This window comes from Melitaea cinxia, chromosome 22 (assembly GCF_905220565.1).
Source record: "Melitaea cinxia chromosome 22, ilMelCinx1.1, whole genome shotgun sequence".
In the NCBI taxonomy this organism is placed as follows: domain Eukaryota; kingdom Metazoa; phylum Arthropoda; class Insecta; order Lepidoptera; family Nymphalidae; genus Melitaea; species Melitaea cinxia.
Genome location: NC_059415.1, coordinates 8,847,942 through 8,913,778, shown reverse-complemented (window position 1 = coordinate 8,913,778; position 65,837 = coordinate 8,847,942). Strand labels below are relative to the sequence as shown.

Sequence of the window (65,837 nt, the reverse complement as noted above, 5' to 3'; positions counted from 1 at the left end):
TTCGAGACTATAACAGCTACAAACTTAAAATTTGGCAGGTAGGTTCCTTATAGGTTGTAAACATCTGCTAAGAGCTGATTTTACGAAACTCGACCCTTAAGGGGATAAAACGGGGGTTAGAGGTTTGTATGAAAGTCTTATGTTTTTGAAGTAAGAGACTTGAAATTTAGTATGTATGCTCTATAAATGGTAGAAAGGTCACTAAATAATGCATCGTAATCTATATATATATATATATATATATATATATATAAATATATATATATATAAATATATATATATATATATATATATATATATATATATATATATATAAAAGAGAAAGGTCACTAACTCACTCATCACGAGAACTCAAAAACCGCTGGATGGTCTATCCATCCAGGTTGGACAAAGATAAAATTTGGCAGGGAGGTAGATTATAGTTAGCAGACGTCCGCTAAGAACGGATTTTACGATATTCCACCGCTAAGGGGGTTTAATTGGGGTTGATAGTTTGTATGAAATATATAGAGCCTGAAAATAAAACTAAAAATGTGGTGTATAGAGAGGTTTTATAAAAATAACTATTAAATTATACTAAATAATGCCTTTTGAAAAGTTACTCAGTATGATAAGCATTTCAAGTGACTGAAATAAAAAAATAATTTCCGTTAAACATCTTAATGCATATCTTCATAACCACGCGGACGTAGTCACGGGCAACAATTAGTGTATTATAAAAAAAAGTCCCCAAAAGTGTGTGTGATCGATTCGCTCAAAATCTATTGAACGGTTTTTCATGCGGTTTCACCATTGGAAAAAGGGCTCCACCATTGGCAAGAGGAAGGTTTACGGAACGGCTAAGCCGATTTTGATGAGAGGTTCACTGAAAGTTTGCCGGGAAAACTTTGTGACACACTAATTTTAACGCAGTTGAAGCCGCGGGCACAGCTAGTATATATATATATATATATATACCAATTATATATAATAGTCTATATTCATATGGATATGATTTTAAGAGGGCTGAAATGTATATCAAAGGATTCATCATCGTACTATCCGGTCACTTTTTAATGCTTTAGTGAATTTAAAAGGATGTCTTTGGCATAGATAACCAGTAAAGTCTTATCTAATAGGACATACATAATATTTTATAGGAATGTTTAAAAATAGAATATTTTAAATTATTACAAGATTAACATATTTATTTTTACGTCATTGCGACACACGTTCTGTATATATAAAAAAAACACACATATCCAACTGTGGACATAATGTCAGTATGACAAAAATAGAGTGAATGTTAATTGGATAAGAAATAACCCAGTATTTAGCTCATTTATAAATTATAATTTGTATAAAGAATATAATACAATAGTCAATAATACAATGAAATGAAATAATAATAAAAAAAATATCAAAATAATAAATAAAATAATTTATAACCTTAAAAAATCGTTAAGACGTGGTATTTTTACTGTGGTATTTTGGGATATTTCAGGCTGAATCAAATCGAATATGCCGATTTTATTCCAATTCATATCGAATAACAAAGTGTAGGTATACATGGTGTAGTCAACCCTTAAACGATAATTACAGAAGAGCAATTCGAATGTTCGTTGGCGATTACATTTTTCGCTCGGCTGGCTACACAAATGGACAGATTCTTTTTAGCCGTATTTAGGATGTATTAGTTCAGCTGACGCTACTGATTGAACTAGAAAATCCAGTACAATAAATTTACAGTTTTCACTGTTTCATTCTGAAAATATTAAATTTTATTATAAAAGTGATGTATTGTAATTTACTAATAAATGAAATAATATTTTAAGTCTGATATATCATAACTTTTTATGCAAATAAATTAAGCACATTAATACATGTTCCATTGCATGATAAACTTACAACTTTGAACTATTATTTTATTGCTTGAAGAAAAAGATTGGAAATAAATAAAAGATGTAGACTAAATTATGCTGTATTGCAAAGATTACAATGATTGCAAACACTTCGCACGACGAGAAGAAAAATGGGAAAAGAGAATTATAATGTCAAAATCACTGCCTTTTATAGTGAACGTTCTGTCACACCACTGTATTGTCTATTGCACTCACAGTTTATACACTCACACAACTTTTGACTATTCCATAAATTTAAAAGCTTCCGGGATTATTGTAGGATTATATCCGGAATTTTCAGATTCCCGGTATTTCAACGTTGCAGACATCATGAAATGCGCTTGACGTCATAATCACGTAATGACGCGTAGTCGTCTACAACGATTCATGTGGACTATTACTATTACTATTTGTTCTTATTATTATGTTGTACAAACCATTTATGTCACTTATAAAATTTATTTTATGATAATTTGAATATATAACATAGAGTTATTGGACTTAGTAGTATTTCAATTATTTTATTAAAACGGGACTTATTGCCAACATTTTTTTATTTTATTTTATATAAATAGGTCGACAGACAAGCGTACGGCCCTACAGGTGGGCCACCTGATAGTAAGCGTTTACCGTAGCTTATAGCTGTAGTCACCTTACTCACCAACAGGAACGCAACACTGGTTGAAAGCATTATTTTTCAACTGTGATCTTTTGTAAGGTTGAGGTGCACAGGTTATATTTTGGCGATGTTGCAGTAAGGGAACGACAGTCGGTAGTTTAAATTAAAATGTTCACAGTGATCATACAAGCTTAATAACCATTTTTTGACTATATAAAATATATACCGAATATAAAAAATATGATTTCATTTTATGTACTGTCAGCGTTTTAGAAACTAGATTTTCATGGGCGAGTCACGAAAAGTGTAAACTTTTACGAACCTATAAAATTAGCGTAATGAGTTTAGCGCTTCTTATAGTTTCTTTAGTAATAATGTTTCAAACAACGTCCAATATTTTTTTTCACAGAATTTTGTAACTTAATTCTTTTCACTAATATCTTAAAGGTTAAGTGAACTTTTCTATTATAAAACTTACAAAGTCGTTTGATATTTAATCTAGTTTAGAAACTAGAAAGCGGTTTTCAGGGTACCTCAAAATGAAAAAAACGGAACCTTTATAGGATCACTTTGTTGTCCGTCTATCTGTCAAGAACCTTTTTTTCAAGAACGCCAGAAGTTATTAAGCTGAAATTCATATCAAGTACTCAGATCTACTTTCCTTTACAGCTGTCATCAAATTTCTAAGCCAAAGCAATCAAAAGATGAAGCCGTTTATGTGACTAAAATTGACGTAAATGAATACTTAAAAATATGATTTGTAAAACATCGTCTAAAACACACAGTATGTATAAATGTATAAATTATATAACATTTATTTCTATATTTGATGCTCAACATAACCTTGTATGTTAGCGATAATTTACCAACAAAAAATATGCTAAGAGCACAAGCGCCGCGATTTATGTGAAATATTTTGCGATGCAAGAAAACAAAGGTTCTCTATCGGAGCCGAGGGTTTTTCTATCGTAATCTATCACAGCACTCCACAGTGAATACTTTTCTTAGAATTTATATTTAGCGGGATGAAATATTGAAAAAATTTTCATTAGTAAAGTATACGCTTTGCTAGAAATATTCTATACTTTATAGTTTTTTTTTTGGTACATTGTTCGTAGAAAATATTTAATGTGTGTTTATAGTTACCACTTTTTATTTATCTTTGTTAGCAAAGTTTTGTTAACTGAGGTAGGGCACAGCACGAATTTCCTGCTCAAAATATGGAGCAGCCCGACTGGCGTAGTACCTCGACCTTACAGAAGAGCACAGCTAAATAATACTGTTTTCAAGCAGTATTGTGTTCCTCTTGGTGAGTAAGGTGACCAGAGCTCCTAGGGGATTTGGTATAGGGTCGGCAACGCGCTTGCGATGCTTCTGGTGTTGCAGGCGTCTATAAGCTACGGTAATATCTTACCATCAGGTGAGCCGTACGGTTGTTTGCCGAACTAGTGAAATAAAATAAAAAAAGCACGCCTTAATAGTTTCATCTTAGGTAATTACTATTTCTGTTCTAAGTTATTGCCAAATAGTGATCCGCTTTCCTGGCGCGTATTTTTAATTACACGTAAAGTCAAAATAATTTTAAATAAAAATAATTAATAACCTAAATAAATTTTTAATTATTCTGTAATTGCTATTGAAATAAAAAAATATTAGTTAAAGTAAAAAAGTTGAGTTATTATTATCAATTAGTCAAAATTATTTAATTTTTCATTGTTGCGTTCTAATACTTTCTGTAGATTATTAATCCTCGAGATAAGGCACTGAAAAATTATTATCACAGGGTTCACGTACGCTAAAAATATAACACATAAAAATTACTTCGGTATTTTTTTATACTCTGAAGGTGGCAAATAAGCGCACTGTCATGATGGTAAGCGAATACCGTATCTATAAATGCCTCTAACAACAGGAGCGTTGCAAGTTCGCTGCCGGCGTTAACTTCGTCCCTCCCCGGAGCTCTGGCTACCTTACCTACCACATGAACACAACACTACACGAAAGCAGCATTATTTATATGTCATTTTCTGTAAGGTTGAGGCACTTCCCCAGTCGGGCCTTTCCAAAATTTGAGCAATATATTTCCTGTTTTACTCTACCTCATTAGTTGGTATGATTTATACGATCATCAGAACATATGATTCACGATATGCGAATATTTATCACGTTTAATTACTACACATTTTTCCTAACTATTTTATCAAGTCGCGATCGCGAAAGTAATTGAGATACTTTATTGCACTAAAAAATAATGTGCAGAAAATAACACGTAAATTTGATGGCAATGGTGGACTTATCTCTATAGGAGATCTCTTCCAGTCAAGCAATGGTCATGAGAGTGTATCATATAGCGGGGAACACAGTGCAAGAAATAACAAAGTAAAGAATTTTCTTTGCTAACTAACTGTAATATATTACATACTTACAAGTATAAATACATAAACTTACATAGAAACACACACACACACACACACACGCACACACACACACACATATATATATATATATATATATATATATATATATATATATATATATATATATATATAAATATATTTAAATTTTGACGTAAATCATAGTCCGCGACATCAATTAACCTTGATGACTGTATTTATGTCTTGGTCTCGATTCTCTGATTGGCTAGTTCATAACGCGTGTTCTATTAATATCTCTGTATACTATCTAAATTAACGAACAATACGATAAATATTTGATATGAAATAATGAAGACCTAACGGTAAGCAATTATTGTAGCTCATAGATGCCTACAACACATGAATCACGTTCATTCAGCTGTCGGTCCTGATTGTTATCATATGCACCTGATATCGGTCGTTACTCACAATAGAGAACATATTTACCAACCCACAGTGGGACAGAGTGGTGTATTAAGCTCCGATTAATCCACCACGAAATTAATAAAGAAAGAGGTCTATACCTAGTACAGTAGGTTGTTATAGGCTGGATTGATGTAGATATTACTAATTAAAGCAAAGAAAAGATTAAAGTATAATAGTGGATTCAAAATTGAATTTCATCGCTTATACAGATGACATTCTCACAGAGAAAAACAAAACATTTTAAAAACCCAAAGTCATCAATCAAGTTATTTAACTCAATTGTAAGAAGTGTTTTAGAATACTTTTCTGCTGTGTGGAATCCATTTTACAAAATTTTTAAAAACAGATTAGAGAGAGTACAGATTTTTTTTTTAATTTTTAAATTATAAATATAATAATCAAAATTGCTTCAATAAATATGGTACGGTTTGTTGGTTTTATAGTTGTTAACTGAGGTAGGGCACAGCAGGAATTTCCTGCTCAAAATATGGAGCAGCCCGACTGGGGTAGTACCTCGACCTTACAGAAGATCACAGCAAAATAATACTGTTTTCAAGCAGTATTGTGTTCCTGTTGGTGAGTAAGGTGACCAGAGCTCCTGGGGGATTGGGGATTGGGTCGGTAACGCGCTTGCGATGCTTCTGGTGTTGCAGGCGTCTATAAGCTACGGTAATCGCTTACCATCAGGTGAGCCGTACGCTTGTTTGCCGACCTAGTGAAAAAAAAAAAAAAAAAAAAAAAAAAATAGTATGAGTACACTTGAATATCGCGGAAACATGATAGACTTAGTTGTTAACTACTGACTGAAATAAAAATCATTGTTTGCAAGTTGTGTAAATACAAGAATTTTCGAATGTCGATTTCCTAAAACATTACACGGTTCATTTTTTTTATAAATAAATTAAAAATAAAAAAATCCTTTTTAAAATATAAGCTTTTATTTGAATGCGCTAAAACGAAAAAATCAATTTTTACTTTAAAGCTTTAACTATCTATTTAAAAATTAATTACATAATTTATATGATATAAAAGCTTGTCGCGAGATTTGAGCACTCGGAATGTGAAAATTTTAATACTTAATATCAATAACACCAAGCTATTTAATTTACTTGATTATCTAGACAAATAAATCTCTGAACAAGCTTTTATTATTAAAAATCACGATGACTTTTAACAGCTGAAGTCATTTACTGCATACTTTCTTCACTTATTAATCGACTACTTGTCGAACTAGTGGATCAATTAATGCGTCGAGTATTTTAAAAGTTTTCCTTAATTGATTTTACGTTTCGATTAGGTATACTTATTAGTAGTTTAATCATAACTAGTAATCGCCTTGTGGTCGTAATTCAGCCATAATAAATTTAAATTATAAGTTTGAATATTATTACGTTTTAATGAATTTATTATGGTTATGTTTGGCATTCAGTATAGACAAACGATATTAATCTATATCGCTTCAGCCTGTAATGACCCACAAAGACTGATGAAAGAGCACGGTTATAAAATTAAATATACATATACATAATACTAGCTGACCCAGCCACTGCTGACACAGCCACACCAGCCACACTCGTTGCTGTGGCTCAGTAATTATAATATAATTTATTAAAATAGATGTCAATTCTATATTCAAACGTGCCATCTATAATCTAAAAATAGAAATACGGCGCCATCTACCGGATATCTATACCACTTAGATGCCAAACGACCATCTTTTACGATTTTATAGAACTAACCGATAAATACACACTAAAGTCGTATAATAAACATTTAATTTGAAATAACAAATATTGAGATCAATAATTGAGATAAAAACTACCCTATCTCCCAAGTTATTACAAATTACAGATGCCTACAAAATTTCATAAAAATTGATTTAGTAGTTTTGGAGTTTATCGTTAATTACTACTGAACTAAATTACGTGTTTAACTTTTTACAAAAAAAAAGTTAAAACACCACATCTTAAAGAGGATTTTATCAAACCCTAAAATATTTTTATTTGTTATGATTATGTAATAAATAAACAACGGAAAGCCGCCGGTTTCAGAGGGCACAGGACCGGACGGAGTGGCGAACATTAGCGGAGGCCTTACGACCAATAGTGGACTTTTAAATTCTGATGGATAATATTATGTGTGTTGTGTAATGTTCATATTGTTCTCAAAGTGACTATTGTTCTGTATTATTATTATTTATTTTTCTATACCATTGTACTATGTTCTTTTTAGAAATCATAATTTATGCATTATCATTGTATAATACGGTCTAATTGCTATCAAACAATACGTAATATTGCAATCTGTTTTTGTTGTATCTGCATTATTGTTGCTATGCCACCCGTATGTTGCATACAAGAGTTTAAAATATTGATTAAATATATAATATTTATGAATTTTAATTTTTGTGTTAAAAATATTTAGGCAAATTTTAATATTAACGCAAATTATTACTTAGTATTTCAGAATCATATTGGTTTAAATGCTACTGTACACCAATAAAAGTGAAACAAATATATTCTAACAGATATATTAAAATCGACGAGATTTTCAATCTGGTCACGGCTTAGTGAAATTATCGCTCTCATTGTACTCAGGCCAATTTCTGTCAACGCCTTGGAGAGAATGTTTAAGTGAACCTGGCTGTTGAGTCATTAAACGAGCTGTTTTAAATTTTATCTTTAAAATGTTAGTATTAAGTTAAAATTTCATCATAAGTTAAGAAAATTTCCTAAAAAGTTAGTACTTTTCTCGAACTCGAACACCTGATATTATTTACTCTCTTAGGTGTGATATGTTAAGTATTTCATACTGATTAGTTTGCGATTATGCTTCTGTAATAATATTCAGTATTTAACTAAAACTATAGCGCAAATAATTATATGTTGAAATAGCTATAGGAAGGCATGTTGTGTTTTACTTTGACGAGAAAATATAGTTTCCTCATAACGAAGTAGTATATGTATAGTTGGACACAAAGGGATGCTAGAGTATAACGGCCTTGCATAGTCCTTTCTCACATTTTTCGAAATCTTTAATTGATTCAATCGTCTCGTAGATGCCACAGCTTGCAAAAATTTGAATTTTTCTAGTGTAAATAGTAAAAAAAATATATAAATAAATATTAACAAAAAAATTCAAACAGGGTTTGCCGTGATCCCGCGCGCCTAGTTATTGGTTAATTGAATTAACTGATTGACAATGTAACACCTAATATTGACATTACATGGTTTCATTAATCTGTTTAATTACATGTGTTTACTTTGTCTGCGCGATCTTAAATTATATTGTTAGTTGTTGAGTTATATACTTGTATTTTGTATTCTATGCTATTATTCATATTATATGTATTTCGTTTATATGTAGGTGTAGTATTTTTATGCGTACGTATATATATGTGTATGTATGTCTGTGTATATATATATATATATATATATGTGTGTATATATATATATATATGTATATATATATATATATATATATATATATATATATATATATATATATATATATATATATATATATATATATATATATATGTTTGTATGTATGTATCTATGTATGTATGTATGTATTGTGCTGTATATGTATGTGTATTTATACTCGATAGTTGATATTGTTCTAGGTGACACTAATTGTCACTTCTCTGTATACACTTCCCCTACCGCTTTTTCACTACGCTGTGTCCTATATGCCCAAAGGTTGTCTGGAAGAGATCGCTACTCTAGCGATAAGACCGCCTTTGTACATTTTTTTTTTTTTTTTTTTTTTTTTTTATTTGTAATATGCTATTGTGTTGATTGTTGTTGTGTACAATAAAGAGTATCTATCTATCTATCTATATTTGTTTCTATTTTGACTGCTTTAAATTTTTTACCATTTTATGTACCTACTCTTGTCAGATACAAACGTTATTATAACTTAATTTAAACATTTTTTGAAGTAAAACTTCTTTCCGCACGTTTGACTTGGTGAGTAGTTGAATGCGTGACTTAAGCGTTAAAAGAGAGAGAATTCGTTTCGTAAGTTTTAATTCAGTCGTGTGGTCTAAAGCATACTTGTTTTTTTTTTACAGCTAGGACAAACAAGAGCACTGCTCACCTGATGGTAAGCGCTTACCGTAGCTTATAGATGTATACAACACCGAATAGAACCTATCCCCACGTGGTTCAGGTAACCAGAGCTGGGGAGTCCCCAACCTCCCCTCAACTTGCTCAACACAGGAGCACAACACTGATTGAAAGCAGTATTATTTAGCTGTGATATTCAGTAAGGTCGGAGTCCTTCTTTAAATTTAAATTAAATTCTAAATTCAATTTTATAACGCTCGTCTCATGGCCTTATCTCAGAAGCAAAATTGTAAATCTCGTCGTTTTACTAAGGAGAAACGGCGAGGTAAGACAGAAATTGTTTCATAATTTACTTCAGGTACTACGGTAGAAAATTGTGTACAGGTAATTTTTATGACACTATTATTATATATTATAAGGGTTTTATTTTAGATAATATGTATAATAATAATAATAATATGCTAGACATTTTTCATTTAAAATCTAATATATTTAAAACTGTCATCAAGCAATTAAAATGAACTGTGATTGTCATAAAATACTGTTACTGTAATTCTAATATCGTATATAATGGTTGTGTTAAAAAAAAAATGTATTGTTTGTACAATTTTAAAGTTTGCCCAATTAATATTTGTCAGAAGTAATAAGTGAAAACTTAATTGGCTTATGAATTTTCTAGTTTGTAAGAAGCGTATGTGTGATTACAAGCTGTATGTTTTCTTCATAAATAAAAATAAAAAATAAAATAAAACAACTTATCATATTTAGCGATATATACTATTTTTTATTCAAACTAGTCCGTTGTTAATGTTTAATGAACTATGCTGGTGTATCAATTTGTATTTCTAATTATCTTTTAAATATTTAATTATGTTAATATAGATTTTAGTTGTATTGCTAAGTTTTATATAAATATAGTATTGGAAGTGTACATAGAGAGTGACACTGCCTTCAGAATTAATAATCTAACGCAAACAACTGCATCTTGAGTGGGCGTACATTTTACTATTTTACTAGTAAGTCTAAAGTGATTTTGTTTGTTCGTTCCTGTGTTATATCTTTTGATCTTTATTTATATAAAATTAGTGGTTTATAAGGTGTTTTTTTTTCAGTTTCTTCAAACTATCAACGATATCAGATTTTTCTCAATATATTATCCTGAGGTTCTTAAAGTTTTTTGGTCCAAATAGTAAATGAAACGTTTTCAAAATATATTTAAGGACTCTCTATAGTATACTGTGGTTGAACGGATGTCAGTAAAATCATCAGATGACAATTAATTTGTTCAGCAAATTATATGATGATACTTATTTTTTTGTCATTATTTTATCACTAAAATAAATCCATTCAGCGATGCGTTGAGTGTGCTTGATAAAGCTTAAATTTAAGATATTATCGTTCACTTGGTTGAATATTTCATTCGTAATTGATATATAATAAAAATATTATCATGAAGTTCAATGTCGAAGGTAACATTAGAAGTCCATTGAAGTCGTTTTCATTTCGCGTTCTCCGCTACACGATGTATCAACACGTAGCCTGTGCCTAAAGCACCTTTCTTATGAAATAAGTTATCTGTGATATCATTAGGTCACTGTACTGGTCATAATAAGGTAACCACTATTTAGTCCTTATTTTGGACTTTGGACATCTATGATGTTTACTGGTCTGATCACTTTCCCTTATTAATTGAGTGTAATATTAATAATATCCAGTGTAAAATTGTGACCCCCACGCAATCTTATAATAAAATAAAATGAGGAGAAAGGGACAGTGATCAAATACAGAAATATACTGATTATTGTAATAATAAGCTACGCACAGTGGAATATCCAGCGGATCTTTGTGCATGTACCGATAAAAAGTGTTCCAATGTCGACCATAAAATTAAAATAGCATCTATGTACGATGAAATTATATGTATTCTGAGAGACTCAGCAAAATGTAGCTATAAAGATAAAAGAGTTAAGAGGCACAGGTGTATAACGGGCTGGAATATGCACGTTAGTGCTGCTCACAGGGAGGCTCGATTTTGGTATCAGTCTTGGTTACTATATGGTAAACCATACTATGGTTTTATAACAAAAATTTTAACAAATTTTGGAAAAATACAAATAAACTTAATCCAAAGTCGAGTCTCCCCGTGAGTGTAGATGGTAAGTTTAATCCTACCGATGTAGCGAATGCCTTCCGTGAGCACTTTAAGGTGGAGTGTCCCCTCCCTCTGGAGTCACAGGAGTTCGATGCTGGGTGTCGCGACGGGGACCTTACTATCAAATTTTCTGAGTTCGAGGTCGCCTCGGTTATCAAAGGAATGATCGGAGGTAAGTCTCCCGGTCACGACGATCTCAGCATCGAGCATCTGAAGTACGCGGGGGTGCACTTGCCTCGAGTGCTTACTATGTTATTTAATTTATGTTTAAGCCATTCTTACTTACCAAAAGAATTGATGTTTACTGTTGTTGTGCCTATTATAAAAAATAAAACTGGGGATGCCTCCGACATGTCCAATTATAGGCCTATATCATTGGCTACGGTTATAGCCAAGGTGCTTGACGGTTTGCTTGACAGAAAACTGACCGAAAACATTGACATCCATGACTTACAGTTCGGTTTTAAGCCAGGTCTGTCCACAGAGAGTGCCATTTTCTGTCTCAAGCAGACCGTGCAGTACTACACGGCTAGAAAAACTCCAGTCTATGCTTGTTTTTTGGACTTGTCGAAGGCATTCGATTTAGTATCATATAATTTATTGTGGAATAAGCTAAGATGTGAAACCAGTCTACCTTCGGATGTCATATCAATATTTAAATATTGGTATGACAACCAAAGGAATTGCGTTAAATGGGCTGGCTCGAGGTCGGATGACTATGGGCTAGAATGTGGAGTGAGGCAAGGGGGGTTGACCTCACCAAAGCTTTTCAACTTGTATATGAACAAACTGATCGAGGGGCTCAGCAGCACTTACGTGGGATGCCATGTAGGCGGGACGTGCATAAATAACATAAGCTACGCAGATGATATGGTGTTGCTGAGCCCGTCGATCGGTGCCCTGACTAAGTTACTTAAATTATGTGAGGAATACGCAGTGGCTCATGGGCTCAAATATAACGCGCTTAAAAGTGAGTTCATGGTTTTTCAGGCTAAGGATACAAGGAGTAGGAGAGTTGCTTGTGTTACACTAGGGGGAGCCCAGCTGAAAAGAGTTGACCGATTCAAATATCTGGGTCACTGGGTCACTGAGAACTTGTCAGATACGGTTGACATTGAAAGAGAGCGTAGGGCGTTGTCTGTTCGTTGTAACATGTTGATTCACAGATTTGTACGCTGTAGTAAACAAGTCAAACTGACGCTTTTCAAAGCTTACTGTCAATCTTTCTACACTTGCAGTCTGTGGGTCGACTTCACGCAGCGGGCATACAGCGCACTGCGCGTCCAATACAATAACGCGTTCAGGATGTTGTTCGGTCTGCCGCGCTTCTGTAGTGCGTCGTCTATGTTCGCCGAGGCGCATACTAATTGCTTCTACGCGATCATTAGAAAGCGGTGCGCCTCACTGTGGAAGCGAGTGCGTGGAACATCGAACACCGTCCTGAGTGTGTTGGCCGACCGATGGGACTCCCCATTGATTCATCGCTGGATACAGCTCCATGCTCCCGCTGCGGACTACTATTTTTAGTACGGGAGTCTCACCGGAAACCACAAATTTTAATTTAATTTATATAATGTAATTGTTACTAACCCTCTTTTTGTTTTATCTTATTTGAAGTCTATTTGTTACTAACACCTAATTTAATTTAATTTAATTTTGATTATGGATTTTTTCTGAAATAAATGATTATTATTATTATTATTATTATGATTATATAATAAAAAACATTTGTATAAAAAATGTAATGTGTATATTATGTGTTCTGAGATACGTCTGAAGTCGTTGCTGATTAAAAAATAATGATTCTTAATTAATGGTACCTCGTAATGAAATGCAACTATTTCATAAAAATAAGTATAATATTGAACCAAAATGCCACCATGCTACGATACTATATGAAGTCAATTAGTATCATACCATTAAACAATGAGTTTGTAACTTATTCTAAAGGCAAAATACTATAGAGAGATACGGGATAAAATGATAAATAACAATTATCTCATATTTTATATTGTATCTGCTATTACACAACATTCTAGTTATTAGGTAACATCTTTAATGCTCGCCTGAAATGTTTCCCCGATGAAAACGACCACAGCTACTGTAACGTTTGAATTCAGTTATGTGTTAAATTTGAAAGGAAATATCAAATGTATAAAGTACAATGCAAATAAATATGGATAGCGATAATTTATACTAATATTATAAGGTTGAAGAGTTTGTTTTACTTCAGAAACTACTAATTCAAATTGAAAAATAATTTTTGTATTGTATAGTCAATTTATCGAGGAAGCTTAGGGGCTATATAACAGTTTTTAAAGAAGGCGAAAGCGCGGAGCATAGCTAATTCCAAAATAAACTGACACATGTAATTACGTAAAACATGTATGACATTTTTAGTCTTGAAAAAAAATTCGGTACCATACTAGCTGAAGTTATTTATATTATTTATTTTACCTTTATTTCAATAGTACGTTATTAGGGTTGTTTTATAGTACTGTTAAAATTTGATTAAGATCTTATAATAATTATATTTTTGACTTATAATTAATTTTTGACTAATCTTTGAACACGCATTTACTTGAATATTTTTTCGTCTACTTACGTTACATTACTTGTCGATGTAATTGAAGTCGGTATTTTGTTCGTTTTATTTTTATTTTATTAGGATAGCTTACAGCTTATTATAACTATAACTAATAGAGAATAACAATCAAAAAAAGCTAAGAACAAGCTACCACATTGGTGTATGTTATGTTTTAGTTTTTTCTTTATAGGTTATATAGCTAATTATTGTTTATCTTCTTAATAAACGAGTAATTAATAAAAAAAAAATTATATGAAAAAAACTACATTCCTACACAAAAAGTAGGCACATGAAAAAAAGAATTATTTTTCGTATCGTCCATAATCCGCAAACGATTCGTTCTCAATAAAGCGGAAAACAAACATATAAAGTTAAATAGACAATCGCCAGCTATCTGCTACAATTTAGAATTGCAGTTTGATTCGAGTAAGGCAATCAAACTGACCATAGCGACTTGTACTATAAATAAAGATTAGACTCAACCATTCCACCCAAAATATCCCCGAACGTATGGCCAGGAGACGAGTCTATCATTTAGTATTAATTTTAAATTATAATTTTGTTAGTTATCGAAAAAAAAAACGACATGGATTTACATCAAAAATTTATGAATATACACACTCACACTCACACTTCAGCCTATCGCAGCCACTGCTGGACATAGGCTTCCACAAATTCGCGCCAAAAATGGCGTAAGCTCATGCGTTTTGCCCATTCACACCACGCTGGGCAGGCGGGTTGATGACCGCAGGGCCGGCTTTGTCGCACCGAAGACACTGCTGCCCGTCTTCGACCTGTGTATTTCAAAGCCAGCAGTTGGATGTTTGTCCCGCCATCGGTCAGCTTTTTCAGTTCCAAGGTGGTAGTGGAACTGTGTTATCCCTTAGTCGCCTCTTACGACACCCATGGGAAGAGAGGGGGGAGGCCGTTCCTTACTGCCGTAACCACACAGCGAAATTTTCAAAAAGCGAATGAATAAATTTATGAATATGTATCATGAAAATAGGCAGACGAAAAAATAGTCAATATAATACGCTTTAAAAATACACACTATAATAAAAATCATAAAAATTGATACATCCTGTAAAAAATTATGAAACACGTACAAAATATGCTCGAAGTGTGAACCTCTTCATATTTTTGTAGTCGGTTAATAATTAACACAAATTTTATCAAAACATATGACGCAACATATTTTGTCAAGTAAGAAAAGCTATTAGTCATATTCTTTATTTTTACTGAGTCACACTAAGAAATATCCTGCTTAAAATCTGCTGCAGTCCAACTGGGGAAGTACCTTGACCTACTGATACGGTCACAGCTACATAATGCTGCTTTCAAGCCGTGTTGTGTTCCAGTAAGGTCACAGAGCTTCTGGGAAGGATCGGCACCTCGGTTGTGCTACTTTTGCTATTGTAAGCGTCTATATGCTACAGTAATCGCTTACCATCAGGTGACTCTACGCTTATTTGCTGACCTAGTTCTATAAAAAAGAAGACGAATTTCCAAATTTTACCTCATATACCTGTGTAATAATATTAGTTTACCCTCTGAGCCCGTATCCGTATACGTTTGTAACATCTCAGCTTTTAAACGGATTACCTACTTTAGTATTATCACCTGGGATCAGCAAAGTAATTTCTAAAACACAAAGAAACGATTATGCTAGGGTTAATGGAAATGATCGCAAGAAACAGATTTTGTAATGATTACAGCCAAAAAAAGGAAACAAAAATATAATGAAGTCACATAATATTGCGAAACCACAAATTCAAAATTTTATTTTAAAAAAATCATCGATTCTGATTACTTAATTTAAAATTTCATGAATGTAAGCATATTTAGTAGCCACCCATTCAGACCGACAGCGTGCCTTGCAACTGTTATCATCGGTCAGTTCAGTCGTTAAGCTTTAATAAGAGACGATAAATATGCCAAAACGACCTTGCATGGTGATACCATTTGTGTAAACTTATCTACGAATTACTTTGGGTGTTTAATGCATTATCGACTATTTCGTTATATATATGGCCCTTTGTATTTTCTTTGACACGTTTGTCATGAATGTTCTGTTACCTAGTTTAGAATGTTTTATTGAGTTTTTTATTTTAATTTTATGTATGTTTATAGTTAACATACTAAGCCGTTATATTTAAAATGTATAAATGTTAGTAAAAAAAGGAAATATGAATTCTATTTTTAACTGACTTTAAAAAGGAGGAGGTTATCAACTCGGTTGGTGTTTTTTATGGATATTGTACATCGATTACGCCGAGATTTCTGATATATTTACGTGATCCTTTTTTTTCATAAAAGTTTAATTAAGTGTAACTCAGTAGTTTTTGGAGTCTATCTCCAATACAGGATCTTAAATTAAACTATCTGCTAGAGAACGAAAGTAACCGACATAGCTGACAGAATCAGCAAGTTGAGATGGCAGTGGATTGGACACCTGTGTCGCAGTAGTGATGGCTGCTGGAGCAGACGTGTCCTGCATTGGAGACCGCGCCGTCCGGTCCACTGGACCGACGATCTACGTAAGATTGCCAGTGCTGACCGGATGAGGGTTTTGGAAAACCGAGATATTTGGCGCAAACTTGGGGAGGACAATGTCCAGCAGTGGACTGCGATAGGCTGAAGTGAGTGAGTAGTTTTTATTTTATGAGAATTTTCGTCAACCTGGACTGGATAAATTTTACGATACTTTGTTTATATATGCACCGACTACTTAAAGATTTCAGATGTGATTTGCGTGATTCTTTTTTTTTTCGATGCGCAATTAGCACTTAGGTTCTGTAAAAAATTGATTTAGTTGATCTAGTAGTTTTCATTCTATGAGCATTTTCGTTCACTTATGTTACTTTCGTTGTGATACTTGTAAACAAGTATTATAGAATGCCTGTGTTACAACTAAATATAACTATTTGATTAAAATTAATTTAATTAGAACTAGTTTGACTAGACTTGACAAAAGGCGTTTTAAGGAAATAGCGTTCGTGAGAGCCCTCTTGAGTATTTTGTACAGAATTATAATACTAAAAGGCCATCTCTTGAAGTACATTACCTTAATCAGTTTTCTTTGAAGTAGTTCAATTTTCGAAAAGCGTGTCTGAAAAAAACCTATAGGATTGTATATACAAATTTTTTTAATCTAAGACAATGAATATTCACTTTTTTTTTTAGATTATCTCAAAGCATTAGAAGTTTCAATAAATCGGGGTAATTTATATTTATAAAGTGTTAAATGCAGGTGGTTTAAATTAATGCTATATTTTCTGACTAAATATTTCTTATTTTATAATTATATTTTCTTATTTAATATTTCGGAAGAATATCCTTAAAAGATAAGCCGAATCTGTCCAGCCGTCCTTAAGTTTTGTACTCAGCAATATATTTAACGATTCATTGTTATTTATAAAAGATAAGTTATTTAGTTTTGTTATTTTGTTATAATTTTTTATATTAATATTCATTTTATATTCATATTTATTAAAAAAAAAACGCAACAATTAAAAAAACTTAAGGTAGAGAAATCTGCTACTTATGAATTCATATCTTACATTGCACATTTATTTCTATTTTGTGTCTATTTTGTGTGAGAGAAAACAAATAAATATTTTATTATTTTTTTTATTATTATTGCCAGTTGTTCACTTATTTTTAAGTTGATCTTCTTTTCTTCCTTCTTTCTTCATAAAAGGCCAAAGAATGACTAGTTTTTATATCTATTATTTATTCTAAAATTTATATTTATATTCATAAAATTTATTATTTTATCTTTATGAAAAGCAATTTCCTAAACGCTTGGAACTTGACACGATAAGCTCATTATTTAACATTTCAACGAGTACATCATATAATTTAAATTAAACGATTGAATTGGAATCGTATTTCGTTAAAATAAGAATCAATTTGGGTTGTTATGTAAATCAGGGGATTTAGAGACAATGATTGATGACGTCAGATTGACGATTACAAAAAAGTTGTCTGAATGAATCCCTTTTGAATCTAATGACAAAACATTCAGTTGAACAGTGTGTTAATTCATCTCGCTTACGAAATTATAATTTTTGGAATAGGCAATTATTTAACGAATTTACCAATATTAGTAGACCAAACAGACAGAGTTGAATAATGTTATTGGCTTATTACGAGTAGGTACAGCTAGCCTTATCAGCCGAGCAGTAGGTGCCTCGACAACAATCGTCTTTTAGCACAACCTGAAAAAATCTATTAAAAATGCAACAAATCAGTTGCAAAGGCTGTGCTACAGAGGCTACGTAACGATGAGGGCCTAGGCCTTATCAGTTCAGCCTAATACAGTCCACTGCTGGACATAGGCTTCCACAAGTTCGCACTGAAAATGGAGTGACCTCGTGTGTTTTGCCCATAGTCACCACGCTGGGCAGGCGGGTTGACGACCTGGCCTTGTCGCATCGAAGACGCTGCTGCCCGTCTTTGGCCTGTGTATTTCAAAGCCAGCAGTTGGATGGTTATCCCGCTATCAGTCGGCTTTTTTAGTTCCAAGGTGGTAGTGGAACTGTGTTATCCCTTAGTCGCCTCTTACGGGAAGAGAGTGGGTGGCTATATTCTTAATGCTGTAACCACACAGAAACCAGGTCTTATGCCAATGACAAATAATAAGATAAAACGGTTAAGTACCTACTCGTATATCAGGTTCTAAGTTCCATCGAAACTACTACTATATGTTCAGAATCGTCTTCTATCAATTATTTGTAACGCCAAATAGCGTATGATAGATTCCTTTAATTTAAAAAAAAATAGACTTTGTAAAAAAAGGGAAAAAACCCATATTTTTTAACTTTATTATCATCGAAAAACGCTAATAGACAAATGTTTATTTATTAAAACTTAAAAAAATACACAGTTTCCATTATCATATACGGTCCATTTTTTTATATGTCTCAAGTTAATGGTTACATTAAAAACCATTTTACATTCTGAAGACGTGTTTCAGCTTAAGATCAAGTATTTGTTCGTCGATCCAACTCCTTAGTGCTGACACTTTAGCGTAGACTCCAGGGTACTTAGGTCTCGCGCAGCCTAAGCCCCAAGATACAACTCCAGCCAGTTTTCCGTTATGTACCAGTGGACCGCCGCTGTCACCCTAAAACAAACAGTTTGATACTTTACATATATAAAACGGCCTGTGTGTTTCAAAGCCAGCGATTAGATGGTTATCCCGCCATCGGTCGGCTTCCCGCTGGCTTTGAAACACACAGACCGAAGACGGCCAGCAGCGTCTTCGGTGCGACAAAGCCAGCCCTGCGGTCACCAACCCGCCTGCCCAGCGTGGTGACTATGGGCAACACACATGAGTTCACGCATTTTTGGCGCGAACTTGTGGAGGCCTGTGTCCAGCAGTGGACTGCAATAGGCTGGAATGATGATGATGATGATGATGATGATGATGATGATAAATAAAACGAATTGAAACTTCCGAAAAGTCGTAAGAAAGCAGACCGCTGCGATTTGTTCTATCGACAATGATCACAGTCACGTGAAAAAGGTCGTAAGCGTCATGAAAAACGCGTCGCTTACGCGTTTTGAGCAGTAACGTATTCAATCTCATTTTCTCCTATATATTTATGTGGTCGTTACCTTATCGTGATACATTTTCGTTTCATTGAGTTTTAAATCACGATTGTAACGAAGTTTCACTTCAATAAATTACTGAAATGTATGTATGAACGTAACTTCCAAACGACTAAGCTAAATTGGACATTTCGATTTTATGTTTGTTAATGTCTGGACAGAGTTCGTATAAAGGAAAATTCACAAACAATAGATATATTCACGAAAAAAAAAATATGGCAGTGTAAAATTCGCCGCGAATTGCCACGACTTCGTCCGCGTTGAATTTAACAAAAAGTTATTGTTCAGTTCGCTGAGTTATAAAATAAATAAATTTATAAAATTAAAGTAGCCTAAGTTACTCCTTGCTACATCGGGTATCTGCCAGTGAATGTCCTATCAAAATCGGTCCAGCTGTTTCAGAGATTAGCTGAAACAAACAGACAGACAGACAGTAAAAATTGTAGAAAATGTTATTTTGATATATGTACCGTGTATACTTCCATATGCATTTAGTAAAAAGCGGTTATTTTAATATAACAAACAGACACTCCAATTCTATTTATTTGTATTGATTAATTATCGTCTGAATTGTGTATTGTAAATGACAATGTTTAATAAAAAATATTTATTTTGATATAAAAATCAATTTGTTACTACCAAATGTGCATTAGAAATGTACTATCAATTTTTATTGTATTTATGGTTCACTATTTTGGCGATAATGGTTTACTCATAAAAGATAGATATATGCTGTCGCGGACTTTTTTGTAGGATTAATTAAGATAAATATTTCTCCTATACATTATATATGGTAAAACCGGGAGAGATGCCGCAGTGGGATAGATGCCTCATGTTCTAAAAACCTAACATCCCGAACTCACAAATAAAAATTAATCGCATAAGTAGGAGTCGAAGTCACCCCGTACCTCAGATATCCACAAATATTCGTGTGGCAAGGACGCGTTTGGATCGTGCGTGTAATTTTCTCCGTGGCGAAATTTACAAACACGTCAAAGTTTTAAAGGTTAGTATTTAAGGTTGTATAATTTTATAAATAGTAATAAATTCCGTTATATTTTTTATCACGTCTATATACTGGGTCATTGAGTCTGCATATAGTTGTAAATAGATGCTATTTTGTTTATAATTTATTTAAAAAATACGTGGGCATCTATCCCAATCACAAAGGATAGTTGCCCTGATTTTTTGAGGTATAGGTGCCCTTAGGGTGCCCTTATCACTTCATTCACCATATACAGAGTAAGTTTATATGTATATTTTTTTTTTGTGTCTGTTATATTTTTTATGTATTTACGTATATTTATGTTTGGATGTTTTACTGATTCTAGCAGAACTATGCCACGAAAATATAAAAGAAAGGAAGAAATTCGAACTCGAGTATGTTCTTGGACTATAGGAAACCTACAGTCAGCTTTCGATGAGAAAGTATGATTGTGCAATGTGCATGTTGACACTTAATATGAATATTTTAGACCAACAATTAAGAATTTATACTCTTGTTGAATAAATACTTGTAGATATGGGAGAAAGTGATAGCGCGACGAATGAGAGAAGAATGTCAGAACCATGGATTTATGCCGGGCCGGGGAACTACGGACGCCATATTTGCACTCCGCCAACTCTGCCAAAAAATATCGACTCGCACAAAAAGACTTACATATGGTGTTCGTGGATCTGGAAAAGGCATACGATAGAGTCCCCCGTAAGGTTCTGTGGTGGGCTATGAAAGGGAAATGAGTGCCGGAGAAGTATGTACGACTTGTTCAGGCGATGTATGATAGAGCTAGCACCCACATCCGGTCCGAAGCCGGAGTAACTGGCAAATTCAATGTGGCTGTAGGTTTGCACCATGTGTTGGCTTTAAGCCCGTATTTATTCCTCCTAGTAATGGATGTTCTAACATCTGACATATAGGAGGAAGCACCCTGGTGTATGCTGTTTGCTGACGACGTTGTTCTTGTCGGAGATAATGCTCTTGAGGTACAGAGTAGACTGGGAAAATGGCAGGAAAGACTGGAGGGCGCGGGATTGAGAATAAGTAGATCTAAAACCGAGCACTTATTCTGCAATTTCAGCGGTTTGTCCGGTTTTTCCCATATTTCCTTGGATGGTGTAACCCTACTAGTCTGCTCCGACTTCCGGTACTTTGGGTCATTAATACAAAATGACAGCAACATAGACCGTGACTTGAAAAATAGAATAAATGCGGGATGGATGAAATGGCGACAGGTCTCTGGAACAGCTTGTGATCCACGAATGCCCCTTAAACTTAAGGGTAAAATCTATAAAACGATCATAAGACCTGTCGTAATGTATGGATCAGAATGTTGGGCAACAAAAGTGACGGATGAAAGAAGAGTGCACACAGCCGAGATGAGAATGCTAAGATGGATGTGTGGAGTAACGAGGAAAGATCGGATTAGAAATGAGTATATAAGGGGAAGTTTGAAAGTAGCACCCGTGACAGAGAAAATGAGGAGCAATAGGTTAGCGTGGTATGGGCATCTAATGAGAAGGGATGAACGCTATGTTGGTAAAAGAATGTTAGGGACGAATGTCGAAGGGCGAAGAGCGATCGGCAGACCGAAAAAGTGGGATAAGGGCAGGAAGATGATGATGAATAAATGCTTGTAAAATTTAATTATATATATATATATATATATATATATATATATATATATATATATCATGTTGAAACTTAAGAATTTATATTTTAGTTAAAGCTCTAAAAATTTAATGAGGTATAGTAATCTGTGTGATATATAAATTATATTCTAATTATAACAATTAAAAGATATAAAAAAAACCCAAAATTTTTTCATTGCTATGGCCCATGTTTCTTGGAGACAATCGATGTTTTAGGAGTAGAACTAACCTAACCTAACATTTGGTTTGGGTTTTTCGTTTACACGGTTTAAAGGGCATCTATCCTACTCACTATTTTCATGGCGGGGCAACTATCCATATAGGTAGGCATCTATCCTCAAAAAAAAGGGTTCACGAAAAGCTAATTTCTGCTTAATCTGCATTGGCTAGGTTGAAAAAAAATAGTCATAATTCAACATAAAGGATTGAGCTAGCTACATCAATAAAAATTATTCGTTTAAAAATCATATTTTTAAAATTAGGTGACTATTTCAAAAAGTGCGGCATCTATCCCGGTTTTACCCTACACGTAAACTCCACAGTTTTTGCAGCGTACGCCAGAATAGCTCGCAAATGGGAATTTTTTTCCGACTTACTTAACAATTATCGTTATATTTTAGACAATTCACACACTATCTCAAAAAATTATAGCATTTGTGTTATTCTAATGTATAGGCTATGTGACTGTAAACTTTCATTATAATCCATTCGGTAGTTTTTGCGTGAAAGAGGAACAAACATCAATACATCCATACATACAAACTTTCGCTTTATAAATATTAGTAGGATTACTAGGACTAATAAAAAATAAGACTTCAATATCTTAAACTAAGTGTAGCATTATGTTTTCAAAGGTACTCGTAATACAGATAATATTAGTGTACAAAACCGTCTGGTTATGCTCTTTTCCATTTTTTAATACGGACAGAAGGGTAGTCTGTTTCAATTAAGGTTCTATATTGTATTCTCTATAGTTTATAACGTAGTTATCTACGTTCGATCTATGTATTATACTAACTGTCCAGTTATATAGGCACAGAAAAAGGACTTTCGCTATCAGTTTAATTACTTGATTTAGTTTATAGGCGTAAAAATGTGTCGTTAACAAAAGTTAAGATAATATAATATACGTTTTGTATTGTAGATCCTAAGAAATGCACCCACTATCACTATATTTCCACTTGCTTACATAATAATCTTTAAACAATACATTACCTGGCAAGAGTCCTTTCCACCTTTTGGTGTACCAGCGCAAATCATTCTAGGTGTAATGCTGTACAGTGGAGCGTAGGCTTTACCACAAACTGCTTCGTTAACTTTAGGGATTAGTGCCATTTGTAATGTTCTGGGTGTACCACCTTCTTCCTGGTGTATATAAAGATAAAAATATACATTAACACATAATACATTGGTAAGTTTATATAAAATTATGCCCTTGATATTGCAGACAACTACAAGCTACAGTAACCGTTAGGATCAAACACTATTTATATATGTAATATAGGCATTATTGAACACTCACCCTAGTATTACCCCATCCAGTAACAACTGTAAGTTCACCATCTTTAATTTCCTCTCCATCATTAAACATATCTATAGGAGCAATACTTGGTCCGTATTCCAAAGGTTCAGACAGCCAGATTAAAGCAACATCACTATCCATTTTACTATAAGAAAAGCCTGGATTCCATACTAGATCACCAACTTGATAAATTTTTCCACCACTAGTACTAGATGATGATCCAGCGCGAATTTGTAGATAACTCGGTGACGTACTAAAATGAACTCGAGCATTAGAAAAATTGTGATTTCTTTTGCATTTTTTGGTAATTTTTGCAATTGATGCAGGTTAAACGGCTATGAAAAGCTTAGATTTGAAAATTTGATAATACTTTTGAACTGAAAAATATCATATCTTGTAATAAATACTACTTACGTTTACAAAATTTCTTTTAGAAAATGGTAAGTAAAATGAATAATAATATTAGTTTATTTTTTATAAAATACAAAATTATAATTATATTTTTAACTATCCATTATTTTTAAAATTACAATATATTTTTATAATAGGTATAAGTTTCATGTAATCAAAGTATTCTGTAAAATTTAATTATTTTTCAAATGATGGCTTAAAGATCTTACTATTAGAACATTTTAATTTTAAGTATATTTCTGATAGAACTGTTATTTAGTTTTGTATTTCAAATATTATTAAATCCTTTCTTACCCAACTAAACAATGCGCTGCTGTTAATATAAGATCTATGTCAATGATCGAACCACCGCAGGAGTGCCTTCCTCTATTCAATATTGACACCTGGTACGGAGCTGCTGTTATGTCTACATCTTCACCTCCAACGATCCTTATATCTTCAAGAAAAGGTTTTGAAACTAAAAATAAAACGTTTATAAGTAAAAATAAAAAAAGGCTCTAAAAATTTAAAGTTTAAAAGTTTAATTATTAAAAGAGTAAATGAATAATCTTACCAGCATAGCTGGCAAAAAGTGTTAATATGAGAAATTTGTACATCATGAGTGACTAAACGCACTGGCATCCAGTACCACTAACGGAACATCATTTATACCTGAGAGTTACAAAAGAAAGATTATTGGGTCAACACAATTATCAAATGTCTGATAATGATGGACCTTCACACCAATTTAAAGATAAAGATTATATTATAGATAAGTCATTATTTATTATTATTTTATCGTAAGTGGAAAAAACTATAAAACAAATATAAATAAAAGAGTTCGTTGCTACTATTTTGATAAGAGGAACAATAATTTGAATTTGTTATCTAATTGCGCCGTAGCCTATGTTTATTTTTTTTACTATTATAGAAAAATTGTTTGCAATTTATTTATAGCATCGGTACCATCGCAAGACCGATGGCCGAATATTAACAGCCATATCTCTGATACCTCTTTCTTAGCAAGTTTTCAATGTTCACCGTTTCATCTTAGTTTTATGTCATTAACTATGTAAATTTTGGAAATTTAAAACATTCAATATTATTTTATAAATTTATAAATCCCATTTTATAGTATTCGTAACGCCCTTTCTAACTTATTATTCATATGTATAGCAATTACACAAATCTTGTTTACATGGGATACTTGTACTTAAATAGTGGTAGCATTTCTCATTGAAAATATCTCGGGATGAAAAATAAAAATGAATAAGCTCTTTGGTTTAATATTAAAGCTGCTATTTGATGGACCATCTCGCCTGCAATAGTTCAATCTTACAACTTAACAGTACAATAACGCACAGTAAGTAATGAGATTCTTAGATCCAGTGTTAAAATAAAGTGGAAGCTATCTGAGGTCGTAAATTATTCATACTCTTGCAAGATAAACTTGACTCTATGTTTTAACCGACTTAAAAAAAGGAGGAGATTATTCAATTCGACAATTGCGTGGTTTTTATAATGTGAAGCTAGCTTATAGCATGGTTATTAACATAATAACAACAACATTCAAATATGCGTCGTTAGATTACACGTTGTTACAGAATGCGTTGAAGAAATAAAGGTTCGTGCTCGTTCCCCGTAGGTGATAGCGTGATAATATCTAGTCTATATGTTGACCCGACTTCTTAATAATATTCGTACCAAATTTTAAGTAAATCCATGCAGAACTTTTTGAGTTTATACAGACAAACAGACAAAAATTCTAAAAACTATATTTTTGGCTTCGGTATCTATTGTAGATTACACTCACACCCCAAGTATTCTATTAAAAAAATATTCAATGTACTATTTTGACTTTCCGACCATTTTATTATATGTATAGATATATGGAAAAAAAAATAGAGGAAAATCATAATCAATACTGACGTCAAAACTATATACATAGGTTTGATCTGTCTGTCTTCTACCTATCTGTATCTTTGCCCTCCATCACTCCAAGACTACTGTATGAATTTGAATTAAACTCGCATATTTACAGCTCATACTGGGCAATTGAATACTTTTTATGACGTGTAGGTTTTTTTGCCTCTCCCAAGTAAGTCAGATCGTGTTATCACGAAAGAACCCGTAGTAACAGCTTGTTAAGTAATGAGACCCTTTATAAGTAAGATGACCAAACAATATAAACATTACGTCAAATGCTATGTAATTTTATAATTAATAATTTTGAAAGTATGATTTTACACATCAATATAATGCTGTAAAAACCCCACTACCAATCCCCATAAAACTAGCCATCGTAGTTTTATCATAATGATAATAAACTAGATCAAGGTATTTACATTAATTGTTGGCAATCGAAATAGTTAATTATTATGACCTTGTGTCCGAAAACGTGATGAACACGTGAAACATAGGTACTTACACCCTTTGTTTAGAGTAATTGTTTTTTCTTACATATATAATAAAGTAAACGGTATCGACTGGTTCTTAGTTGCCCGTTTCAATTCAAACCTCATGCGTTAAGCTTACCCTACGGTCGATTTGTTAGGTATGAGACTAAAGATCGACTGTGACTTTTTTTTTTTTTTTATGTCACTAGGTCGGCAAACAAGCGTACGGCTCACCTGATGGTAAGCGATTACCGTAGCTTATAGACGCCTGCAACACCAGAAGCATCGCAAGCGCGTTGCCGACCCAATCCCCAATCCACCCCAGGAGCTCTGGTCACCTTACTCACCAACAGGAACACAATACTGTTTGAAAACAGTATTATTTTGCTGTGATCTTCTGTAAGGTCGAGGTACTACCCCAGTCGGGCTGCTCCATATTTTGAGCAAGAAATTCCTGCTGTGCCCTACCTCAGTTAAAACTCACTGCTTATTAAAGCTAGGTGTAGTCCAGAGGTAAGGATTGTAGTGTGTTCAATTTTCTTATTTTTCATTTTTATTATGCTGGACGTTTCAGCAAACCATCGATCTGCCTGAGCCAAGTACTTGCTTAAAAACCGGATATTTATATTTGTAATCATATTTCTTTCTGGTTTGGATGATCATATACACCTGATAGCGATCGTTACTCATAGTAGGGAATATATCTGTCAACCCGCAGTGGAGCAGCGTGGTGGTTCTGATCCATCTCCCACATGGATAAAAAGGCCTATGATCAGAAGTGGGATCTTACAGGCTGAAACGTACGTCTATCAAGTTTCTATGTATATCCTAAGATAATTCTAAGTACTAACTAGATGGAATTAAAGTCAAAATACTTTTGCTGTTTATATTTTCAAAATAAAATGGTTTAAACTTGAAGCCATTTTACACCGACTTCAAAAATTGAGCTTGCTATCTTATTATCCTAGGGTATGTGTACAATAAATCAGTTTGTAAATCGTGTTTCATTTGCACTTGTACAATAAATAAGATTCTACCGCATGTTTCTTTTACACTTGAAATTTGAACTCAAATATTTACGTCGATAATAACTGTCCTCAATAGGTCATGTAAAAATACTGACTTATGTAAATAAACAACAATAAATACATAAACAAATCTTAAAAAATACCATCAATGTCACGAGTTATATTCTGTGTCAAGGTAAAAGAAACAAATACACCTAAATTTAAAGGTCTTTGTCGGTTATTAAGTTATTAACACAAAGGGCCTGTTTTATCAGTAGTTGATAACACTATTTGATGAAGGTATCCAACTATATATGCTGAGTGGTTACGGCAGTAAAGAATGTAGCCATCCCCTCTCTTCCCGTCAGTGTCGTAAGAGGTGACTAAGGGATAACACAGTACGACTCCCACCTTGGAACTTAAAAATCCGCCTGAAGGCGGGATAACTATCCATAGCTGGCTTTGAAACACACAGGCCGAAGACGGGCAGCTGCGTCTTGAGTGCGACAAAGTCGGCCCTGCAGTCATCAACCCGCCTGCCCAGCGTGGTGACTATGCGCAAAACACATGAGTTCACGCCATTTTTGGCAGGAACGAGTGGAGGCCTATGTCAAGCAGTGGACTACGGTAGGCTGAAGTGTGTGTGCGTTAGAAGCATTAGAAATATTTTGTTTAAGTTTCCCTTAACTTCTTATACGAGTTTATTGGCCTAAAAAAAGGAGATTATTTCGTCAAGTGGTTCTCGCGTTATTTCGCCATCAACCATCCATCCAAAAAGTTGACATCCAATATAATATATATTTAATTGATCCATTTTCTATAATATTTAACTGAGGTAGGGCACAGCAGGAATATCCTGCTCAAAATATGGAGCAGCCCGAGTGGGGTAGTACCTCGACCTTACAGAAGATCACAGCTAAATAATACTGATTTCAAGCAGTATTGTGTTCCTGTTGGTGATTAAGGTGAGGAGCTCTGCTCCTGGGGTATTGAGGATTAGGTCGGCAACGCGCTTGCGATGCTTCAGGTGTTGCAGGCGTCTATAAGCTACGGTAATCTCTTACCATCAGGTGAGCCGTACGCTTGTTTACTGACACAGTTATATAAGGACAACTGAAGTAAAATATAAAAATAGCAACGTGTTGTACTGTCGCGTGTTAAAAAAAATATGTAATAAATATATATACATGTAATTATATTAAAAGAGCATAGAATAAGAGAATATTAATTTTTTCTTAACGCGACGAACTAAATCACAGAGAGGTAAATATATCGCACCCTTAATAAAACAAAGATGTAACTCAAAAATCGAAAATTGTGGGAATTGGCGTTTGAAGTTTAGCACTTTTTCCGCATTGTGTTTGATTAAAAATTACCAATTATTTGTAATGCTCTTAATGACTTTTACTATTGATATCAGTAGTTTAAAGTACAGAGATTAATAGAATAATAGAAAAACAACTGTGTTACAGTCTATAATAGCTGTAAAATGGAGATGAAAAAAAAGTTCCGACTTAAATCTCTTTATGCCAAAAATTACTTAATATTTTAGGTAGTATTTCAAAAAAATTCTCTTTAGTATTAAAACATAACAAAAAGTTTTAAAAATAAATGACAATGTTTCGTTTTATGATTATTTAATTGTAATTATGACGTTGTATGTATTAATGCATCATTTTTTTATAAAACGAAAACTGAAATTTATCACCTTTTTTTTAAATTAAACAAAATTTTATTAATCATCTCATATTTATATATCTCTTTATGGCTACAAATATTGTTTTTTAAACAAAACAAAAACTATACACTATTATAAGAATTAGGTACAATTAGTCTCTAGTAAATATCTCCTAATATCACAAATAATTACTAACCACAAATAATCTAATATATAAAATTCTCGTGTCGCGGTGTTTGTAGTTAAACTCCTCCGAAACGGCTAGACCGATTCACACGAAATTTTGTGTGCATATCGGGTAGGTCTGAGAATCGAACAACATCTATTTTTCATACCCCTAAGTTAAAAGGGGGGGGGGATTAAGGGGTTTAATAACATATATGGCAAAACAAAGTTTGCGGGGTCAGCTAGTAAATAGTATAAAAATCAGCAGTCTCTTCTTTCTTATAATGTCTATCATCTTGTTTTTGCTCATTGTTTGAATTATCATATGATACACATAGATTACACTGACCTGTTTTTGGTTGGTGAAACCCTAAGTTAAATACCGTCGGAATCAATATTTTCTGCACATTTGAATCGTCTCGCCATAAGACTCGACGAATTCCAACCACCAGAGCAGGTTGGGTTTCGAAATGGCTACAACACCGTAGACCACATCCATACTGTTCGACAGATTATTCAAAAGACAGAGACATATAATCAGCCGCTGTGTATGGAATTTGTGGACTGCGAGAAAGCCTTCAACTGTGTCGAGACCTGGGCTGTCCTGGACTCTCTGCAGAGATGTCATATCGACTGGCGATATATCGTGGTACTGAGATGTATGTACGACGCAACGACGATGACCGTTCATGTCCAGGACCAGAGAACAATACCTATTTCCCTGCGGCGTGGGGTAAGACAGCAAGATGTAATATCACCGAAACTGTTTACCACTGCGCTGGAGGATATCTTTAAGATCTTGAACAAGGCATCAATGTCAACGGTGAATACATCTCTCACCTTCGTTTCGCCGACGATATCGTCATCTTTGCGGACACGTTAGATGAGTTAGGCCAAATGCTAGCCGGTCTAAACGAGTCCTCCCGACGTGTCGTTCTCTGTATGAACTTGGACAAAACGAAAGTTATGTCTAACAACCAATTCATACCGAGACAGGTATCGGTCGATGGTACCCTTCTCTAAGTTGTTCAGGATTATATTTACTTAGGCCATACTATCCAACTAGGCCGCAACAACTTTGAGAAGGAGGCCGATAGGCGGATTCGGTGGGGCTGGGCGGCATTTGGCAGGCTTCGTCGAGTCTTCACTTCAAAGATTCCGCAATGCTTGAAGACAAAAGTCTTCGAGCAATACGTCCTGCCTGTGTTAACATACCGAGCCGAGACATGGACACTGACGAAGGGACTGGTCCACAAATATAAAGTCCCTCAACGTGCAATGGAACTGGCCATGCTTGGGGTTTCCCTCAAAGATAGGATTAGAAACGAGACTACCGCGAGAGAACGAAAGTAACCGATATAGCCCACAGAATTAGCAAGTTGAAGTGGCAGTGGGCTGGTCATCTGTGGCGCAGGACCGGTGGCTGTTGGAGCAGACGCGTCCTGGAGTAGAGATCGCATCTTGGCGAACACAGTGTGTGACGTCCTCTGGCCCGTTGGACCGACGATCTACCTAAGATTGCCGGTGTAAGCTGGATGAGGATTGCGGAAAACCGGGATGTCTAGCGCGAACTTGGGGAGGCCTATGTCCAGCAGTGCATTGCAATAGGCTGAACTGACTGACAAATATTTGGTTTATTATTGCAGTCAGAGTCAGAAGAACTTTGATTTTCAAACATAAAATTTCTTCTGTTGACAGGCTTATTAAACAACGTATTAAAATCTACAATGCATCGTCGTCACTCAGGTCGACGTCACTTAGATCTGTGTATTATACTGGAGAAATATTGTAACTGGCCACACTAAACTTGTAATTTCGTCGCTCTCTCAGCTGAATTTGCTCATATTTTGCTCAGTATTTTGTGGTGAATTGGTGTAAGACGTCTTTTCTTCACAATCCGTTGTAACGTTTTGTGGGGCAGGGTTTTGGGTAGGCATTGAACTATTGGAGCTTGAAAAACTGGATGAAGATGAGCTAGAAGAGCTTGACGATGATGAGCTAGATGAATCGGAACTAGATGAAGATGATCTTGAAGACGAACTAGAGGACTGTAAATGGCTAGTATTATTTAGGTGTCATTTTTCTCGTCAACTCATAAGTGACAGTAAAATATTGAGTAGGTGTCATCATGTTCGTCAGCTCTGCAGTTATATTTTTGGGCTCTGGAGATATATGTATTTTGTTGATTTTCCTCTTCAACCTGCATAACTTCTTTAGTCTAAAATAACAATAATTCATAACACTGTAGTATATTTTAAGGATGAATAATAATCATAATTATTTAACGTCAAAATAGCAGCATTGTTGAATGACAATGACCTATTCAGTCGTTTTGCCATAAAAGAGTAACAATCATCCATCCAAACGTCATCCTCATAAACTTTCACATTTATTACAGTAATCAGATGAAAAAAAATTTATAACTTATTACACTATTATTATATTACTTAAAAAGCCGACCGGTGGCGGGATAACCATCCAATTGCTGGCTTTGAAATACACAGGCCGAAGACGGGCAGCAGCGTCTTCGGAGCGACAAAGCCAGCCCTGCGGTCACCAACCCGCCTGCCCAGCGTGGTGACTATGGGCAAAACACATAAGTTCACGCTATTTTTGGCGAAAGCTTGTGGAGGCCTATGTCCAGCAGTGGACTGTATAGGTTGTAATGATACACTATTATGTTTATCTTATAACTTTTACGCTCGATACGCTGTAACTCTTCATTGTGGTGTTCAGTTTCTGAATGTGGTATTAAACTTAAAAAAAATTGTGAGCTCTAAGACCATTTTCAAAACCTATACAAATAAGCACAACAGTTACAAGTTATTCTTAGCTTTTACACGAAAAGGGAATTAATGTTGAAAGTTTTTACTTATCTTTCGTCATTCTAAATAATAAAAAGAAGTAAACAAAAGTGACTTTTATAAATAGCCTTATTTATTACAATAAAGTGATACTTAACCAATTACTCCAACAACTAAGGCATATATTTCAATATAAAACTGAAGTGTTAGGCGTTAACTTTGTAAAATTTGTCAATTTTTAAAACAAAACCGAAGTAAATCCAAATGTTACACATCATTATCAAATGCGTTTTCTGAGAGAATGAAGTATAACAAAAGTCATCTTTTTATTTTAAATCCCTTTTAATCTAATATCGAATTATTTGATGTTACTCAAAACGGTAGCACTTCAATCTCCGCTCACTGCCGATGCATCTCTGAATCACGCCACTTTATAAGAACTGACTTGTCAGTTCCAGTTGATAGAAAAGAGAGCAACAGTCGCGTATCTCTCTGTATCTTATAGTTAAAACGCCGGAGTCGAAGTCTAACTATTCTTTACGCGACGAAGACGGGTTTTATTGTAAAATCTCCAAATCCACAAATTTTGAGTTACATCTTTGTTTTATTAAAGGTGCGATATATTTTAAAAAAAAATTAGCAATCAGATTGGATTGGAGAACAAAAATAAATTAGACTAATGTAAAAAGTAATTTAATACAATGTAACACAATTTTAAGCTCAATACAATTTGAATGAAAAAACAACTTTATCTTCCTTTTATGGATTAAACGAACGAGTTTAACACAAGCCGAATTATTTTAAATCTACACTATGAACCGAAATAAATTTTTGATTAATCTAATATTAATTTAAACTATACTGAGGGTTCGAATTATTTCTGACACGCGGGTGGAGGTTAACTGTGGTCACTTATCATAGCGGGTCTCCGTGACACGTGGCTCTGCAGAAACTCCCTGGATGATCACCCGCCAGTCTCTCGAGTTCAATGGTCCAAACTCCACGACACCATCTCCATCACGATATCAGTCGGGGTTAAAAAAAATTTCCTCGGTTCTTTATCGTAGGTGATGACCGTCCGACCCATGCAAGAAACGCCCTAACATACAGAGTGATGGTCTACTAATGGACATCACTCAGTAGCTACATAGTTACGAAAAAAAAACAAGGTTTAACATTATAATAAAGTATTCCCGATGTAGGCTCTAACATGTGTACCATTTAAATCGATAATAATCGATAGAATAAAATAAATATATGAAATCGCCACCCATTCCAGGGTTAAATTATATCAGAGAAAATAACTTAAGGCGTAGGCTTGAGAAAATAAATATGTGGAATCGCCACCCGTTCCAGAGTTAAGTTGTATTAGAGTAATAACTTATGGCGTTGGCTTGGAAAAAATAAAATATAATAGTACAAAAGAGATGTACTTAAGTTATTGCTCAGTGGAATAATTTAAAAAAGTACTATCAAAATACATAATTAGTACATCAGATATGTACCAATACACACAACAATTACTGTCATGTATTCATATATGCATGTAATAAAAAGAGATCATCACCCGTCTCAAAATGGAATACACAATGATTCCAAGAAGCGTTCTCCCGCTTTCAAAGACTAGAGTCCCTGCTGTAATGAGAATTTATTTCAAGTATTAATTCATTGTAAATGTTATAGACAATCGACAAAAACAAAAACAACCATTATTATAACACAATTTCAAAATTAATATACCCAATAACAATAAAATTATTCTGTATTATTTCCAACATCTCAAACTCGGATCAAAAATAAACAACAGAGGTCAAACAAAAGTAAGGAAAGGCTTAAAGATTCGTAATCAATGTTATTTAGTTGTATGTACACTATTTATGTACTATTATATTTTTACCCGACTGCGAAGGAAGGCTTAAAGTTATGTTTTTTGCGCGTATCTTATATGTATTTAATTATGTATGTAATATTGTTTTTTACCTCATATCTCCAGAACCGCTGAACGGATTTACATAGTTGAGGTATAGTTAGATTTGTCTTAGCAGCCCAAGTGTTCTTAAAAAGGTGACGTTAAAAAAAGCAAACATGGTGGCTGTGTGAAGCCATGTGTAGTTAATGGAAAAAAAAATTTCGAATACTACAATATGGGTATTAAATTAATGGGCTTGATACAAAAATTTCAAAAAGGTATATGATGATTATTATCACCGCAATACTCATAAAAAATACAATAAGAAAGTTGACTTATTTATTTCTTTTTAGACAAATTACGTAATTTTTTCAATTCATTAAAAAAAAATTACATCATTTTGTTGATTAAGTAATATTTTTAGTGACGAAAAAAACAGAGGAGGTTCTATATATATATCTATCAATCTTTTATGTAACTCGCCAAATAAATATTTATAAATGTATAACCTATTCACGTCTTTTATAGATGCATTCAAATTGATATGGTTTTTTTTTATTTTCTGCTTATTGTTTCAGAAAACAAACTGTTCTTAATCAACCACATGATGTAAACTCTTTTAATGAATTGAACCGATTGCGTAATACGTCTAACTAAAAAGACATAAATAAAATAATAATTTAAAAAAAATCTTCGGCTTCGTGAAGAACAACTCACAGAAAATCAACCGAAAATGTTGTAACAAGATAAAAATTAAGTAATTGAAAAATGCCAGCCAAATAAATCGATACAATATCAAACATACTGTATACCTACTTAAAAATATCAATGCGGTAGGTACTCCTTCGAAATTTTATGCAACATTGTACATAATATGCAGTCGGAGGCATGAAATTGAAACATAAGTCAAATCATTCTCTCTTTGTGCATGTTATTTAGTTGATTTTCTTTTAGTTGTTCTTAACGTAGGCGGGTTTTTTATTTTATTTTTTACTAAGCGCTTTAATAATATTGCTGTATTGTAGCTGGTAATGTTTAGATCAGATCGGCTGACCGAAGGTGTAGCGTTATAAACATAACGAAATATAAAAAAAAATAGTGTGGTGTCATGGGACACCACGTAGGACGAAGTTCGGATAGTATAGAAGCAACACAATTTGAAAAAAAAAATGTTGAATTTTATATATATTTTCTAGTTTTCTTGATTTTTTAAACGGTTTTATTTAGCTCACCCCGTTTGTTTTATTTTTTATTCTTGGGTCAAATTTAGTAATTCAAATTTCACCCTCTTCCTGTCAACCGATTATTCTGAAATTTTGTATACACTTTGGATTTTGGTGACAATACAATTATGTTTATTCATTATCATTATAAATTCAAGATGGCCGCCGCTACAAAATGGCGGATAATTTATGTTTTATTAATCCCATCAATATGGGTATCAAATGAAAGGGCTCAATAAGCAGAATACAATATACTATAAAAAATTGAAATACAAGATGGCGGCCGCTACAAAATGGCGGATAACGTAGGTTTTATCGATCCCATCAATATGGGTATCAAATGAAAGGTCTCAACAAGTAGAATACAATTTACTATGCAAAATTGAAATCTAAGCTGGCCGCCGCTACCAAATGTCTGATAACAATTTTTTATCAATCCCACCAATATGGGTATCAAATAAAAGGGCTTGACAAGAAGAATACAGTGCACTATACAACCTCAATATTTAAGATGGGCCTTGCAATAATGAAGCACTAAATGAATTAAATAGAATGCGAAATAAAAACTAAAAACTAGAAAATAAAAATAGGTAAAAAAACTTTTTAAGTTAAACGGTTTTATGTTAAACATACATTGCAATGTTTAAGATAAATGTACTAAAAACCAAAAAATAATAAAATAGATACAGTCGTGGGAATTATAAACATATGCATAGACTAGACTAAAATAAAACCGTGGGGCACGTCAATTGTCTACAAATTATCGACTTAATGTGCGATAGAAGAATCGTTTAATTCGTCGTTAAAATAGGCAGTTGGCCTGCAGACGGTGAGGAAATTACTTACTATTTTCTTGCTCATGGAAATTCCAATAGTTATACACTCCATGTAAATAAAAGTGATGTTTCAACTAGTTTATCGTTGGACATTCACACTGCTGGCTGGCGAGGAATCGTTTCACTGCTCGTAGTTTGTCTTTAATCGACAAAACATATGATAAAAGTACTACTCGCTCACCATTATGAAACCCTAAAACTCGCTTATAATCGAGCTTGCTAGCTTGTTTCCACATTCTAGCCCTACTTATCACACGTCCATCGTTGTCGGTTGAACAACTGCCTAATTATAGTGTAACATTACAAAACAAACATTTTAATCAACGATTGTAGACAATTGACGTGCCCCACGGTTTTATTTTAGTCTAGTCTATGCATATGTTTATAATTCCCACGACTGTATCTATTTTATTATTTTTTGGCTTTTAGTACTGTTTCGTTGTATTGCTTGTTGCTTGTATTTTATTGATTGTTGTTTGAAGAGTTGGAGAAAATAAAAGATGGAAGAGAATAGATTACTGTATTACAAAATTACATTGTTTAGCAAACACTTCGCACGACGAGAAGAAATATGGGAAAGAGAGAGTTCAAATTTCAAATCATTGTCTTATATAGCAAACGTTCTGTCACACCACTGATTGTCTATTGCACTCACAGTTTATAAACACTTTACACCGATGACCGATAAATTAAGTGCGGGCCACACGATGTGAACCAAGAGTTGCAACGCAAGATGTGAGACGTTCCTTAACAAGTACATTTATCTTAAACATTGCAATGTATGTTTAACATATAACCGTTTAATTTAAAAAGTTTTTTTACCTATTTTTATTTTTTATTTTGTTGATTAGTTTTAAATTAAGTCCATAAAAATATTTAGGAAATTTAGTATTTTAGAAAATAACAAATACCGTAAAATAAATAAATCAAACAAAATAATAATAATAATAATAATTAAAACTATTAAGTGAAATAAAAAACATTTTTTTTCGATAGTAACGGTTACAGCCATGGGTTGTATCTGTTGCGCTGGCGGTTGCGGGTTCGATCCCCGCACATGACAAACATTTGTATCGGCCATACAGGTGTTTACCGTGGTCTGGGTGTTTGTGCGGCCCTTGTGGGTCTCCCCACCGTGCCTCGGAGAGCACGTTAAGCCGTCGGTCCCGGTTGTTATCATGTACACCTGATAGCGATCGTTACTCATAGTAGGGAATATATCTGCCAACCCGCATTGGAGCAGCGGGGTGGATTAAGCTCTGATCAGTCGAGCAGTAGTGGGATATTAGAGGCTGAAGCGATAAAATTACATAAATATTTTAAAAAAGTTTACTAGTAATATTTTAGTTTTACAAACGTCATATTATACAGTCGTGTGACTGATATAACGTCACATCCGATATATATTTTTGTTACGGTTTTAGTATCACATTTTTTTCAGTTCGGTTGCCCAGCCAAATGTCAAGCCTGCCGTTAGGAACTTCGTTCCTAAAATATTACTCGAATTTGAAATTTAAAAACACCGAATTTGATATTTAAAAATACCGAATTTGATTTTTTTTTTTATAACAATGAGTGAAATTTGCGTAAACATTAGAAAGAACTACAAAATATATTTACAAATACTTATTATTAATTTACATTAAAAATAGTAATAATTTACGTGATAAACGTATATAGTTTAAATGTTTGCATAAACTAGATAACTGTCATGGACACAACAGCGATTACATCTGACAAGGGTCAGAAACAAAATATGGTAATTAGGTTAATCTTCAGTGAATCCGTTCTCAGAAAAACTGTACAGTATATATACATACTTATTTTTATTAAATTGTTTTTGTTCCAACTAATAATCATGTTTAATAAAATAATTTTTAACAAAAAAAAACCGACTTCAAAAAGGAAACTAAAAAGTGAAAAATAAATTTACTTAGTACAAAGTAATTCGTATTTTGATTTAGTTAATCAGAAATGATTAAATAAATATTTTATAATTAATCAGAGATCGCTGAAAGAGCGATCTCTTCCAGACAACCTTTGGGTATAGGACACGAAATAGAAACTGCAGTTAGGAAGTAAACAAACGATTGGTATGCGAATTAGACTACTCGAACAAAGTACTAATAGAGAATATATAATAATAATAAACATACATAACACTTACATATATAAAATACACAAACATATATATATATATATATATACACACACACATAGTAAATATATATTATATCATACAAAGACGATGTAGGCGATCATGACGTGCTTAGTGACAAATGATGTAGTTTAAGGTATTTTTTGAAGGAGAAGAGAGATTGAGCTTGTCTAATAGGAAGAGGAAGAGAGTTCCAAAGTTGGACAGCTTTAACAGAGAAGGAGTTAGAGTAATAAGAAGTGGTATGAGACGGAATTTTAAGGATAAAATGGTATTAGTTATTATGGTTAAAAACTTTCAATTTTTTTTTATACAATTAGGTAGGCAAACAAGCATACGACTCACCTGATGATAAGCGATTACCGTAGCTTATAGACGCCTGCAACACCAGAAGCATTGCAAGTGCGCTGCCGACCCTACCCGCAATTCCCCCCAGGAACTCTGGTCACCTTACTCATCAACAGGAACACAACACTGCTTGAAAACAGTATTATTTAAATGTGATCTTCTGTGTAAATTTATAGTACCAGAAATATTACATGAAATAGAATTAGTAAAACCTGGTTACTATATTCCAAAAATGATTCGTTATGCTTACGAACCGTCCAATTTCAAACTTTTCGTATTTAAAAGTCCCTGTCCAGTCCCTGTGGATCTCCCCACCGTGCCTCGGGGAGCACGTTAAGCCGTCGGTCGCGATTGTTATCATGTACACATATCCGCCAACCCGCATTGGAGCAGCGTGGTGGATTAAGCTCTGATCCTTCTCCTACATGGGGAAAGAGGCCTATCCCCAGTAGTGGGATATTACAGGTTGAAGCGTAGGTATTTAAAAGGAATCGAGCTGATAAACCCAGAAATAAGTTAAAATAATATGTTACAGGCAAACTCTGGGATTTAACACTCGATAATATTGTTAAAGATTTATGTAAGTCAGTCGCACCCTGCTGCTGTCGGGTAATAAACCACATATATTCATGTAAAATTAGCCTAATACTTTCGTTTTGTTAAGTTTAAGTTACAATAAGGTTATAACGACCGTGTCTATCCAACGTTTAGTAAGTAAATACTAATGTTTTTTTTTTGTTATAAGACTTTAAATTAAAAAAAAAACTAAAATCTATTGATTGTACGTGTTTTATTATATAATTTGAGGCTTATTATTGAGAAGGAAAAAGAGGTAATATCATTTTTTAAAACAAAGAAGTATTTAAAGAGCTCTCACTTAAATTCATTAGCGATTCTTAATTTGCTTCCGATAAGTCAAGTAAGTTTATACGCAGTTAAATAGACATGTGAACAATTTATCATTGTGTTTAAGACCTGTGAACGTAGCTATATTAATTGATGTGAAGGTGAACTCTTCGTGCACGATGGGTTAACCTACAGGGACATACACCCAGGCCATAAATACATATCTGTTTAAATACAATTATTATCCCTGAGCAAGATTTCCGAGTTTTAAAAAGAATTCTTTTATAAACATGTCACTAAATTTTCTATTTTTCATTTCATTGTTTCATATTTTTTTTATATAAAGTCTCATAATTTCTAAAATAAAGTTATAAGTATATCATAGGGAACTAATATCGATTTCGCGAAACATCCCACCGCTGTATTTACTTGATAATGTAATCGTGTCTGGGCCTCGGGGAGTTTTAGATGCTTTCATCAACATTACGAATCGAGTAATATTTATATTTTCAAAATATTATACGATATAAAACGTGGAAACGACGTAATGTTAATGTTGGTGTTTTTTTTTTTACTTAAGGTTAAAGTTTTAACTTTTCATAGCACTAATATAGTATGATTAGCGTAGTCGTGTATTATAACTTAAATGAACTGATACTTGACAGTCTCTGGCCTCATTTTCATGTTGTAAAAGATTTACTCAATAGTTTTTCTGTCAAAATAATCGATTCAAATATACTTCATTCAATAGTACTATTGTACAAAATAATTTTATTAATACGCTTTCACTTGTAATATTCCACTGCTGGGCATAAGCCCCTTTCCCCATGTAGGAGCTTAACCCACCACGCTGCTCCAATGCGGGTTGTCGGATATATTCCTTACTTTGAGTAATAATCGTTATCAGGTATTTATTATTAATACTTAAAGCAATTTAAAGAAAATCACAACAAACAACACACTACAGTTGTGTCGTTAAACTATAATTGACGCACAATTGTATTATTTAACAACAGCGACTAAAAGGGATTAGAAATATAGAAATCAATAATTATAGAATATCAATCGATTTACTTAATAGTTTCTTGTCCTGAAAAAAATATTTTACAAAATATAATAAAAAGAGAAAATTTTACTTTCAACTGGTAGACTTCAGAAAATCCTTGTTACATTTCATTATAATATAAAGAACAAAACATTATCAATCTGTTACGCACGTGATCGTTCGGTTATGTGCACGAAAGACGATTTGATTTTTTTCGTGATACATATGCAATATGTCACACGATACACTTACTCAGATATACTGAATCAGTTTTTAAATGTGTCACAGATGGTCAAAGGTCTATTCTCCACACAGTGGGAGGGTTGGAGCTAAATCTACTATTCTAGGGAAGAGTTACAAAAACATACACCAGAATCAAATATTTGTATACGTACAAATCCCGAGGTAATTATCCCGAGCTTGAGTGTGCAACTGCAGTCATAAAAGTGTGTGTAAAATTTAGAATACTTTCGAGTTTCAACCAAATCAAATGCATAAATAACTGCATGGAAATACATCGATGTAATATAATTTAACAACATCATCATATATATTGATACGCTAAGGTTAAGATGTTTGCTTCCATTTTTAGAAAAAAAACTCACATTAACTACACATAAATTATATATCATTTTATAGATGATTGTTTGCCCTTCCGGCATCTATAACTAGAAAAATTATTATTGCTTTTATTAAAAAAAAATGTGATTTTGTAAAATGATAATTATTATACTTATTTAGTGCGAATTATTCGCACAGATATTGCTAGTATAAAATAGATAAATAGAATTTAAAGAACAATGGCCCGTTTTTGATAAGTCGTATATAATTGATTAATAATTAATAAACGCTTCACACTCAACGGCCCCTAGTAGGATTTTCTCCTGTGTTGGGGGTCCGGAAACACACACAATACACAAGCACAATGCCCAGACCACGACAAACATCTATATGGCCGATGCTATGATCGCTACGCCAACGCGTCGTCGTATATAAGAAATGTTGGTATTTCTAATTACACTTTAAGCGGCAGGAGGAAAATTCTTCTTTTGGAGGTCATTAGGTCGGAAGGTGATTGTTTTTCACGGACAATTAGCAACGAATAATTGTCTATCTCGCTTAATGTTTATTGAAAACATTTCTAAATACAACAGACATTAGAAAAACCCGATATTTTTTTGTATAGGTAAGTGATTCTACAAGGAAAATGTTGTAGAATACCAACTTCTTCTAATTACATTTTTAATTTATTCTTAGAATCGTTAATTAGTTCTAATGATCCTGAAATTTTTCTTTTCTTATACTATTAGGTTAGCAAACAATCATATTTATACGCTTGACGGTAGTAGTATGGCAAGTATACTGCCGAACCTATCCCCAAGCCCTTCCATGAGAACACGACACGACACTATGTGCAAAAGTAATATTATTTGGGGGTGATTTTCTGGAAGGTTGAGGTATTTCCTTCAAATTTTAACTAAGATATATTTTGTCTCATTTGAAATATGCTAATTCGACTTTGACACGTATTGATTTGTTACAAAGACAAGAAACGGAATATGATATATGGGAACAATTCCCCTCTCAAACAGTGGAAAATCGTTTTGCCGAATAGCTCGCTGCTTAATTTTTGAGAGTTATTTTAAAGTATGTTATTAATTGTACATCAGTTTTATAACTGCAAAAAATTAAATGCTTAAAATCTTTTCATATCTTTAGCAATTTAACTATTCGATTTAAGTACGATTTTTTTTAAAACTTTTAATTATATCATTAACCAAATATCGAAATATGCATCTTGTTAATTTGGGTTATAGCAAAACGATATGTGGTGGAAACATTCCTCTTTAATATGTCTAGAAAAAGTTGGCGATGACATCTTCTAAGTGTAGCTTGCAATGTTTATTCTTACTTCTAAAAAAATGTTCACTTACAATTCGGAGAATGGAAAGCTGCTTAAACTAATGGTGTTTAAATTAATATCAAATCAAACGCGTTAGATTCTTCTGTTCTTAACTTTTCACTGTTGAAAAGAACATTAAATGGTAACCCGAGCATAGCCGGGGCGGGTCGCTAGAATATTGTGATAGAAACCATGTTCAAATTTCATAAACAAACAACAATTAAACCTCATTATGAAACATTAGATCCTTTCAAAGTTAATACCGTTGATACTGTTACAGAACAGAGGTTGAATCTCTTTATTGTCTTCATTAATCTTTTCACTGCCACGAACGTGATGTATAATATCAATCCTGTTTTTAAACAACTTCTAAGGGAACTTCATATTAAAATAATTTAATATCTATTTGTGTTATTTGGTAAATAAAAAGCACGTTAAGCCGTCGGTGCCGGTTGTTATCATGTACACATGAGAGCGATCGTTACTCATAGTAGGGAATATATCCGACAACCCACATTGGAGCAGCGTGGTGGATTAACGATTATTAAACGAATCAGTAATAAACATACAAACATAAAGGTGAAGCTGATAAAAAGCGTGTAATACGAATAGATTCTATTACATCTACGAGTACGTTGATGTCCATTGAAAGTTCTTAGATCGATAACATTCTGTAAGCGACTATAAATATTCTACAGCTAAGCAAATGTCTAGATTACTAATAATAAGGGCCGGTAATTATCCAGCACGCTGATTCAAGCGTACTGTGTCGCGACTCACTCACTCACTTCAACCTATAGCAGTCCACTGCTAGACATAGGCCTCTACAAGTTCGTGCCAAAAATGGCGTGAAATCGTGTATGTTCTCAATAGTCACCACGCTGGGCAGGCGGGTTGGTGACCACAGGGCTGGCTTAGTCGCACCTAAGACGCTGCTGCCCGTCTTCGGCCTGTGTCTTTCAAGCCAGCAGTTGGATGGTTATCTCGCCATCGGTCGACTTAATAAGTTCCAAGGTGGTAGTGGAACTGTGTTATCCCTTAGTCTTATGAAACCCACTGGAAGAGACGGGGTGGCTATATTCTTTAATGCATAAACCACACAGCTTCGCGTTGGGACTACTACCGAGTAATACCAAATTTCCCACATTATGTTCGTACAACGAGTACCAAATAAATTCCTCAAACTAGCACTTACATTTGCATTTAATTGTTATAGTTACTAGTATTATAATTAGTCGGAATTCGTAATTGCAACTGCATAAACTAACTTAATTACCACACGTAATTTATTTCGACTTCAGTATTTTTATTTTGCCAAATATTCTTATTTGTTGAATAGCCGTTGCTCATTAAGTAGAGCCTACCTCGTTGTTACTCTTTTCCTTTAACTAATTTATATTCTGTTCTGGGCAACTAGATTTGTCAAAAGCTAGCGTTGTTAGTTCCCAAATTTAGCTTAAAACTAAAATAGCACTTAAGCATCCTTATTTTTACAGCCTTATTTAAGTTGAATATTTTTTACAGTTCATATACAAATGATATAGAAAAAAATGAATAAAATAATTGTGTTTGTTCGGAAACGAAAAAAATAACCGACTTCAATCACATCGTACCACAAGATAAGAATTATCAAAAATTGTTTATAAAGAATAAATTGCTACAGTACTGTCCTCTAGTGGATAATAATTATAGCTCTCTACTTTATAGTAAATCTGGCCGTGTAACATCATTCGATCGAATCGAGTCCGAACCGAAGTAATTTTACAGTGTCCGATAGATGGCGTCGAAACAATGACGCGAACGAACCGTCACATAAATACACGTCATCAAAGATTACTCATTAAGTAGCCATCAAATCTCGATTAAATTTATATTGAACGACAAAACAAGCATCAGCTTTCGATTAAAATAATAATCGTCAAAATCGGTACACCCAGTGAAAAGTTATGCGGTAATACAACGTAGGTCGACGAAAAAATAGTTAAGAAAATACGCATTATTAGTTGTCGGTCGAATTGAGAAACTCCTTCTTATTTGGAAGTCGGTAAAAATATATCCCCACTTTGGTAAAGCCTTAGATTAGGAAAAACCGAATTTCGGGACCGTGGGGGAAGGGGGGGAGGAGGGTGGGGAACGCCTCCCCTGGTACCACTTTCACACTTCGAAACCCCATGGTTATGGAGATATCCATGGTTAAAGTTTTGAGGTTAGAAGAAGAATTTCGCAGCTTTCACACATTATTTTCATATTTCACGCGCTTTTTTTTCACATTTCACACGCTATTTTCATATTTCACACGTTTTTTTCACGTTTCATAAGTTATTTTCAAAATAAAAACGATCTCGACTGAGCAAAAATTTTGCTCGATTACGCACTTACGCGTGTGTTAGATGTAGATGTAAAAACGATCTCGACTCCAAGATCAACAAACGATACAACTTACGTTACTCATGCTCCGTTCCATAGTTTTCACATGTTATTTTCACATTTCGCACTAGATTTTAACATTCCACACGTTAATTTAACGTTTTCACACGGTTTTTTAACAAACGATACAACTGATGTTTAATGACTGAGCTATAGACGCTTTAAAAAAAAATAGCGCGCCACTTATCGTTTCGCTCCAAAGCAATGTAAGCATAAATTCATTTTTTGTTTAAATAACTGTAAAGGCAAAGGTCTTAGACCATACAGCCTTGTTTCATGTTATGTTTTTTGATTAAATATATTTAATTATAATTAAAAATTAAAATACTCAATATTTTAGTTCATTTTATATGACAATAAATAAATATAATTGTGTTTGCTCGCAAACGAAAAAAAAACCGACTTCAATTACATCGACAAGTAATACAACGCAGATCGACGAAAAAATAGTCAAGCAACTACGCGTTATCAAAGATTACTCAAAAAGTAGTTATCAGATCTCGATAAAATTTATATGTGACCACATGACAAACATCAGCTTTCGATCAAATTAAAAATTATCAAAATCGGTACACCCAGTAAAAAGTTATTGCGGATTTTCAAGAGTTTCCCTCGATTTCTCTGGGATTCCCTCATCAGATCCTAGTTTCCTTATCATGGTACTAAGCTAAGGATATTTTCTTTCTAACAAAAAAAGAATTATCAAAATCGGTACATCCAATAGAAAGTTATGCGGTATAATAGAACGTAGGTCGACGAAAAAAGCGTCAAGTAAAAACGCATTATTAGATATAACTCGAAAAGTAGTTGTTAGATCTCAAATAAATTTAAATGGGACAAATCAGCACACACCACCTTTCGATTAAAATAAAATTTGTCGAAATCGGCCTACCCGGTCAAAAGTTCTGATGTAACATACATACATAAAAAAAAATACAGTCGAATTGAAAACTTCCTCCTTTTTTGGAAGTCGGTTAAAATATAATGAAGTAAAAAACATGACATGAATAAAAAAAAAATTACCATAATCTGACTTCAGAAAGGGGCCGTTTATAGGCATAATTCCGTTACAAAAAAACCCTAACCTAAAATACCTAAATCTAATTTAAAAATTACACTGTTTATAAACATAGTTTTGTTACTAAAAAAAATAACCCTAACCTATCTAATTTAAAAATTACACCGTTTATAGACATAGTTTTGTTACAAAAAAAATAACCCTAACCTATCTAATTTAAAAATTACACCGTTTATCGACGTAATTTTATAACATTAAATAAAAAGAAAATATATTTAATTAAAAAAACAACATGAAACAAGGCTGTATGGTCGTAGACCTTTGCCTTTACAGTTATTTAAACAAAAAATGAATTTATGCTTACATTGCTTTGGAGCGAAACGATAAGTGGCGCGCCATTTTTTTTTTTAAAGCATCTATATCTCAGTCATTAAACATCAGTTGTATCGTTTGTTAAAAAACCGTGTGAAAACAATAACTTAAAGTCTGAAATATTAATATCAAGTGCGAAATGTGAATATAACATCTGAAAGCTACGGAACTAAGCATGGTTACCGCAAGTTGTATCGTTTGTTGATCTTGGAGTCGAGATCGTTTTTACGTACTCCTGTTGAACTCCTGTGAAAATAACTTATAAAGTTGTAAAACGGCGCATGGATTGCACTACCCGCAGCGCCGGAGCTAAGGTGAAGTCAGACGCGGAGCTCAAAAGTATTATAATAGCTTTAAATTCTTCCTATAATTTTAAAACTTTAACCATGGATATCTCCATAATCATGGGGTTTCGAAGTGTGGCAGTGTTACCGTGTATAGCTTCCCCTACACCCTCCGCCCTCCACCCCCCAAAACCCCATAAATCGGTTTTTCCTAGTCTAGATCTTAGCCCTCACTTTATATGGGGTAACAAATAAATAATCGATTTTTTTTACTTCACATAAAGTATAATATAAAAATCTCCACGGACAAAATGAAGGTTAACTGTGGCAGCAAACTGAGCTAGGGCATATCCTGAAAATATCCGCCTCAAAATTGGAGCAGCCCGACTGAGGAAGTACCTCGACCTTACAGAAGATCACAATGAAAACTGTTTTCACGCAGTGTTGTGTTTCTATGGTGAGTACGCTCCTAGGCCGTTCGCTTATTTTTGGATCTAGATGTATACCATTTTTTAAATTACTAGGTCGGCATACAAGCGTACGACTCACCTAATGGTAAGCGATTACCGTAGCTTATAGACGCTTGCAACACCAGAAGCATCGCAAGCACGTGGTCGACCCTGTCCCCAATCCAAGGAATATAAAAAACTACAAAACTCTGAAAACCATCCATTTGTAATTTTGTAACATAAATCTACTAAAACCTTAAAATATAGCACTTCTTTATGTAAAAATACGGAACCGTAAGATCTTTCAAAAGTTTTTTATACGCCAAGACCTTTAAATATAATTACTTGTAAGAAGTAGAGTGAACGTGACTTGCATAAATTGATTATTGGCCTCAATGATTTTATGGAACAAGGTTGTTTGAAATGAATTCGGATAAAATTTTATTCGGATTATGTAAGGTATCAGTAAAATATGAAGAATCGCTATTTTCTTACAGTTCAGCGACGTTCGCTTATAGTCGCGTTTACGTTTTTCATATGAACTCGTACAGCCATCAGCAAAAGATTGTCAATAATTTAGATCTTATTACTTTAGTATAAGGGTTGTTTTTGAACTATACTGTTGAATTAACATTGTTTTCGTCTGTAGAAAGTCGGTAAAAGTTCTAATGGAGTGTATAGAAACTAATCCCGATTATTTTGATCCTTATGCTTACTTACACCAGAAGAACTAAGACCTATTATAGAAAAAAAAAACTTGGGAAAAAATATATTGAAAATTCTACAGTTGGTTGTTGGTTGTAGACGGGCTATTTTCCGCAACTCGACGTCTTGATGCGCCTTTTTTGCGTGATCGGCTGGTGGGCACTATTCGTGCCAGCCAAGCTCCTTGAGGAAGCCTAGCAGACCCTTCACGTTGCCGACGACTTCCTGGAGCAACCTCGGTGTCCCAAGGTGTAGTGCCCTGTAGTTCGCCACACCACCGCATTCCAGCAGGATATGTGAGGCCGTTTCCTCTGCCTCCAGGCACGCTCTGCACAGGGGGCTGTCTGTAACACCTAGATTGTGTAAGTGCTTGTTAAGCAAGGCATGTCCCGTAAGCGCCCCGACCAGTAGTCGGAGCTGGGCTCTTCCATAACCGCGAAGTTTGCGGGACAATCCTGGGTTGATCGTCGGAAGAGCTTCCTTGGTCTGCCTGCAGGTAGTTAGGTTTGTCCAATATTCTTGGTGCATTACCTTGGTGTTGCGTCGCAGCTGGCTGCGCAGCCATCCGAAAGGCAGAGGTAGAATGGGTTCGGGTCCGTGGACCCTCATCTCCGATCCATTCCTCGCCAGTCGGTCAGCCGCGTCGTTGCCTCGCGATCCACTGTGGCCCTTTATCCATTGGAGGATAATGGTGTTTGTTTCACTTACCTTCGTCAGAGCTCGATGGCACTCGTATATTAGCCCCGATGTCATAGTGTCGCTCTGTAGGGCTTGCAGGACCGATCTGCTATCGGAAAGTATACGGATTGGAAAACCCTGTACCTCTCTAGACTTGATCGCTGTTGCTGCCATTATGATTCTCATACATTCCGCCTGGAAGACGGTGTTGTGGATTCCTAATGGCGATGAGATGTGGATATTCAGGTCTTCTGAGTAGACCCCAGAACCTGTACCTGTTGATGTTTTCGACCCGTCTGTGAAGATTCTTAACTCTCTAGGGTTGAGGCCTTCACTTGGGTCTTCGTGTAATTGTATTCTGTATTTTTTGTCGAATACGTACTGTTTGGGTATCCTGTCGGTAACCGCTTCGACGAGCGGTTCCCTGTTTGCCAGTTCGCCAAGTATTCCTGTATGTGCTACCTTTACGTTCCTCCAAAGGTTTAGCTTCCTGAGTCTTACCGCAGCCGCTCCCGCCTCCTGTTGGATAAACAGGTGCAGCGGCGGCAGGTTCAGTAGGGCTTCCAGGGCGGCTGTCGGAGTAGTCCTCATGCAGCCCGTAGTCGCCATGCAAGCTAGCCTTTGAAGTCGTTGTAATTTTGCTTCACCGGTGATTAGTCTGGTTCTCGGCCTCCAAACCACAGCACCGTAGCTGATAATTGGCCTGATGACGGACTGGTACAGCCACAGAGTGACTTTTGGGGATAGACCCCATTTCTTACCTATCATTCTGCGGCACTGCCAGAAGGCTATTGTAGCCTTGTCAATTTTGCTGTTGAGATGCTTGCTCCAGTTCAGTTTGCTATCTAGAATAATTCCTAGATACTTTACCTCCGAGCTGAACTGTAGCTCCGTACCGAACAGTCTAGGGGGTTTGTAGCTCCCCAATTGCCGTTTGTTAGTGAACATTACCTGTTCCGTCTTTCCAGGATTGACGGTGAGTTCGTTATCTATGCACCATCTCTCCACAATTCGTAGCGCCTTCTGTGTGACATTGCACACGGTACTGCTGACTCTGCCGCTGATTAGAATAGCGATATCATCAGCGTACCCGATCGTGAAGTAGTTGTGCTGGTTCAAAAAAAAAATTAAACAATTATAAAACAAAAAATTCTACAGTTACTATTTATTTATTCTATTTTACTAAATATATTTATAATTAAGAATATAACTTAATTAAATATAAAAAAATATATATTATGTGGAAATTGTTTATACCCATATTTTTAGAACAATTATTGAACATGATATGACAATAGGTGATTGAACTAAAGTCCGCATTTTCGGTTTTACAGTTTGTTTTTTTTTTTTTTTTAATGACGAAGACGAAGAATTTTTTTAGAAAATCGTACTTGAGTTCCGATCGGTGCATCATAGTGCATAGACGTATTATAGTTGTAATAGTGCGCGTGACCTTATAATTCTCGGAATCGTTTACTACCATAGTTCGCTAGCCGGCGCGCGCCGGCTGGCTGCTACGATTGCGTGCGATTTTATATCTTAATAAGAATGGAACAAGAAACAATTCAGGATGGCGAAGTCGACGAAAATATAATAATAACAAATATAAATGAAAACTTAAATTCGAATGAACAATTAGACTCAAATGATGAACTTACACAACATAATGAGGAGGAAATGATAGCAGAAAACTATAATAACATAACTCATAAAAGAAGACGAGAAGAAGATGAAAGCCAAGATGAATGGACCGAAGTCGTGCGGAGAAAACAGAGATTGAGATCGTTGAGAGAAGGTATTCAATTGACCGTCACTTCAAAAACTATGTTTCCTAAGCAATATGCGCTCGCCAAATTATTTAAGTCTAAGAATATATTAAATATTTCAAAAGTTAAATATATCAATCCGTTTAAAATTACTATTGAAGTCAACAATGAGGAAAGCGCAGACCGCTTAATAAGTTGCGATCATTTTATAGAAATGGGTTGGAGGTTTCAGCGACCCTTTGAGGTTGGTTTATCTTATGGGGTAATCAAAGACATTGATTTAGATATAACTGAAGAAGACTTAATAAAATCTATTTCATGTGCCACCGACGTGATCAATGTAAAACGCCTTCAGAAGAAAAATAAAGACGATATAGGTTGGTCAGATTGCGAAAAGGTTCGAGTAGGTTTCAAAGGTTCCTCATTGCCTACTTACATATACATTTTTGATATGAAAGTAAGAGTAGAACCGTACGTTTTCCCCGTAACACAGTGTTCAAACTGTTGGAGATATGGACACACACGTAAAATGTGCCCGTCTGTAAAATCATATTGCCCAAAATGTGGGGGTAAGCACGACAGCTGTGACATCACAGTATACAGATGTATTAATTGCAATAAAAATCATATGGCTTTGGATAGGACTTGCCCAGTTTATATAAAAGAACGAAGAATTCGTGATATCATGGCCGAATTTAATTGTTCGTATAGAAAAGCAATGGATATTTATGTTCCCCCTTCTTCGCCCGCACGCTATAACGAATCTACCTTACAAAATCCAACTTCTATATCTGATAATGTGGCACTTACCTCAAACGCTCATCCAACCACATCTTATGCACATATAACATCTAAAAACCTCGCAAATACAAGTCACGTTGTGGAAGAGAACTTAAGCGAACAAGGACCGTCTTTAAAGAAGAGAAGAAAGAATCGTCGGAAATCCAGTTACGTAGAAGAGGCGTTTACGGAGAATAATAGTGATCTAGATATGCAGTACAGTGGCCAAACTAGTGACGAAGATATCATACAAGAGAACAACGAAAAACAAAAAAGAGACTTTCCTTTTAATATATTAATACTTAAAATTAAAAATATAATTTTACGAAAAGGGGATTCAATTAAACTTAAAATACAAAATTCGGTACAAATATGCGTAGAGTGGATAATAACTTGGATATTTCATAACATACCCGATTGGTCTTTTTTACTGCGAATATTTGATGACAAAAATAAATAATATTAATATCTTGCACTGGAATGCCCAGAGTATAAAACATAAGCTAGCTGATTTTGAACATATTTTGTGCTTTGGTAAAATCGATATAGCGGCCATTAGTGAGACCTGGTTAGGACCAAATATTGATATTTCACTAAAAGATTACAATATCTATCGACAAGATAGACTAGATGGTTGGGGCGGCGTGGCTATATTTGCACACAAATCATTGAAGACTCAATTATATTCTTTACAAACCAACAATAATATAGAGATAGTGAGTATAAAAATATTTAATTGCGATAATATTGAAACTGTTATGTCCGTGTATTGTCCACCAAATGTTCACACAACTCAACGTGACTGGGATTACATCTTTTCATTGGCATCTTCACGATCTGTAGTTCTTGGAGACTTTAACGGTCACCACACCAATTGGTCCAACAAAACGGATCCTCGAGGCATTCAAATTCTTGATTCCTTAATTGATAATAATTTAGTTACATTAAATGATGGAAGGCATACACGTTTAAAATTAGTTAACGGTGTTCTTCAACAGTCCTCGCCTGATATTTCTTTGGTCTCTTCTGATATCTCCTTTAAATTTAATTGGCAGGTAGTAAATGAAACTTTAGGAAGTGACCACCTTATGATTAAACTATCGACTTCAAATAGTGTTGTTCCCGTATTTATTAAAAAACGTAATTTTAAAAAGACTGACTGGCTGCTATATTCTAAAATCATAGACAAGTTATTTGCTGAGAGAAATATATTTAATTACGATGATTTGCAAAACAGCTATAATGCGTTTGTTGATGTTATAAATGAAGCCGCAGATCGAAGTATTCCATTCTTTAAAATTCCTGTAAATCCCAATACTAAATTTCATCCCAAACCTTTTTGGAATCCCACCTTATCAAAAGCAGTGGCGGAACGAAGATTGGCCCTATCTCGTTTTAGACACAATCCTACTCCTAGTAATTTAAATATACTCCAGAACAAGATTCAAACCGCCCAGAGACTATTAAGGAAGGCTAAAAGTGAATCCTGGCACAATTTTTGCTCTTCCTTAGACGAAAATACTACAGCAAATAATATGTGGCACCGCCTACGTTGGTTGAAGGGGTATAGATCATCAAAATTTCATGTAGACAAAATATAGCCGAAACACTTCTATGTAATTTATCGCCGGATTATTGTACACCACCTCATCCTCAATTTCGATCTGTAAACGTACAGCTTCAACATCAGATATCCAGACATGAACTCGAAAAATGCATTAAGTCAAAAGATACTGCACCCGGGTGCGACAATATATCATTTTCGATGATTAAAAATCTTCCTGAAAGGGGCAAGGAAGTTTTATTAACTCTTTATAACAAGTTTTTATCCTGTTCTTTTGTTCCTTACCAATGGCGCCAAGTGCGTATTACACCCATACCAAAACCTGGACGCGATTCTGCTTCGATAGATTCGATTAGGCCTATCTCTCTTATGTCCTGCATTTGCAAAATATTTCACTCAATAATCAATAACAGACTCGAATGGTTTATGGAGCATAATGATCTTTTTTCCGAAGAGACCAAGGGTTTTAGGAAAGGATGTTCAACTTTAGATAGCTTAACTTGTTTAGTTTCCTCAATCCAAATTGGTTTTTCTAAAAATTTATTTACTGTTGGATGTTTTCTTGACATAGAAAATGCATATAATAATATTGATATCTGTAATGTATTACTCTGTTTAGATGGTCTTGGTGTGGGGTCGAATATTTGTAGATATCTATGGTCATTTCTCAAAGAAAGATATTTATATATTAAAGGTTCAGACTATGAGATCTCTCGAAGTACAGGTCGTGGATTGGCCCAGGGGGACCCCTTGTCACCGCTTTTATTTAATATAGGGACAATATATGTGTGTAAATCTATCTCAAATGTATCCATTTTGCAATATGCTGACGATTATGTACTGTACTTAAGCTCAAATAATATGATTGATGCTAGGAATAATATACAGCTAGCACTTAACATTCTAACTAAACTATTTTATAATTTAAATTTAGACATTTCTACACATAAGAGTAAAATATGTATCTTTAACAAAGGACAACAACGACGTCCTGTGGACTTCTGTGTATGTATAGATAATAATCCACTGGATATAGTTGATACTGTGAAATACTTGGGGGTGTGGTTGGATCGATCACTTAGGTGGGGGAAACATATAAACGAAATATCAATTAAATTACTTAAATTCCTTAATATATTTAAGCTATTAGCGGGTTCGGGATGGGGAGTGCATCAAAAACATTTACGAAAGTTATATATATCCGTCATTCGGAGCCGGATAGACTATGCCAGTTTTTTATATGATAACAGCACAAAAACATCCCTGTTAAAATTAGACAGAATTCAAAATCAGGCCATGCGTGTAATTGGCGGTTTTATTAGAACAACACCAATCCATGTAATGGAAAGTGAGTTATACCTTTTTCCTTTGCATTTACGTAGAAGATATTTAGCTGGTAAGTATTGGCTTAAAAGTAAATCCATGGAAAATTGTTTAGTATTCAAAAATATTGTTGAACTTACTACTTTAACTAATAATAGATATTGGAGAAATAAAAGGGTACCCTTATTAACTACAATAAATGAAAACCTTAAATCTAAGCCTATTGCCTCTAAAAAAAAATTAGGAATGTTTACATTAAGCACTTGGGTTAATAACATAGATATAGCAAACAATATAAGAACTAATGTAGAAACAATAACTAAATCAAAACATAATTATAATACTTTTCATTTAAAATTAATCTGTAGCAATTATATAAACAAAATATACACTTCATTCTACATTATTTTTACAGATGCTTCTAAAAATAGCAATAATAACATTGGCGCAGCATTTTACGATCAACAGAATGGACTTTGTATAAAATTTAAAATTAACTTTCAAGCCTCTATTATGGAAGCTGAACTTCTTGCTATCGCAGAGGCACTGTCCTATTCCAAAACTTTAAGCACTAACAGGATTTTAATATTAACTGACTCCAAAACCTCGTTGCAGCACCTGGCTCGTTGCACCTCGACATTTCGAGGCACAACGATAGCCTACTCCATTCTAGATACAATTACACAAATTAAAGAGAATGGGAAAACTGTTATTTTACAGTGGATCCCATCTCACATTGGTCTAGCGGGCAACGAGTTAGTCGATACTTTAGCTAAAGAAGCTTCAACTGAGGGTATCCCTATTAACCTGTTACCTTCTTTTACCACCCATATATATACGCTTAGAATTCAATGTCATGACCTATTTAAAGAATATTTTAACCAAAGATCTAAGGAAAAAGGTATATGGTATCGCACGATTCAACCACATCCTGCACGACCCCCATGGATTGAAAAATCATGTTTGAGTAGAACAGAAACTGTGACAGCACTGAGGCTTCGTTCCGGACACATTCCATGCAATAAATTCTCATTTCTAATGCGGAAAATTACATCTCCGAATTGCTCCGTCTGTAATGTTGTTGATGACTTTTACCACATATTGATGGAATGTGCCCGGAACAAGGACATCAGAGATACATGTCCTTTTATTAATGAGTTGGGAAAATGTAATACCATTCTGGCAGACCCACTCTCAGACTTGGCCCGAATTTTATATAAGTTAGTGGATAGGAGAACTTAAGTTGTGAATATGTAATAATTAAACTATGTCTCCTAACCAGGGCGACATAATCGCTCTTGCGATAAAGCCCTTAAACTTGATTAAAAAAAAAAAAAAAAAATCGTACTTTTAACTGACGTCAAAAAAAGTTTTTCAATTCGACTGTACTTTTAAATTATTATTTTTTATGTGTGTTGCCGAATAACTGATTAGTGGGTGGACCTATTTTGATGATTCTTTTTTTAATCGAAAGCTAGTGATTGTCATTCCCATTTAATGTACCTATATATCTGACGAGTAATTTTTGAGTTATTCATAATATTGCGTATTTAATTCATTATTTATTCTAATACGTACCTATGTTGTATTACTTGTTAATATAAATTAAAGTCTGTTTTTTTTTCGTTTGCAACCAAATACGTTTAACTATTATTGGTGGATTAACAACGATATAAGAAAAATAATTAAATTTTATGTATAAAAACGTCAATGCAATTAATGATAAGACATACTCGTAAATAAACTCTTAAAAATTTAGTATGGTGTGTTCAGAAAAATTATTTTGACTATTTGAAAGATTGATTTTATTTATTTTTATTCTTTTTATAATTGATTTTATTAAACGCTTAATCTTTTATAGATTCGATCAATCGAAAGCATTTAATAAAACTTATATCAAATTCCATTATCGAATCAAACTGACAAACTCGACAGTTGGTGGAATTTAATACAAAGAGAATGTGTTATAAAGATCGTAAACTACTGAATCGTATAATATGTGTATGCTATGATATTTATTTAAAAAAATATATGGTTATTAGGGTTAATGAAAATATTTGGACGATAAAATATGTGATTTTTATTTGTATTACGTATCACATGGTTATAGGATTTCCTAAACCAATTTTATATAAAAAATTCTCATGTCACAATGTTAGTTACCATTACCAAAAGGGCTGAACCGATTTTTATGAAAATTTTTGTGCATATCGGCTAGGTGTGAAAATCGGCCAACATCGATTTTTCATACCCCTAAGTTATAAGGAAGGGGGGGGATTAAAGTGGTTAATAACATGCTTGGCAAAACAACGTTTGCGTGGTCAGCTAGTAAATATATAAATAGTTATGTAGATTTTGAAATTATTATTCGAATTATTGTTGTGTTTCTTGCCGTTTATTTTAAGTAGAACTAATTAAAATGTAACTTTAGTTTAAGCTTGCAGTGGTTGTAAAGCTTAAACACACTTCAATTGTATCACGATATCTCGACAGGAGACAACACTGAGCTGTGTACCCTTGATATTTTTCAATTTTCTAAATAAATTCCTTAAATATTTTTTTTAAATATACTTATGTAAAAAAGTTACTGTTCTTAAAGAAAGTAGCTTCATTCTTGTGTTACAGGTAACATCCAACTGATATAGCTACATTTTTATCGATAGACATACATGCGCCTACGACCTCATCAGTACTAAAATAATCTAACCCTTATTATACCTTTATCTTGTAAGGTAACCTAAGTAGCTGATATACACAAGGATAAATTTCTTTATATATAACGTACTTTTTTAAATATATACAAATAGGTCGGAAAACAAGCGTACGGCTCACCTGATGGTAAACGATTACCGTAGCTTACAGACGTTTGTAACACCAGAAGCATCGCAAGCGCGTTGCCGACCCTATTCCCTATTCCTCCCCAGGAGCTCTGGTTACCATACTCACCGACAGGAATGCAACAACTTAAAAACAGAATTATTTAGCTGTGATCTTCTGCAAGGTCGAGGTACTGTCCCAGTGGGGCTGCCGCATATTTTGAGCAAAATTTCCTTTTGTTCCCTCCTACATGAGTTAAAATTCTGTTATTAGTTTTTAACATAAAAAACCATAGAGGCAATAAGCATAATAGAGTAGATTCAACTGGGCCGAAAAAACTTCGACAAGGAAGCTGACATTAACATTCGATTGGGCTGGGCGATGTTTGGCTTCTTCAAGTCTTTATTTCGAAGATTCCTCATTGCTTGAAGATAAAAATCTTCGAGCAATGAGTTTGCCTGCCTGTTTTGACATAAGGTGTCGACACGTACACACTGACGAGGAGACCAGTTCACATGTTTAATGTCACTCAACGTACAATGGAACTAGTATTCAATTGACTCAAATTATATGTTCGATATTCAAAAATATATTGTATAACTTTTGATATTTGAAACTCAAGCACTATATAAAAGGCACTCAACTGTGACAACGTACTTTGAAATTCTTTCAACCCAATATCGTATAAGTCAACATGCAATGTCAATATACACCAAAGAGAACCGAATGAGATTTGTGTGAATTTATAGTACTGAAATCACAAAATTTCATGGAAATTTGACATGAAGGCCATTCAGATATATATTTAGCTATTTTTTTAACCGACTTCAAAAAAAGGAGGAGGTTCTCAATTCGACTGTTTTTTTTATGTATGTTACATCAGAACTTTTGACCGGGTGGACCGATTTCGACAAATTTTTTTTAATCGAAAGATAGTGTGTGTCAATTGGTCCCATTTAAATTTATTTGAGATCTAACAACTACTTTTCGAGTTATATCTAATAATGCGTTTTTACTTGACGCTTTTTTCGTCGACCTACGTTGTATTATACCGCATAACTTTCTACTGGATATACCGATTTGAATAATTCTTTTTTTGTTAGAAAGGGGATATTTATAGTTTAGTATCATGATAAGGAAACCAGGATCTGATGATGGGATCCCAGAGAAATCGAGGGAAACTCTAGAAAATTTGCAATAACTTTTTACTGGGTGTTTCGATTTTGATAATTTTTAATTTAATGAAAAGCTGATGTTCATCATGTGGTCACATTTAAATTTTATCGATATCTGATAACTACTATTTGAGTAATCTTTGATAACGCGTAGTTACTTGACTATTTTTTCGTCGATCTACGTTGTATTACTTGTCGATGTAATTGAAGTCGTTTTTTTTTCGTTTGTCTGCAAACACAATTATTTTTATAAAAATGAATAATACTCTATATCGAACGTATTTTTATTTTTCCTATATTTTTTTATGACAGTAAAAAAACTTTAATGAAATATTTTAATCGTCTTATCGTGAAATGTCTAATTAGTCGTGAAATTGAGGTTTTGTGATTTCAAATAAATCTATGCTTTTTTAATAAATAGACATAAAATATTTCTTACATTTTATTTTTTTAATTTTATGGAAGTAAGAATTTTTTAACATCATCCTCTTATTTTTTTACAATTTGTTTCCTTGAGAATTTTATATATAAGATAACTACAGTGGGTAAAAGTACCAAAACTTCGGTTTCATACTGAGGCAAGCGGGAAGCTTTACCAATGTAGGCTTTGCGTGCATTATACGAGGCACTGGTGAGGAGTCATCTGGAGTGTAACTCGGTTGTATGGTCTCCGGGTGAGGACAAGTATAAGCTTATGATGGAACGCTTCCTAAATAAATTCATTAGGTTCCTCTACCTTAAAATGTATTGAGTGTATCCAGGCTATCTCTTGCTGTATCCCAGCTTGTTCGTTATAGGCATTGTGGGATACAACAAGCTGGAAACACAGCGGGAAGTCGCTCTCGCCAAATACCTGATAAAGGTATTACCTGGTGAGTTAGACAGTCCGGCAGTTCTGGAGGAGCTGAGGGTCTCCGCGCCACCTCGCAGTGTCGAGCGTCATCGGCGACCTCCGCTGTTGGCGCTGCCGTCCGCGCGCACCGGCCTGCTGCGAGACGCGCCGCTCACGCGGTCGTTGCGAGTGCTCAACGCAGCGGCATGCCGTGTCGATCTGTTTAGTTGTACACTGGACGAGTTCACTAAAGTTTGTTATAAATTGTGTACTTAATTGTTTTTTTCGATAATCTTTTTATTCTTTAAAATTTGATCAAGTATGACATTATTTATTCAATCTGACATATTGAAATTGATTTTAATTGTATTAGCGTTATTAATATTGAATGTTTGTTTTTATGGATTTTATGATGTTTTTTTATATTTAATTATTTGATTAATTAGACGTAAAATTATTATTATTACTATTTTTAATTAATTTTATTGAATTGTTTAAATTAATTGTTAAATTTAATATTACAGATTGAAATTGATTTTAATATAAATGTACTAATTTATGTTATTATTATTGAATGTTTGTTTTTACGAATTTCATGATTTTTTTGTGTGATTATTTAATTAGTTAGACAAAATTATTATTATTTTTTTTATTGATTTTGTTGAATTGTTTAAATTATTTGTTAAATTTAACGTTATTTGTATACAAAAATCTGTAGATAGAGGTAGAATTTGCGATCAACTTAACTAACGCATTGGGTTCACTATAATGTTAGTTTTAAGTTTTTTTAGGCATAAATAAATAAATATTATTAACAAAAAACATCCCTTAAAAGCATTCACCTGAAGGAAACCTTAAGATATTATTAAATCAATTTCGCAATGTCAATAAATTTTAATTGATGTATCCAACAATATTTAAGTTAAAAAAAAATTTAATAATTATCCTTTGACGGTTTCAATTGTGAATGTACAAACCGAAAAACTTAATAACTTAAAATTGTGCATATTGTTACCCATTTAAATTTAAATGTTTTAGTACAAATTTTCAAAATTCATATAATACAGCTTTAAACGTAACTTAGAAATAATTTATAATGCATTTGGATTTAGAATCTTACATAATAAAAGAACTTTAATGAAGAGATGTCGATTGACTGCTACGTGTAAAGATACCTGATGATGATCCAATAAAGGATCGAAACGTTGCATGAATTTGTAATTAGTGGTTTGATTGGCACCTTATGTCCACTTTCCTGCGAACCGTCAAAGAATACTTATAACAAATGGACACAACGATAAATAATGAAAAATTAATAATTTTTTCTCGTACTAATATCAAAAATATTTTTATATTATGGTCCTGTCGGTACTTGTATGTCTTTTATAATATTTCTTTTTCTTGTTAAAGCTCTTTTATTCGTCCTTTAACAAAAGAACAAAATACTATTTTATAAATTAATATTATACGCAAATCCGGTATGGGTATATATTTATGGGTGTCATATGTATATGGTCTATCCTTATGGGCCTTCCTACCGCTGTTATAATAAACACCTGATGGCGATCGTAACTCATAGTAGGTAAAATATCTGTCGGCCCGCAGTAGGGCAGCGTGGTAGATTAAATTCCGACCTTTCTATGGAGAAAGAGGCCTATGCCAAAATCAATGCCAAATCAATCAACATGCAAAAATATCCTATTCAAATGGTTAATTCTTAACGCTTACTGCTTTTTTTTTACTAAAATTAACTGTGTTCTTAATTCGCGTTCATTATAATTTTCACCAAAGCTGTGTAATTAATTTTTTATTACTCTCTTCTAGTTTGTTTGCGTTTAATTACAACGTTTTAAATTCAGCTATTTTATTTGGATTTTATTTGTTAATTACGTAATTAAACCTTTTACGCCGTATAGGTATCTATATTAATAAAAATGAATGTTGCTAAGCGCATAACTCGAGAATGGCTTAACCGATTCAGTTTATTCATTCTTTTTTATATTTCTTAACGTTGGTTGAGAGAGGTTGGAAAAGATTTTAACACTAAAAAAAAAATTAAAAAAAATATATTTTTACTATTAACTTTTGATAGAACGAAGTCTGTCCGGGTAGCTAGTATTAAATATATTTTGGTAGTAACTTTTTTACATTAAGAATATTAAAATACTACAAACTAAAAAACCTTTATGTACAACGAATAAATATGAAAATTTTCCATCTTCACATTTATTTGTGAAGACAGTTTCACTAACACATTGACAAAAAATTGGTTTAAAATGTTCATAGAACTTAATGGAAAGCTCAACTTTCAGAAATAAATTAAATGAGAAATTCATGGCACAAACTAAATCCTTTGAGATCGCGATTGTTACCTCGAGTTAATGTCTCGAGTTCTGAGCTAAGTTTTACATGCAGAATTTGTAATTAACCAACGTAATAGGCGTTACTTGGTTTAATGGATACTGCATTTTTTAAAAGACGACGCGTTGACGCAACTTTATAAACGATAATTAAAAAAAAAAAAAAAACTGTCACAGCCCTGGTTTGTAGCTGTTTCGCTGGCGGTTGTGGGAACGATCCCCGCACATGACAAACATTTGTATTGACCATGTAGATGTTTACCGTGGTCTGGGTGCTTATGCAGTCCTTGTGGGTTACTCATAGTAAGAAATATATCCGGAACCCGCATTGGAACTCTGATCCTTTTCCTACATGGGTAAAGAGGCCTACAGGGCCTAAAGGGTTACAGGCTGAAGTGCATGCATTTTTAAAATGGTTTTGTTAATATAAATAAGAAACTTTTGTATTTTTTAAAAAAAATTAGGTTTTTCAAAGGGCTTGTATAAAATTATTCTTGACAAATACCTCACTTTATTATTCTTGACAAATATCTACCTTAAAACAACACACACACACACACACACACACGCACACACACACACACACACACACGCGCGCGCACACATGCACACGCACGGAAGCACGTGCGCACGCACGCACGCACGCAGACACGCACGCACCCACGCTCGCACGCGCGCGCCTAAAACATGAAATAAGCGGAAAATCCTCACCTTCTAAACTTTTTTGCATCTTAGCATCGATTTGTATGCATAAAGAAGTATTTTATTATGTTTACAATTTAAACAAAATCACAGAACGAAGAAAAGCAAAAAGCATTTCCTCGTTAAATTACAATAACAATAAAGTAAACAATGAAACGAGGCATTCATTTTCTATTTAACGTTAAATGTTTTTGATTTTTCTGGACATTTTCTTGACCTAGGAACAGTATTAGGTAAATCAACACATCTTACGAGACGAGTCGATCAGATTATATAATAGAAATGAGTATAACTTTAATATCTGAGCGCATTTAAAACAGAGGCGACTCTCTATTCTACTGTATTTATTTTTATGTGTACGTCATAATACATCGTAATATGTACATCATAATATTTTACCTTGTGTACCGATTTTGATGTTTTTTTTTTCAAGATAATGCTTATCGTTATAAGACAAGGATTTTAAATAGTGAATACTTTGGAATGATATTAACATTGCCAAGTGAATCGGTAGAAGGGGACGGAGCCCGAAAATTTTTGCCCATAGTCTTATTATATATATTTATGTTTGTATATTTAAAAGTATTTAAAGCAGCTGACTCTTAGATCTTCCTAGGGCCATTTCTTTTCGAAGACTAGCTGATGTCCGCAACTTGGTCCACGTGGTATTTATTATTCCTTCAATGTAACTATCCTACGGAAAATCCTTAATTTTTAGCGATCAAAAGTATCCCATATATTAACCCATAAGATACCAATAAGGTCCATTTGTTTTAAAGATTATCCCGTACAAACAGATGAACAAACAGACAAACAAAAAAATTTAATCCAATCTAAATTACCTGTATTTTTCTTCTTACATCCCCCTGACTCGGTTTTTAGATTTTTTTTCCATTGGACAGAAATTCGACTTCTACAGTTTTATTACATGTATAGATATACGATATTTATGTTAAATTACTTTATACAAATCTTATCCTGGCAATAACGATCACAAAAAAAAAGAATTGTCTAATTTGCTGCTTTCGTTCGGAAGTTAAGCGCGTACATAAGTTTCAACAAATAATGTTCTATTTACATAGTATCACGTAAAACATACTACACAGTTGCGTTAGAGATAAATGATATTTGATTTTAAAACAAGTAGTATAAACAATGAAAAGTCATGATTCAATGCGGTCGCACAAACGCCACTCATCGGCTAATGTATGTACAAATGTTTGTGATCCATCAATAAATAATGATGAATGGACATTTGTAATTACTAAATACTATTATATAAAATGTTATTTATGTTTATTAATTGAAACGAGATTATTTTTAACGGACTTATCTACTTAATTTATATACAAACGCTTCAGCCTGTAATATCCCACTACTGGGCGCATAGGCCTCTTTCCCCATGTAGGAGAAGGATCACAGCTTAATCCACCAGGCTGCTCCAATGCGGGTTGGCGGATATATTCCCTACTATGAGTAACGATCGCTATCAGGTGTACATGATAACAACCGGGACCGACGGATTAACGTGCTCTCCGAGGCATGGTGGGGACCCACAAGGACTGCACAAACACCCAGACCACTAATTCTGTGGACTATGTCGGTTACTTTCGTTCTCTCGCGGATAGTCTCATTTCTAATCCTATCTTTATAAAAAAAATCGCTATTTATTCGTTGGGGGAGCACATTAACGATGTTGCTTTAGCCGCTATGACACTCGAAGAGCAGGCAAAAAAGGTTGGTCTCTTGATCAACCATGACAAGACCGAGTACTTCCACATGAAGCGATATAGGAACATTCGCGAAGCAAGACAAGACCTCCATGTTGGAAGTACCACATACAAGGGAGTGTCGAAATTTAAGTATCTTGGCTGCACTGTAACCGATACGAATACACGTGACGAAGAAATACAGATCCGTATACAAAACACCTTGAGGTGCAGTGCAGCCCTGCACAAGGTCTTGGTGTCCAAGCTTCTTAGTAGGAAGACAAAGATCACAATTTACAAAACCATCATTCGTCCAATCCTAATGTACGGTTGTGAGGCTTGGACACTTACGCTCAGAGAGGAGAACAGGCTTCTGGTTACGGAAAGGAAAATTTACCGTAAGATCCTAGGACCATCTAAAGGGCAAGATGGCAGCTGGCGAATAAAAACCAATGCTGAAATTGCAAACCTGGTGTCAGAGCCAAACATCATTGGAGTTACCAAATCCCATCGGTTGCGGTGGCTCGGTCATGTCGAACGTATGGGGGAGGATCGAGCAGTTAAGAGAGCGTATCTGGGTCGACCAACTGGACGTAGACCGGTGGGTCGCCCCAGGTACCGCTGGAGGGACATGGTTGAAGCAGACTTGAGTGAGATCCAAGCTAATAATTGGCGGGAAATCGCGCAAGATCGTGCAAAGTGGAGAAATCTTGTTTCGGAGGCCAAGACTCACTTCGGGTCACTGAGCCAGTTGAGTTAGTTAGTTATACATAAATAAATATATACGATTAGTTTCAGTTTCTTTTTTACTTATTACAATGATGATATCTTCTTCGAGTATTATGTATTAGTCTACGCATGTTATTTTGTTAAATGTCAAGACTAGACTAACAACTAACAAATATCGGCGTTGAGATGACAGAAAACCAATTATATTTAACGACGTATGTGATGACATTTCCTTGTGACATATTATGTGAGTCAATTTTTTTGTAGATATTTTCTTTTGGATATTACGAAATTGGTAGTGAAATTCGAACGAGTATACTCTATCGTATACTAACAGATATATTAAACATTTACCTTTGAAAATGTAGTTTATGTAGCTATTTCACCATTGAACTTCTCACTAAATTAATAGTTGGAGTTAGAATCTACAAAGTAAATTTTCCAGAGGAGTAACAGTCTATATCAGTCTTCAACTATATTTTCAGTATCGGAAACTACCTCACAAAATAACGGTGAAGCAGGAGGTCAAGCGGCATAATGACTATTGAAATGTACCAGGGCACATGAAATACACACTTCTCAACATTTTTGCAACACCGATTCGAACAAATTAAAAAATATCTATGTAGTTGATCTCTCAGAGGAAATTCAATGACACTATAAATTGTTGTGTGGTCAGTTTCGGTCAATGCTTCACCGCGCGTCAAAGAAATGACGCTTCTGCAAGCTAAGTTGCTTAGTAAGCTTGTTATTTACCTACCAGCTGCTCAGCTGTGATTACAAAAAATTACTGTATGAAATAACTTTAGTTATTTTGCTTTCATTTTTGAGAAATCAACTCTACAGCCTAAATTACTATCACTGTAACTAATTTTATCTTAAATTACTTGGAATTGAAAATGCGTACCCTAGTCTTTTCCATATATAAAAGTATAAGAACCAAAGAAAAATTATTATATTAAATCACAAAGTTAGTAACTTCGAAAGCCTGTTATTCTATTCAAAGTAAACCTTAGGAAAGGTAACTCTTCAAGATAAGAAAAGTTATAGAAACATTTTTATGAATAAAAAAAAAACTTTTTAAGTCGATTTGTGAACGAGTTTTTATTTTTTATTTTTAGCTAGTTTTCACTTGTGGCTTCACTCGCTCGAAACTGTAGAAACATTATTTGTACTGCCTCGCGTTTGCCAAATTTCTGTGGTGGTTAGGTTAGGTTAGATAAAAGGCAGTAACCGTTTCACTGCTTTTGTAAAATTTTGACGCCACTACATTTCTTTTATGATTCCAATTGTGAAAAATGTCATAGTAAAATTTCAAAAAAAAAATCCCTAATTTTTTGAAACTATAATATAGTCTATGTCACCCGCAAATAGTGTAGCTTCTCAACAGTGAAATAATTTTTCAAATCGGTTCAGTAGTTTCGGAGTCTATTCAATGCAAACAAACAAACAATCAAATCTTTCCTCTTTACAATATTACTAATAGAGATTACAATAAGCGAAA

At 34.0% G+C, this 65,837-nt stretch overlaps 1 protein-coding gene across 1 annotated transcript; it reads right to left on the bottom strand.

Moving 5' to 3' along the window:
* Positions 1–18,940: 18,940 nt before the first annotated feature.
* Positions 18,941–25,000, bottom strand: LOC123664551 (vitellin-degrading protease-like). Its single transcript, XM_045599082.1, has 5 exons — positions 24,900–25,000; positions 24,641–24,803; positions 23,936–24,188; positions 23,629–23,778; positions 18,941–19,276 (listed from the first exon to the last, which is right to left on the bottom strand). The coding sequence occupies exons 1-5, from the start codon at positions 24,943–24,945 to the stop codon at positions 19,103–19,105; spliced, it is 786 nt and encodes a 261-aa protein (XP_045455038.1). The 5' UTR covers positions 24,946–25,000; the 3' UTR covers positions 18,941–19,102.
* Positions 25,001–65,837: the final 40,837 nt, after the last annotated feature.

Coding starts and splice junctions, on each gene's coding strand:
- LOC123664551 (XM_045599082.1), bottom strand. CDS start 24,945: ATGATGTACAAATTTCTCATATTAACACTTTTTGCCAGCTATGCTG. Junction 24,804..24,899: donor ACTTTTTGCCAGCTATGCTG/GTAAGATTATTC, acceptor TTTTATTTTTAG/TTTCAAAACCTTTTCTTGAA. Junction 24,189..24,640: donor GCAGCGCATTGTTTAGTTGG/GTAAGAAAGGAT, acceptor AGTTCATTTTAG/TACGTCACCGAGTTATCTAC.